General features: G+C 36.4%; 5 protein-coding genes across 5 annotated transcripts; 3 read left to right on the top strand and 2 right to left on the bottom strand.

The window, feature by feature from the left end:
- The first annotated feature begins 6,344 nt into the window (after positions 1–6,344).
- LOC104095088 (cytochrome b5-like) lies at positions 6,345–10,743 on the top strand. Its single transcript, XM_009601135.4, has 3 exons — positions 6,345–6,680; positions 9,903–9,969; positions 10,268–10,743. The coding sequence occupies exons 1-3, from the start codon at positions 6,594–6,596 to the stop codon at positions 10,522–10,524; spliced, it is 411 nt and encodes a 136-aa protein (XP_009599430.1). The 5' UTR covers positions 6,345–6,593; the 3' UTR covers positions 10,525–10,743.
- Positions 10,744–11,804: 1,061 nt separating this feature from the next.
- On the bottom strand, positions 11,805–16,280 carry LOC104095087 (BTB/POZ domain-containing protein At5g48800-like). Its single transcript, XM_009601134.4, has 4 exons — positions 16,023–16,280; positions 15,236–15,302; positions 13,485–14,627; positions 11,805–12,674 (listed from the first exon to the last, which is right to left on the bottom strand). The coding sequence occupies exons 1-4, from the start codon at positions 16,085–16,087 to the stop codon at positions 12,153–12,155; spliced, it is 1,797 nt and encodes a 598-aa protein (XP_009599429.1). The 5' UTR covers positions 16,088–16,280; the 3' UTR covers positions 11,805–12,152.
- Positions 16,281–34,313: 18,033 nt separating this feature from the next.
- On the top strand, positions 34,314–37,515 carry LOC104112840 (myricetin 3-O-methyltransferase 3-like). The gene is made up of 4 exons (XM_009622879.4): positions 34,314–34,796; positions 35,494–35,804; positions 36,401–36,465; positions 37,064–37,515. Exons 1-4 carry the CDS (start codon positions 34,378–34,380, stop codon positions 37,358–37,360), a joined length of 1,092 nt encoding a protein of 363 aa, XP_009621174.1. The 5' UTR covers positions 34,314–34,377; the 3' UTR covers positions 37,361–37,515.
- A 3,825-nt stretch (positions 37,516–41,340) lies between these two features.
- Positions 41,341–42,654, top strand: LOC104112845 (uncharacterized). Its single transcript, XM_009622885.2, has 2 exons — positions 41,341–41,919; positions 42,292–42,654. The coding sequence occupies exons 1-2, from the start codon at positions 41,341–41,343 to the stop codon at positions 42,652–42,654; spliced, it is 942 nt and encodes a 313-aa protein (XP_009621180.2).
- A 4,419-nt stretch (positions 42,655–47,073) lies between these two features.
- On the bottom strand, positions 47,074–55,046 carry LOC104112841 (probable serine/threonine-protein kinase PBL25). The gene is made up of 6 exons (XM_009622881.4): positions 54,908–55,046; positions 54,547–54,782; positions 51,660–51,832; positions 50,672–50,861; positions 49,107–49,498; positions 47,074–47,823 (listed from the first exon to the last, which is right to left on the bottom strand). Exons 2-6 carry the CDS (start codon positions 54,722–54,724, stop codon positions 47,446–47,448), a joined length of 1,311 nt encoding a protein of 436 aa, XP_009621176.1. The 5' UTR covers positions 54,725–54,782; positions 54,908–55,046; the 3' UTR covers positions 47,074–47,445.
- Positions 55,047–72,089: the final 17,043 nt, after the last annotated feature.

Raw genomic sequence — 72,089 nt, 5'->3', positions numbered from 1 at the left:
AAGCTAAAAAATGACAGTATATTGCTTTATGTTGTGTAATGTGATCCCTGTTACAAATGATCATACCCCCTTTATATAGTAGGGGAGTCCTACTCTTGATACAATTCTATACAAGGTAAAAAATCTCATGATTTGCTAATCAATCGGCCTATCCTTGATACGTGCCGAGATTTCCGCCGTGATCTACAACCGATCGTGGATATTTCGTCCTTCTGTTATTCGGCTCGACAAATTTTGCTCGATCTCGTCTGATCTCGATTCTGTTCGATGACATGGCCTCGAGTGTAACGATGTAACTTCGCACCTCGGTTCGATATAATTCAAGGTCGAACTTTAACCTACCATATTTCAGTCTCGATTAGTCACACAAGAGGCGAACCCGGTTTTGACTGTATACAATAGTATAGATAGATATGTGATGTATCTAAGTATGTAATAAGTCTCACCTGAAATGTCTAAATAAAAATACTTTATTCCCTCTACATATTTATGACAAAAATTTATGTATCAAAGTTTGAATACCTTAAGTTTAAGTAAGCAAAAAATATTTTTAAAACTTTTGGTCATAAATATGTGAATCAGGGCCTGACCATCATTCGTTTGCGGTTGATGTTCCGACTTTGTTCGTCAACAGCTAAATGTTTTGATTTGGTTTGATTCATGATCGCATCCGCAAATCTTATCTCGTGGGCTTTAACGACGTTTTTCATTCTTCAACCAGTCCTTAGTAGCCTTTCCATAATCAACCTAACGGTTACCTTTTCCAAGGCGCCAAATAGGCCTTCGCCCTTATGCCTTTATATATAATAGAATAAAATTGGATATTTGTATATAGAATTAGCCAGAACATATGAAACATACATTTATGTACTTACAAGATTTTTGAAAGTTGTGCTCTTAATTATTTTATAACATTTTTGTGACTAAAAAAATTTAAAAAAAAAAAATTAAGTTAAATTATTTTTAAATTTAAAAAATAATTATTTTTTTTAAACAAAATATTATCACATAACCTAGAAAAAAAAAAGTATAAATTTGAAGGTGTCTGTACTATTTGGCCTCCAAATATTCACAAGCACAAGACTCCAACATTTTAACAGAATTAATTCTTGGAACAAGAATCAAGATTTGGATCTATCTACATGCTACTAAAGTTAGACCTCGAAAAGGCCTTTGATCGTCTAGAATGGTCTTTTATAAGGAAAACGCTTTTATACTTTAATATCCCTAACTCTTTAACAGAATTAATCATGTCCTGTATTACCACTACAACTATGTCAATACTCATTAATGGAACATGTACTTCCTATTTTACATCTTCGCGAGGCATTCGCCAAGGGGATCTCTTGTCTCCATACATATTCATTATGTGCATGGAAATGCTTTCCCGTATGATTAACCGGTCAGTAGATTATCTACACTCAGCCTTTATATATAATAGAATAAAATTGGATATTTGTATATAGAATTAGCCAGAACATATGAAACATACATTTATGTACTTACAAGATTTTTGAAAGTTATGCTCTTAATTATTTTATAACATTTTTGTGACAAAAAAATTTTCTAAAAAAAAAATTTAAGTTAAATTATTTTTAAATTTAAAAAATAATTATTTTTTTAAAACAAAATATCATCACATAACCTAGAAAAAAGAAAGTATAAATTTGAAGGTGTCTGTACTATTTGGCCTCCAAATATTCACAAGCACAAGACTCCAACATTTTAACAGAATTAATAATTGGAACAAGAATCAAGATTTGGATCTATCTACATGCTACTAAAGTTAGACCTCGAAAAGGCCTTTGATCGTCTAGAATGGTCTTTTGTAAGGAAAACGCTTTTATACTTTAATATCCCTAACTCTTTAACAGAATTAATCATGTCCTCTATTACCACTACAACTATGTCAATACTCATTAATGGAACATGTACTTCCTATTTTATACCTTCGCGAGGCATTCGCCAAGGGGATCTCTTGTCTCCCTACATATTCATTATGTGCATGAAAATGCTTTCCCGTATGATTAATCGGTCAGTAGATTATCTACACTCAGCCTTTATATATAATAGAATAAAATTGGATATTTGTATATAGAATTAGCCAGAACATATGAAACATACATTTATATACTTACAAGATTTTTGAAAGTTATGCTTTTAATTATTTTATAACATTTTTGTGACAAAAAAAATTTCTAAAAAAAAAATTAAGTTAAATTATTTCAAATTTAAAAAATAATTATTTTTTTAAAACAAAATATCATCACATAACCTAGAAAAAAGAAAGTATAAATTTGAAGGTGTCTGTACTATTTGGCATCCAAATATTCACAAGCACAAGACTCCAACATTTTAACAGAATTAATAATTGGAACAAGAATCAAGATTTGGATCTATCTATATGCTACTAAAGTTAGACCTCGAAAAGGCCTTTGATGTCTAGAATGGTCTTTTGTAAGGAAAACGTTTTTATACTTTAATATCCCTAACTCTTTAACAGAATTAATCGTGTCCTGTATTACCACTACAACTATGTCAATACTCATTAATGGAATATGTACTTCCTATTTTACACCTTCGCGAGGCATTCGCCAAGGGGATCTCTTGTCTCCCTACATATTCATTATGTGCATGGAAATGCTTTCCCGTATGATTAACCGGTCAGTAAATTATCTACACTGGCATTCCATACGCATTTCGAAACATGGTCCGGATATCTCTCATCTTTTCTTTGCCGATGATATCATACTGCTTTCGAAAATCAATACGCAAAGCTGTCATGCTATTATTGATGTTATCAATAATTTCAACAACATATCAGGCCAAAAAATAAACTTCCTAAAATCTAAGATCTTCTATTCTAAAAACTTCTCCAACTCTAATAAAAGCTTTGTGCTATAATCTTTTTCAACGAAGGAAGGACAGTGTTTTGGCAAATATCTAGGTTTTCCAATATTTAACAGTCGACCTCATAACAGTGACTTCCATTTTGTACTTGACAACTTTAAAAGTCGGCTAGTTGGATGGAAGACCAAATTCTTAATTTTGGAGGGAAGAACTACTATTATTAAATCAACGCTTAATACTCTCCCATAACATGCATATTTCGGCAAATATCATTAACATAATGGATCGCTACCAAAGAAATTTTGTGTGGGGGATCACTGAGACACGGAAAAAAATTACACCTTCTTAAATCGGAACACATTACAACTCCTACCATAAGGGGATCCAAAACCTGAGAACTAAGAATTACGCCTTGTTAAATAAATACCTCTTAAATAAATACCTCCCTCAAAAAAATGTTGCAAATTACTCTGTAACTTGGCGTAATATTTTAAAAAGTTGAAATCACTGTCAAAGGGGTATCAAGTGGAGAGTGGGAACAGGGAAACACATTAAGTTATGGACTGATCCATGGCTTAAAACAGGAACAACTTTGAGATCCATGTTCATAGGACCCCTACCGCAGTCCCACGATACATTTACGGTCTCTAGTTTACTCAAAGATAACGAATGGAACTTGGCAAATTTCTGCTTTGGAATTCCTGGGGACATAGAAAAGACTATTAATAAACAATACCTCCCTCTTTATACACAGCAACAAGATCAACTCCTTTGGGGACTTACAAATAATGGACAATTCACTGTGCAAACTATGTACAAGAAGCTTACCAAAAATAGTTCCTATCTCCCAAACACAACAAATGATTTCAAATGGATCTGGAACCTGCCAATCCAACCGAAATTTAAAACATTTCTTTGGCTACTTAGACATAATAAATTACCAACTCTCCACTACCTTAATTACATAGGAATATCTACGACACCAAATTGTCCATTCTGTCATGATACTCAAGAAACCATAGCCCATATCTTCATCCAGTGCTATCAAGCCAAACAATACTGGCATTCGATAGGACTGGATGATTACATCAATAAACTACCTGTCACAGGAGCCCCAGATCAATGGTTACATAAACTTATCAACTGTAATGGCATTCACCTTCCCCACAAAGTAAACACACGCACTTTTCTATCAATAAGTCTTTGGAATATTTGGACAACTCGTAATAAGAACCTTTATGAACATAAACAACAAAAACCAAATCCAAAACAAGTGTTAAATCAGACTATTGAATATGCCTATATGGCAGCATCACAACATATGCCTGCCAACAGAGTTCCACTACACCTTAGATGGATACCGACAAAGACTAATTACTACAAACTAAATACGGATGGGGCAACATCTTCTGAAACGGATACGGATGGAATTGGAGGAGTAATTAGTAACCACGTAGGTGATTGGATGGTGGGATTTGCTGGACCAGTTCCCCATGTGCACTGTATCACAGCTGAACTGCAAGCACTCATTAAAGGACTAAGTCTAGCCTTACAAATGCAATTGTTGCCGCTGGAAGTGGAAACAGATGTAAAGGAGATAACCACACTATTAGATAGTGATAGTTCAAAGTATTCTAACTTAATTTGTGACTGCAGGCACCTCCTCAGGATGCTACATGATGCAGTAGTTCGACATGCGTACAGGGAACAAAATGGGGTAGCAGACCAACTTGCGAAGCTAGGAAGTAGGATGCAAGTCACTGATATGTTGCAATTTTTTGTTAAACCACTACCTTTGGTATCAAATCAGCTGCTGGAAGATCAAATGGGAACAACAACTCAACGCATGGTACCTATATCAGATGCACAAGATAATGAACATCAAGGCAGCAAAAACATGTTTTGTTATTAACCATGTACCTACTGAGACTCTTGCAAATACTGTTTTGACAATAGATAGGACAACGACAGCCTCTACTAGTATAGAGGATCGCGCCAGTATGAGAACTTTAGGGGCGATACCTCACGTAGATATGATAATATAACTAGTGCTAGTATATGTAATATGGTGCACGAGCACCACATCCCTGTACACATCTTTTAATCTACCGCAAAGGGCCAAATATACCCCTCTACTTTCGAAAATGGTCTAAGAATACCCCTCGTTATAATGTTAGGTTATTTATACTCCTGCAATCATACTTTGGGTTCAAATATACCCCTCATTTAAACGGAGGGACACGTGTCATCGTCCTGTTGGTCAATTCTAAATATCTCGTAATTAATTAAAAAGACTCATTATCCATACCCGAGAAATATATTTTTTTTTGTAAAAATTGAAAAAAAATTAAAAAAAAAACATTATTACTAAAAACTGAAAAAAAAAACGAAAATATTTGTTTTTTCAGTTTTTACAAAAAACTGCATTAAAAAAACTGAAAAATATTTTCTAAAACAATATTTTTGAAAAAACTGAAAAATATTTTCTAAAACAATATTTTTGAAAAAACTGAAAAAAAAAGCTGAAAATCAATTTTTCTAAAGAAATTTTTTTTGTAAAAACTAAAAAAAATATTTTTACTAAAAACTGAAAAAAAACGAAAATATTTTTTTTTCCATTTTTTACAAAAAACTGCTTCAAATAAAGCTAAAAAATATTTTCTAAAACAATATTTTTGTAAAAACTGAAAAAAAAATTAAAAATCAAATTTCTGAAGCAGCGTTTTTGTAAAAACTGAAAAAACAAATATTTTCTTTTTTTGTTCAGTTTTTAGTTAAAAATATTTCAGTTTTATTTTAGTTTTTAATTGCTTTAGAAAATTATTTTTCAGTTTTTTTTTCCAGTTTTTACAAAAATATTGTTTTAGAAAATATTTTTCAGTTTTTTAAATGCAATTTTTTGTAAAAACTGGAAAAACAAATATTTTCGTTTTTTTATTTTTTAGTAAAAATGTTTTTTTAGTTTTTTCCAGTTTTACAAAAAAAATATATATTTCGGGTATGAATAATGAGTCTTTTTAATTAATTAGGAGATATTTAGAATTGACCAACAAGATGATGACACGTGTCCTTCCGTTTAAATTAGGGGTATATTTGAACCCAAAGTATGACTGGAGGAGTATAGATAACCCAATAGGATAACGGGAGGTATTCTTAGATATTTTCAAAAGTAGATGAGTATATTTGGCCATTTGCCGTTTAATCTATGTAAGTTATCTTTTGCACCAAAAAAAAAAAAAAAATTTGGATCTACCTACCCTCTCCCCTCCGAGGTTTTAGGCCTTCTTGGCCTTTTATAATATTGAATTTAAGAAAATATCTTTTTTAGACCTTTTATATGTAAATGAAAGATATCTTATGTGTAAAACTAAATCTATCATGTATTAAAAAAAAACAGCATCGTAAAACTAAAAATAAATTTGTAAAAGATAAAAAAAAAAAACAAAAAAAAAAAACCAATTGACACCGTCTCCCCGTGTCCTCTTCTTTGGTTTGACATTTGATGTCCCCATCTTTTCTCTCTCACCAACCCCCTACAATCCACTTGAACTACCCCTGCCCTCTTTCTTTGATTACTCCAATAGGTTCACCAAACTCACAAATAATTAAAAAAGACCCGGAATCCATCCCTTTCTTCTTCTCTCTCTTTAATTCTTTTGTTACTACTCTTGAAGACCCAATTCAAGATTCATTGCATTTTTCATTTCTCCACTCCAATTCAGGGTTTTTTTCTGTGTTCCTAAATGGGTGGTGAAACTAAGGTTTATACTTTGGCTGAAGTTGCCCCCCACAACAATAACAAAGATTGTTGGCTTGTTATTAGTGGCAAGGTACTTTAATCTTTGTGATCTCTTAAAATATATTTCTGCCTCAACCTCGTTTGTTGTAATTAACTGGATTTGATGTTTGTTGTGTTTTTTTTTTTTGCTACAAAGATATGTTAAAGGTTCAATCTTTGGCTCTTTATGTTGCGACGTACAAGTCTTTGTGATCTCTGTATTTACCTTTATGCCTCCACCCCCTTTGATGTAATTAACTGGAGTTGATGTTTCTTGTGTTTTTTCTCGACAATATCTGTTAAAGATTCAATCTTTGGCTCTTTAGGTTGCAATGTATAGTCTTTGTTATCTCTGTATTTACCTTTATGCCTCCACCCCCTTTGATGTAATTAACTAGAGTGATGTGTTTTGTGTCAATATCTGTTGAAGATTCAATCTTTGGCTCTTTATTAGTGGCAAGGTGTTAGTCTTGTGATCTCTGTAATTAACTTTCTGTCCCCACCCCTTTTGTTGTAATTAACTAGAGTTGATGCTCGTTGTGTTTTTTGGTTACTAATATCTGTTAAAGGTTCAATCTTTGGCTTGTTATTAGTATTAATGCTTAGTTTTCATAGTCTCTGTGTTTACCTTTCTGCCTCCACCACAGTAATAAACTGGAGTTGATTTTTCTTGTGTTTTGTTAATAGTATCTGTTAAAGATTCAATCTTTGGCCTCTTATTAGTGCGATGTTTAGTCTTTATGATCTCTTTAATTTCCTTTTTGCCTCCACCCCTTTTGATGTAATTAACTGGATTTGATGTTTGTTGTGTTTGTTTTTACAAAGATATGTTAAAGATTCAATCTTTGGCTCTGTAATTACTTTTCTGCCTCCACCCTGTTTTATGCAATTAACTAGAGTTGATGTTTCTAGTGTTTTTCATTACCGGTATCTGTTAAAGATTCAATCTTTGGCTAGCAACTGTATAACCTTGGTGATCTCTTTAATTACCTTTCTGCCTCCACCCCTTTTGATGTAATTAACTAGAATTGATATTTCTTGTGTTTTTAGTAAACAATATTTGTCAAAGATTCAATATTTGGCTCTTCATTTCTGGCAATGTTTTGTCTTTGTGTCTCTCTAATTACCTTAATGCCTCCACCCCTTTTTTAAGTAATTAACTTGGTTGATATTTCTTGTGCTTTTCTTTGCTAAAATCTGTTAAAGATTCAATCTTTGGCTCGTTATTAGTGCCAATCTTTGTGATCCCTGTATTTACCTTTATGCCTCCACCACTTTTTGATATAATTAATTGAGGTTGATGTTTCTTGTGCTTTTGTTACAAAGATATGTTAAAGATTCAATGTTTGGCTCTTTATTAGTGGCAAGGTATAATCTTGCTGACCTCTGTAATTACCTCTCCGCACCGCCTTTTGGGTAGCTGGGGTTGATGTATTTTTTTTATGCTTGGTACCTGGATCTGTTAAAGTTTCAAAGTTTGACTGCTTTACTTACATTGTTGTTTTTGTAGCTTTTCTATTTGGTGACTTTTGTCATTAGCTTTCTGCAACCTTTTTCATATGTTATTAACTGGGGTTGATGTTTCTTGTTTTTGTCTAAACTAATATCTGTTAAAGATTCAATCTTTATCTCATAATTTGTGGCAGTGTAATCTTTGTGACCTCTGTAATTAGCTTTCTGTACCCCCTTTTGGATAACTTGTTATGCTTTTGGTACCTAGATCTGTAAAGATTCAACTTTTGGCTGCTTCTGTTCCATTGCTGTTTATACTTTTTCTTTCTCCCCATTCATTTTAGCCGCCGCACCCATGTCGACACGACACTGTTACTGGTAAGGGTGTGGGATTCGTACCGGGTGTGGTCAATTGAGATTAGGTACTTTGACCACAATCCATGGACAAATTTGAGGAAAAGTAAAAAAAATAAAGATTGAATTTTAGCTGCCTAGTGCCTACAACTTGAGAAATTCTCAAAATGAAAAATTGAATTATTGGCTGAACTCCACAACCTACAATTAAGTTTTCCACAGAATATCTTCTCATAATTTAGGATATTTTTATTGATCTATTTCTCGAATCCCCGCACCCGTATCTATACCTGGATCCCTTCCACGAATCTTAATATTTAGATTATAAAGGATCCAACCTCTAGATCCGCACCCAGATCGAATACCCGCACCCAAGGATCCAACATAGAATGCCAGGTAAAGGGGTCCAAAAAGCGGTGAACTTATATAGTCTGCAGAGAGTGGGAAAATTTTGTATGCATATTAGTTAAAACTGGGGTGGATCTGTAGTGTCTGCATTTGACTCAAACTAGATATCTAGTTAAAAAATTGAAACATTTTGCATGTATATTAAGTTTGCATCCTCTGTCATAAAAGAGCTGGGTGCAGTGATACTCCACATCCAATAACTCTTTTGGTGCTTGTGTGATTAGTTTCATGAATAATAGCGAGATTTTATTGATTCCTTTTTGGGAGTAACTGTGTATAGTGCAGGATTTTGATTTCTTTCTTTCCCTTCTAGAGGAGGGATTCACTTGAAGCAATTTGGTTTTATCAGCAATCCCCTTGTTAGCATGATGAGTGATGACACTATCGGTATTTTAAAATGCTGACATTGGTGCTTTTCTTTCTATTGACATTTGGTTGGCGGGTCGTTGTTGTGTATGGATTGTGCTACCTCATAAATTCAACTAAACTCAACTTTTTTCAGTACAAACTTGCATCTTCAGATATCTAATAGCACTGTCAGTTAGCAAAAGAAATTTGATGTGGTAAATGTTGAACCTATGACTTGGTTTTATTATAAATGAAAATTTATCGGTTCATTGTTATGGTTTAGCTCTTAAATGTTTATGTGGCTGAGAGTACAGAGGAATTTATTAATATGCAAAAATGGTCAAGAGCTACAATTTAGACAATGTGAATATCAAATGGTTAAAAGCAATTATTCATGGAAATAATGAGCCATTCTTTAGCACAATGGTTAATTCACAATATGATAAAACCAATGCTTGTAATGTGCATTTCCTTTTATTTTTTAAGGTTAGATGCTCCAGTTTTGGAGATGCCTTAGTAGCCCGGTAGACACTTATAAAAAAATAAAAGAAAAGAATAGCTGGCTAGACTTTTACCTATTGTTACCCTGCCATCAAACTCTTTTTTTTTTTGGGATCTTGTTGTCAAATTTGGAATGTGATATCTTTTATTTGAATACTCAGGTAGTTCGGGATTAAGGTTTAGTTGATTGATATTGATCTTTTTGTTATAGGTGTACGATGTGACAAAATTCTTGGACGACCACCCAGGTGGCGATGAGGTTTTATTGGCTGCTACTGGTAATATACTTGGACCAACTTTTTCCTACCCCAAAACCACACTTCGTAACTTTCAAGTTGTTATTCAAGTCGAACACACGATCATATATGTTTCAATAGTATTCGAATTGTGAAGTTGAGTAGAACATTGCTGACTCTGAATAGTGCAATCCAGTGGCAGATCTAGACCAGACGCAACAAGTTCAATAGAAATCACTACGTCTAGCTCGATCACACACACACACACACATCAAACTTGATGTAAAAAGCTTGTTAATTTGGTAGAAGACACTGATTCATGGAGTTGTACTTTATGCAGGAAAGGATGCGACTGATGATTTTGAGGATGTTGGCCACAGCAGTAGTGCTCGAGCAATGTTGGACGAGTATTATGTTGGTGACATTGATTCAGCAACTATCCCGACTAAAACCAAGTACACTCCTCCTAATCAGCCTCATTACAACCAAGACAAAACATCAGAGTTTGTAATTAAGCTCCTCCAGTTCTTAGTTCCCCTGATTATATTGGGTGTGGCTGTTGGCATCCGCTTCTACACCAAACAACAATCAGCTTGAAGATTGAGTACGCGGTGAACTCATAATAAGAGTCCGAATTTGCAAAATGTGACCCTTACCCCACCCCCAAAGAAAAACCCCCACCAAAGATAATCTAAAGAAGAAGGAAAAAAAGTTGGTTTTCATTTTTCTATTTATGTGATTTCATAGTTACAATGTTCTTGCTGTAATAGATATTTGATTTATGCAGTTCAGTCTTGCGAACTTGGATTATTGACATTTGCTGTTGCTTGTTAGGATTTGTTCTACTCTCTTGATGTGCTTGCCTTTTCAAATATGAACTTGGGATGATATTTCACATTATTATGACTCAAATTTCACTTCAACTCTAGTGGTCATTACTCATGGCTCCTTTTAAGGTTCTTAGCATTAAACTTAATGTACCTCCTCGCACATATTTAAGGGAGCCATCGAAAGGTGACGTCGTAGTGATTAGAGGACACCTCTGATTGTTCACCTCTAATGTGACACGTTCCCTCCCAGTTATATGATCAACGGGATCAGCCCGCTAGAGAGCGGGGCTATTTTTCTTCCGGGGAGAGTTCGGGGGCCTTCGTCAACATATTACGAAGCTCTAGTCTTTGGTGGGTCACCATTACTTTGACTTAGAAATTATGAGTTCAGAATTAATATTTATTGAAATTTTAGTGGCTTTTCACACACCACACAAATTATAAACCCATTGGACAAAGACTATTTTCACCTTTGCATAGCTGGTGATATAAAACTGGAGACAAATAAAAAATCTGTACCCCAATTATTATTGCATATATTAACTTGAGGTTGATATAGGAACCCATATACTGCAAATCGTAGACTGTCTGCTAGCAAAAATGGGCATTTTAACAAGAGGGGAAGGTTTTCTAAAGCCAGATGTAGTTCTGTGTCTGCGCAAAGTGTTCCACATAGTTGATAATCGAACAATCTACGTTCTTTTGAATGCCACAATGCACAGGAGTCATTACAACCAGGATAAAACATCAGAGTTCATAGTGAAGCTTCTCAAGTTCTTAGTTCCCCTGATTATTTTGCGCGTAGTCGTTGGCGTCCTCTTCTATATCAAACAATCAGCTTGAACATAGTACATTGTCAAGTTCATAATAAGAATCCAGATTTGCAACATGTGACCCTTTGCCCACCCTGTCAGTCCAGAGGTGGATCTAGGACCGGTTCATAGGTTCAACTGAATCCATTGCTTTCAACTCGAACTATATATACATAAAAAAGAAAATCTCAAAATACATACATCTAATAAGATTACATCCTTTAGCAACTCATAGTTATCAAAACACTATATATTATGTCAATGAAAAGCATACAGGACGGAGCTAGAGTGCCGGGAGCGGGTTCGGTCAAACCCAGTAATTTGGTTCGAATCTTGGATTTATCTTAAACAATTCATTGAATATGTATAAATTACTAAATAGAACCCAGTAACATAAAATGATTAAAATGCCGAACCCATAAGCTTGAAATCCCTCCGCCTCCGGAAGCATATCAGACTGCAGCTCATATACAAACATTTGGGAGAAAATATGAGACTGCAGCTCATATTGACAGACTTGCAGTTACTCAGCAGAATCAGCCAAAATTATCCGAGTAATTTGATGTACCTGGAAGATCGATTGTCACGTTCTTTCAGTTATTTTAGATTCAGTTCTTTCTGACTGACTTGAGGGAGAACTAGAATCCCTGGAAAAACTATGTCCAAAAATATTAAACTTTTTGCCAATCCTTTTGGAGAAGGATTTCATGAATCGTCGCGAGCTAGATTTTTGCATATTCCTCTTCATACAAACATGGTCTTTTTCCAAGTCGTTTAATCTCATCCTCATCCGCGCTAGTTCAAGTTTTAGCTCCCTATTTTCTCGTCTCAACGAAGCATAATTGTCCTTAGGAGACATTGCAGCACTAAGCGCACCACTATTGATCCTCCAAGATTGGTGCATTGGTTTGATGTCATCATCAGGGTACGAACAAAACAAGGCGTTTCGAAGCCTCAATTGCTCGAAATAAAGAACTTGAACTATCGATTGGAGGGGAAGGCGCTCGTTTTGTGCCGCGTGTGCACCAGCTTCCTGTGAGAGCTTTTGGAAATCAATCAATTTGCATAGTCTCCTCTTGTCTGGATCTGATAAGGTTTGATGAGCCTGGAATATGCATTCATGAACAATGTTATGGTTAGTTAAATGAAAAAATAGGAATCTGAGATGAGAAACTCTATTAGCTTAATTAATGGTTGAAAGGTCCAAATTTACCCCTATACCATACGAAATATCTCAATGTTATACTTTGACGTCATTCATACCATTAGCAACAACAACAACAACAACAAACCCATTGTAATCCCACAAAGTGGGGTCGGGAGGAGTAGAGTGTACACGGACATTACTACCTTCTGAAGGTAGAGAGACTGTTTCCGATAAACTCCCGGCTCAAGGTAAAAGTAAAGGAAGCAGGCACAATAAGTAGTAACGACAACAAGATAAAGTGATAAGGTAACAGGGTGATAGCATAATTGAAGCGTGAGGTCCATGAGAAAATATATCGTATCTGTCCTTCACTTTAATATAGCTCCATCGCGGATTGGATGGATCCAGGTGCCAAAATACTTGAGGAGAAAGGTCCAAATTTACCTCTGTACTTTGTACTATTGTTAAAGATTACCCTTCGTTATACTTTTGGTTGGAGCTCCGTTAGGGTCATGGGTGAATACAAGATAATTTGCTAACCACAAGAATATGAATGACCTCAAAATATAACGGAGGGTAAAGTTAAAATATTTCGTATAGTAGACGTGGTAATTTGATCATTTTCTCTAATCAAAGGAGGACATATAACTCTATAAAGGGAATAATAAGCACCATATGATATTTCTCCTGTTGTGAAATTTTGAAGAACTCTCATTCAAACCAGCAAAACGTTTTTGAACATATTTCAAGTAAGTTAGTAATACATACTTTGAGGTAAACATCGATTGCTCGATAAAGTCCATCGTGGACAGTACGCGCATGTGCTGGTAATGTTTCTGCAACAGCAATGAACTTGTTCAGCTTTAGATTTGCATCTGGTGCAATTTCAGCTAGATAATTGTCAACCAGCTTTGATACTTTGAACAATGCAGTTTGTGATGGCGTCGTAGTAGGGCTATCGGATTCAAAAACCGAGACATCTTCCATATCTTCATCGCTATCGCCCTCTTGCTGTGAAAAGTTAACCAAGATTCTATGCACTGTGTCAACATCAAACAACGTATCACCAGCATGTCGAAAGGAAGGAATCAGGATATCGTCCAGAGTAGCCGTATCCAATTGAGATCCTATCCGCCTCTCAAGATCAAGCCTACAAGCAACCGTGCAATCTAACATCACTGCACTTCGCAACAATCCAAAAAGAAAGGTCAAGGGCACGACGAATTTTTCAACAGGCATTAGGCTCACGATCGTCTCAACCACGAGTTTTTCTTGGATATTTGAACCAGAAAGGGATTTTTGTATCAATTCCCTCTGTGCATAGTTCACTAGTGATGCAGCAATACTCTCAGGCCTAACCCCACGAAACTTCATCGCAGTTATGACACGTTGGTACAAGTCGATACGAAGAACAGAAATATCCTCAATCCACCAGTCCAATTCACAATTGGCTTGTTTATTCATATGTAGTCTTCCACCTGAGCTACTATACTCCAATCGCGAGAAACTTGAGGCGATTTGCTCGACACAAGCTTTGGAGGCTACAGCATCGATACACCGGCTCACAACTTTCAGCTCATCAGCAAGTGGAAGTAAGTTTTCACATTGTCTCAAGACTTCAACACACATTTCAAGATTCTTGCAAACAATGCTGTCAAGATATTCTTCAGCTCTGGAGCCAAGATTGTTTTTCGAGTAGTCCTCTGACATTTCGAGGTAATCGGATACACAACAAAGCTGAGCAACATTTGCTGCTGTGATCTCAAAGTTGACACCATAACAGAATTTGGCTGCTAGCTCAAATGATTCTGCTCCACCTGGTAGACTAACAAGCTCAATTCTTGATATATCAGAATCCCTGTGCTCTGCTACTAGCTTCCGGATTCGTCCGCTTCTCGAAACAAGGGGAAACTGCATCATAATTATTCTATGTTAGGGAATTTTCTATTACATTATGGTCTCTGAACTAACTCATAGGCATGAAATTTTAAAAATTTCAAACACTTCAATATAAAATGTGTGAAAACAAGACATAGTGAGCAATACTACTAAGCAGTCTATGTTGTTCATGCTCTTCAGAAATGCCAACACATGCGTGTTTGATCCACTAAAAGTAGTGCATTTTTGAATGATCTGATACGGGTACGGCAGCGGCAAAAATCAACTTATTTTGAGAAGTGCTTTTCTCAAAAGTGCTTTTTTCAAAAGTACTTTTGGCGAGAAGGAGTTTGTGTTTGGCTAATTAATTTGAAAAATATTTCTGAGCAGCAATTAGTGTTTGGCCAAGCTTTTAAAAACTGCTTGTAAGTGTATTTTTATCAAAAGTGCTTTAAAAAAAGTATTTTTATGGAGAACCTACTTTTTTCTGCTTTTCCAAAAAAAGCTTCTGATTCTCATCAAAAGCAACTTTTTTCCTTACAAAAGATTGTCAAACAATTAAACTTTGAAAAAAAGTATTTCTAGGATTGGAGAAGCTTGGCCAAACTGGTTATAAGATAATAGAGAATGGAGAGAATTACCTTGTGTAATGAAAATATGCCACCATCCACTTCTATTGTTATATCACTAGGAACATCTCGAAATACCCTATAACATATAAATCAACCAATTAGCAGAAAGACTAACTTTTTGATCTTTCTCTTCTAGGGTAAGATTTAACATAGAGGTAGTGGTAGCACGTGCATTCACTGTCTTAGGCTCGGACTATGTGTACAGCAACGACCACAACATAACCAATGTAACTCCACAAGTAGTGTCTGAAAAGTGTATTATGTACGCAGACCTTACCCTACCTTGTGAAGGTAAAATAAGGTTGTTTCAGATAGACTCTCGGCTCAAGAAAAGAAGGCTCGGACTATATGTGTACACAAAAATTCATCAAAAGTTTTACTAAGATGCATGTAACCAAAGCCCCAACTGATTTTGAACTGCACGTAAAAGTATGACACAATTATGCAGGTTCACTACCACTAGCAACAACATACCCAGTATAGTCCCACAAGTGAGTACTGGGAAGAATAATGTGTACGCATATCTTAACCCTACCCAGTGAAGGTAGTTAGATTCACAAACAAGCCAAAAAAAAAATGCTTTAAAACTTTCAAACATTTTGGTATTGCACATACGAGCTAGTAGTAGCGGATCAAGAATTTAGAAGCTGTGGATTCTGAGTTGAGAGAACGAGTTATGACAGGTATAACTAAGTATAATAAACTTTTAACCAACTATAGCATATTAAATCGCATTGATGCTACAAAATCTTTTTACATTGTCAATGTATATAACTACGTACTGCAGAATACAAACCATTCGTTATAACGCTGCCGTGAAGTAGACTTGGTTAGAGGTAGTTGGTGGAGGTGCTTGTCCATGGCCAATATGGTGAAGAAAAGCCAGGGGAAAAGATTGAAATCTTTAGAGAAAGAAGAAACAAGAACGTGAAAGGTTTGTTAAAGAAGACAAGAAAATAAGGGGACAGAGACACAATAGGAGAGATTTTGCTGTTTGTTGAGTAGTTCTTTGGCCATTTTTTTTGTCAAACCTTTTTGTTTTCAAAATCATAGGTTTCACTTGTTCAAAGCAATGGGGCCTCTCTTGCGGTAATGTTTTCTATATACTCTCTTTCTCTCCATTTATGCAAGGTGTTTGACTGGACGCAAAATTTATATAATAGAAGAATTAATTTAAATAGTTGTTCATCTAAACGTTTAAAATAAAAATAGCCAGTAGATGTATAATATATCTATAATTTATATATAATAGTATGTGTATAACCGTATATATTTATATATACCGGTTAAAATTAAACAGTGAATCCGGTGGCTATTCTTGAAATTATGGTGTAAAACAAACTAAAGACATTTATGTGGCTATAAATCATCTAATTAGAAGTATGAGAAGATTAAAAGTCAAATGATTTCTAAATATAGAAATGTATCATTATTTGATAGACAAACTAGAAATGAAATATCATCAATTAAATTGACGGAGGGAGTAGTGTATAATACTAGCAATTACAAATAAAATTTAACTTATATACATTGATTGTGTAAGTTTTTTTTACATAACAGTATACTTACTTATTTTTCAAGTTACTAATTTTACTTATTTTTTAAGTTACTAATCTTACTTATTATGGATGATTATATGTAGTTATCTAATATAAAAGTTTTTTAGTATTTTAAATATAAAAGTCAAACTTTAGACTTAATACTTTTACAATTTTTATCCAATAGGTTTAATTTATATATATTAATAAAATATATAACATTATATATTATCAGTGTTGATAGACCAAAAGCAAAAGAGATAAAATCGCAAAGTTTGGCTTTTCGAATTCAATCACCTTTTCACAGTGACGATGTTATAAAAAAGAGAGGAAAGGAAACGAAAAGAAAGGAAACACAATCAAGAAAAATAAAAAAGAGGTGACCACTTTTTTATAATTTACTATAATCATCTTTCACCTTACTCGCATTAAAGTCTCAACTAAAAAGAATACACATCTCGTATGGTCTATTAAAGGTTCTTATCAGATTTCTTTTTATGACTCGATCCTGAAATTTTTAATTTAAGATGGAGAGATTCTATCCGATGATAATCATAATGGATCCGTAATTATAATTATACTTTATCCACCATCATATACCTAATTAATACTTAAAACATTTTTTATGGGAGGGCCCCATGTGTTCCATTTCGAATTTGATCTTATCATCATAATGATGAATTGAGGATAAACTATGAAACGATGGAATATATTTGAATTTAGTTACGTTCTGTGTTTAAGACGTAAAACATGACATAAATTATTTAATTATCGATAAAATAGAAAGTTTAAAATGAAAAATATTTTTCTATAACATACTAAAAAAGAAAGTGTCATATAAAATGTGATAAATGGACTACTTAGTGATAACAATTTATGTGAACATATTTATTGAATTAATAAGCATCTAAGTGTGAACAAATTTTGTTTACCGTTCTTTTCCCTAGAGTATAGAACGACATGGAATACTTCTTTATCAATTAAATCGAAGTCAGTTCCTACTCATAGTCAACGAATCATAGACTTTACTTCTCTTTCGAAAGAAAAATACCTAACAGCTCGTGATTCTTGACATTTCAGCCCTTTAATTTCCAACTCAATTAATATTATCTTACTTTCTCTCTCTCTCTCTCTCTTATTGAGCAATTTCAGACTTTTAGGAGTCGTTTGATTCAATGTTAATTTTATCAGCAACCTAAGTAGTTTTGTATTTCAAGTTTGCCACAATCCTAATATGAAGTCTCTTTTACCTGCTCATTTATCTTTAATTGAACTATAAGTACTCTTTTTCAGACGACTTTTGTTTTACGTTTTTTGTTGTTGCGTGATCATCATTACTTATTTTAATACTCATTTCTTTGTTTAAAATAAATTTTTAGTCAAGGATTGTAGTTTTAGTTGTGAGGTAGATTTGTGTGTATTTTTTGTTTGGACCAGTGGGATGAAGGACTACAATTTTTGTTTCTCATGTAATTCTTTAAGTTGGTTTATATTTTATGCAGAATGCATATGTATTGAAATGTAATCTTGTATGTCCAGATTATCTTTTGAAAGAAAAATTAAAAGCAACTTTTTGTTTACACAAATATATTTTAAATTACTTTTAATATTCAGATATCAGAAAAAAGATTAAATCATAAATTCGATGAGGCAATTTACAATCGCGCGAAACACGAATATATTCACTAGTTTAAATATAATTCTGAATTAGTTTCTAATCAAAATCTAGAGAGAAGATTTCCATGTTGGAGCAATGAGATATATATCAAATATTCATTAGAAGATTAGTTGGTAGTGCTGAGTAATCTCATAATCATTTACGCATGCCGAGTGTGTCCTATAAAAGCTTTTTCTTCCCTTTCCATCGTTTACATGTTTTCTAAGAATATTCTTGCTCTGAGTCTTGAAAATGAAATTGTTTTTGGTAGGATATGCTTTACGTTTTAAAGTGAAATTTTTTCACGAGAATCTAAATTATTTGAATTCTAAACCAAATATCGAATACCAGGTGGAGAAAAATATATTAGGGTCTTTAAGTAATTATGCCGCATGTCTAAATCCGTGTAATGGATGAAGTGAAGGAAAAGACATCCTATGTTTAATATCCTTTCTTTGTGAGGCTTTTTAGGTTTAATCTTTTCATTTCCCCCTCAATAGGGAAATAAAAAAAGCTTTTCATTTCCCATTATCTTTTCCATTATTCGCTATGATCCTAAATATTAGTCGTTTAACAATCAAAATTTGTTTCACGATATTCTTCATTTTATAAAAGCAAAATCATTTACTCTTATTTTTTGCAAATTCACCCTTGCTATTTTTGTAGAGTGTTAATTAACTGAAATGATTGAAAGAGATAAATTATATTTTAGAATAGTAATGCTTGTATTAGATGTATTAGAGTAGCTTGTCTACATCATCATTTGGGTGCTGTCACGATCCAATTTCACCTATAGGTCGTGACGGCGCCCAACACTACAGTTAGGCAAGCCAACTAATAAGTCAAACGTACATTGGTTAAACTTTTATTCCAAGAAAAATAATAAAATACCAACTTCTATCAATGTGTGTGCCAAGACCCGGTGTCACAAGTGCATGAGCATCTAGTAGATTATACAAAACTTCAAATACTGTCTGAAATGAAATAGACAGAATATAAATATAAGAAGAGACACTGGTAGCTGCAGAACGGCTCTGAAAGGCAGCTCACCACTATGCCTCAGGATGACGTGGGTATGTGATGATAGGTCCTCCACTAGTACCTGTCTCAGATCCTGCACAAAAAGTGCAGCAAGTGTAGTATGAGTACGTAAATAACGTGTACCCAGTAAGTATCAAGCCTAATCTCGAAGTGGTAGAGACGAGATGGCCGACTTTGACACTCACTATGGGTTAATAATAATAACTGAAATAAATCTAGGATATTTAAATCAGCATGATTTACAGAATTTACAATAATTTATTTAATCAGCAGAAATAATCAAATTCCTTCAAATGTAACAATTCTCAATATATTAATTAAATTCTTTCAATTCAAATAATTTTCAATTTATCAATTAAACCTCATTTACAAGAGTAACAATTAATTCCTTAACAAGCAAGAATAATAATTCATTAAATTCCAAGGATTTTTCAATTTATTAATTAACTTTACAAGCTGAAATAAATTATTAAAGTATCGTGTAATTATTATTATTAAGCACAATTTCTGCCGAGGACGTACGACCCGATCCAGAGTGTCGTGTACACTGTCGAGGGACGTGCGACGCGATCCATAGATGCATCTATCCTGCCGAGGCGTTCGTCCCGCTCCACAAGAAAGGAGGACATTTTCTTATGTGCCTCCGAAAGGAGAGTATATTTATTATAAGATAAATTTGGGAGGAGAACAATTTCTTTTAACAATTAATTGATTTAAACAAAAATTAAGCATATGAGATTTCCATCCTTTAATATCTTTATCTAACAATTCACAATATATTCATATATATCAATTAATATTAATTAATCAAAGAATACAATTTACACAAGTAAGGCATGCTTTGAGTCCTAAACTACCCGGACTTTAGCATTAATAGTAGCTACGCACAGACTCTTATCACCTCGTGCGTACGTAGCCCCCACAATTTAGCAACAATTGTTTAATCTTAATCACCTATGAGGTAATTTCCCCCTCACAAGATTAGACAAGAAACTTACCTCGTCTTGCTCCAATTTAATCCACTATAAGGCCTTTTCCACGATTATCCAACTCCGTCTGGCTCGAATCTAGCCAAAATAATTCGATAAAATCACTAAATATTATAGAAATCAATTCTATAAAAAAAATACTATATTTTAAAGAAAAGATCCCGAAATTAATTAAAAATTCGCCCGCGGGACCCACATCTCGGAATCCGGCAAAAGTTATGAAATCCGATAACTCATTCAATTACGAGTCCAACCATACTAGTTTCACTCAAATCCGACTCTGAATCGATACCGAAATCTAAAAATTCGTTTCTATGAGATTTCTAAAATTTTCCAAATTTCAATCTCGAAACACTAATTAAATGGTGAAAAGAATGATATATTTGTGTATATAGACCAAATCCGAGTTGGAATCACTTACCCCAATTGTCTTTCCTTGAAAATCTGTTAAAATCGCCTCTGCTCCAGCTCCAATTTGTTAAAAATGGCGAATGGGACGAATGCCCTCTTTTTATAACACTGTCCAGACGGCCTTCGAAACTGGGCCTCGAACGGGGCCTCGATCGTGGCTTCGATCATGGCCCTCGAGCCTAGGCCTCATTCGTGACTTCGATCACACGCTCGAGCCTGGTCCTCGGTCATGGCCTCGAATATGGCATCGAGTCTGGTGCTTCGATCATAGCCTCAACCATGGCATCGAGCTTGAGCCTTCGATTGTGACTCTCGATCTTAGGTATCGATCCTGGCCCTCGAGCCTTGCCTTCGATCCTGGCCCTCGAGTCTTGCCTTCGATCCTGGCCCTCGAGCCTTGCCTTCGATCATAGCCCTCAAGCTGGACCTTCAATCATGGCCCTCGAGCTGGACCTTCGATCATGGCTTCGATACACAAGCTCGAGCCTGTGCCTCATCAACCCTGGGCTCGATATCTGGGCTCGATACCTGAGCTCGATATCTGGCTCGATATCTGGGCTCGATCACAACCCAGAATGTCCAACAGAAGAGGAAAAATTGCAGCAGCCTTTTAAGTCCAACTTTTGATCCGTTAACCATCCGAAACTCACCCGAGGCCCTCGGGACCTCAACCAAATATATCAACAAGTCCTAAAATATCATACGAACTTAGTCGAACCTCTAGATCATATCAAACAACACTAAAACCATGAATCATACCCCAATTCAAGCTTAATGAAACTAAGAGTTTTCAACTTCTACATTCAATGTCGGAACCTATCAAATCAACTCCGATTGACCTAAATTTTACACACAAGTCATAAATTACATAACGGAGCTATAAAAATTTTCAGAACTGGATTCCGACTCCGGTATCAAAAAGTCAACTCATTGGTCAAACTTCCAAACTTAAATTCTTGGTTTTAGCTATTTCAAGCCTAATTTAACTACGGACTTCCAAATAAAATTCCGAACACGCTCCTAAGTTTAAAATCACCATATGGAGCTGTTAGAATCATTAAAATTCTATTCCGGGGTCATTTTCACATAATTAAACATCCGGTCACTATTCGAACTTAAACATTTTAATTTTTTTTCAAAATTCCATATCTCGGGCTAGGGACCTCGGAATTTGATTCCGGGCATACGCCCAAGTCCCAAATCACGATACTGACCTACCGGAACTGTAAAAATACTGATCCGAGTCCGTTTGCTCAAAATGTTGACCAAAGTCAACTCAATTGAGTTTTAAAGCACTAATCCACATTTTAAATACATTTTTCACATAAAAACTTTCCATAAAATTTTACGGATTGCGCATGCAAGTCGAGAAATGATAAATAGTACTTTTTGAGGTCTTAGAACACATAATTAATTATTAAATTTAAAGATGACATTTTGGGTCATCACATTCTCCATCTCTTAAACAAACGTTCGTCCTCGAACGGGTTTAGAATTATACCTGAAGTCCTGAATAAGTCTGGATATCTGCTCCGCATGTTTTTCTCGGCCTCCCAAGTCGCTTCCTCGACTGGTTGGCCCCTCCAATGGACTTTTACTGCAGAAACCCTCTTGGACCTCAACTGGCGAACTTGTTTATCAACAATGGCAATTGGCTCCTCTTCATAACCCAGGCTATTATCTAGCTGAACTGTTCTGAAGTCTAACACATGTGATAGGTCGGCATGATACTTCCGGAGAATAGATATGTGGAAAACCAGATGAACTCCCGATAGGCTGGGAGGCAATGCAAGCTCATAAGCAACCTCCCCAACTCGTTTCAACACCTCAAATGGGCCTATAAACCTTGGGCTCAACTTGCCCTTCTTCCCGAATCTAATAATTCCCTTCATCGGTGAAACCTTCAAGAGAACTTTTTTACCTACCATAAATGATATATCACGCGCTTTATGATCCGCGTAACTTTTCTTCCTGGATTTTGCTGTACGAAGTCGTTCCTGAATCAACTTTACCTTTTTCAAGGCATCCCTTACCAAATCAGTACCATATAACTTAGCCTCACCTGGCTCAAACCATCCGATAGGTGAACGACATCGCCGACCATATAAAGCCTCAAATGGAGCCATCTCGATGCTGGATTGGTAACTGTTATTATAAGCAAACTCGGCCAAAGGCAGGAAACGATCCCACTGACCTCCAAAGTCGATCATGCATGCCCTGAGCATATCCTCCAAAATCTGAATTATCCACTCTGACTGCCCGTCGGTCTGCGGATGAAAGGCTGTGCTGAGCTCTACACGGGTCCCCAATTCACTCTGTACTGCTCTCCAGAAATGTGAAGTAAATTGAGGGCCTCTATCTGATATGATGGAAATTGGCACACCGTGCAACCGAACTATCTCCTGAATATAAATCTGGGCCAACCTCTCTGAAGTATACGTAGTCACAACAGGAATAAAATGTGCCGACTTGGTCAACCTGTCAACAATCACCCAAACTGCATCAAACTTCCTCAAGGTCCGCGGCAACCCAACTACAAAATTCATAGTAATTCGTTCCCATTTCCACTATGGTATGGTCATCTGCTGAAGTAGGCCACCTGGCCTCTGGTGCTCATATTTAACTTGCTGGCAATTTAGACACCGAGCTACATACTCAACTATGTCCTTTTTCATTCGTCGCCACCAATAATGCTGCCTCAAGTCACGATACATCTTCGTAGCACCTGGATGAATAGAATATCGAGAACTGTGTGCCTCCTCCAGGATCTTTTTCCTCAATTCATCCACATTAGGAACACACAAACGATCCTGGAGTCGTAGAACACCATCTGCACCAATAGTGACTTCCTTGGCACCACCTCATAGTACCGTTTCACAAAGAACCACCAGGTGTGGGTCATCATACTGGCGAGCCTTGATCTGCTCAAATAGTGAAGATTGAGCCACAACACATGCAAGAACTCAGCTGGGCTCTGAAATATCTAGCCTCACAAGTCTGTTAGCCAAGGACTGAATATCTGAGGCTAATGGCCTTTCCTCTGCTGAAATGAAAGCAAAACTACCCATACTCTCCGCCTTTCTGCTCAAGGCATCTGCAACCACTTTTTCTTTGCCCGGATGATACAGGATAGTAATATCATAATCTTTTAGTAACTCCAGCCATCTGCACTGTCTCAAATTTAGGTCCCTCTGCTTGAACAAATGCTGCAAACTGCGATGATCAGTGTAAACTTCACAAGACACCCCATAAAGATAATGCCTCCAAATCTTAAGAGCGTGAACAATCGTAGCTAACTCCAAATCATGTACCGGATAATTCTTTTCGTGGGGCTTCAGCTGACGTGAAGCATATGCAATAACTTGCCTTTCCTGCATCAATACACAACCCAAGCCAACGCGCGAAGCGTCGCAATACACTGTATACATCCCCGAACCGGAAGGCAACACTAACACTGGTGTTGTAGTCAATGATGTCTTGAGCTTCTAAAAGCTCACCTCACAATCATCGGACCATCGGAATGGAGCACCCTTCTAAGTTAATTTGGTCAAAGGTGCTGTAATAGATGAAAAACCTTCCACGAACCGACGATAATAACCTGCCAAACCCAGAAAACTCCTGATCTCTGTCGCCGAAGTGGGACGATGCCAATTCTGAACTGCCTCAATCTTTTTGGGATCAACTTTAATACCTTCGCCCGATACAATATGTCCCAAAAATGCTACAGACTTAAGCCAGAACTCACATTTAGAGAACTTAGCATATAACTTTTGTTCTCGCAATGTTTGAAGCACTACTCTCATATGTTGCTCATGCTCCTTCTTACTACGTGAGTAGATCAAAATGTCATCAATGAAGACAATGACAAATGAATCAATATATGGCCTGAATACCCTGTTCATCAGATCCATAAACGCTGCCGGGGTATTAGTTAAACCGAAAGACATTACCAAAAACTCATAATGACCATATCTAGTACGGAAAGCAGTCTTCGGAACATCCGAATCCCGAATCTTCAACTGATGGTACCCCGACCTCAAGTCGATCTTAGAGAATACCCTAGCACCCTGCAATTGGTCAAATAGATCATCAATACGCGGTAACGGGTACTTGTTCTTAATAGTGACTTTGTTCAATTGGCGATAATCAATACACATCCGCATTGTTCCATCCTTCTTTTTCACAAATAATACTGGTGCACCCCAAGGTGATACACTCGGTCTGACAAACCCTTTGGCTAGTAACTCTTCAAGTTGTTCTTTCAATTCTTTCGGAGCCATGCGATACGGTGGGATAGATATAGGCTGGGTATCTGAAGCCAAGTCAATACAGAAATCAATATTACGATCAGGTGACATACTTGGAAGATCTGACGGAAATACATCGGGGAACTCCCGAACTACAGGCACTGAATCAATAACCGGAGTCTCTGCAGTAGTATCCCGAACATAGGCTAGATAAGCCAAACAACCCTTCTCAACCATGTGTTGAGCCTTTATAAAAGAAATAACTCGATTAAATGAACTAAGAGGCGAACCCTTCCACTCCAGCTTAGGCAATGCTGGAATAGCCAAGGTAACAGTCTTGGCATGACAATCTAGAATAGCATGATATGGAGACAACCAGTCCATGCCCAGAATAATTTCAAAATCGGTCATCTCAAGTAATAGGAGATCTGCTCTAGTTTCGTAACTGCAGAATATAATAATACAGGACCGGTAGATCTGGTTCACAACAACAGAATCGCCCACAGGAGTGGACACATAAACAGGAGTACTCAAGGACTCACGAGAAACACCCAGGAATGGAGCAAATAGAGATGACACATATGAATACGTAGATCCTGGATCAAATAATACTGAGGCATCTTTGCCACAAACATAAATAATACCTGTAATCACAGCATCTGAGGCCTCTGCATCTGGTTTAGCCAGAAAAGCATAGAACCGAGCTGGAGCACCAACTGGCTGGCCTCCGCCTGGCTGACCTCCACCCTTAGGACGGCCCCTATCCACCTGTCCTCCGCCTCTCGGTGGTCGGACTGCTGGTGGAGCAACTGGTCAGGTAAGCATAGGCTGCTGACCCTGCTGTACTGGTCTACCTCGAAGCCTGGGGTAAAACCTCAGCATGTGACTGGGATCCCCGCACTCGTAATAACTCTTCAGTGCGATGGGCTGCTGACTAAGTGTCTGGCCCTGGGGACATGAATACCCACTGGGAGGACCCTGAATAGCTGGTGGACGATAAGAACTCTCTGGGATAGCACTGAGATAAGGTCGCACTGGAGCACCTCGAGGAAGTGGTGGTGCTGGATATGGGGGTCTGCTGGACTGTCCCCTCACGAACTGACCTCTGCCCTCGGACGGAGCACCTCTGAACTCTCCAGAGTACCTGAACCGCTTATCTCTCATAATCTGCTCTCAGCTCCGCTGACGTACACCCTCAATCCTCCGGGCTATCTCCACAACTCGCTCATAAGAAGTACCCATCTCAACTTCTCGAGCCATAGTGGCCTGAATCCCAGTATGTAAACCGGCTACAAACCTTCGCACTCTCTCCGCCTCAGTAGAGAGTATCATTAGTGCATGGCGAGATAATTCAGAAAACCTCACCTCATAATCAGTCACTGACATCTGACCCTGCTGGAGCTACTCAAACTGAAACCGCAACTCTTCCCTCTGGGAGGGTGGAATATACCTGTCCAAGAAGATACGGGTGAACCTGTCCCAAGTCATGGGAGGAGAATCTGCTGGTCTGCCAAGAGCATAAGACTTCCACCATCTACGGGCTCTACCCTCTAGCTGAAAAGTAGCGAAATCAACCCCGTGGGATTCCAATATCCTCATGTTGTACAGTCTATCCTTGCAACGATCAATGAAATCCTGTGGATCCTCGTGTCGCTCACCCCCGAAGACAGGAGGATGTAGTCTAGTCCATCTGTCCAATAGTTTCTGAGGATCGACGACTACAGCTGGCCTGGGCTCAGGTGTAGCTGCTGCCACTAGCTGGGCTCCACCCATGGGTAGTGCACCCTGGGTCTGATATACAGTAGTTACCTGTCCATGAGCCTGCGCGGTAGGGGTCTGTGCTCCTGAGATGTGGCTGGGTCTGCCGGAAATAAACCAGCCTGAGTCATATTGTCCATGAATCACAGCATACGACCCATGACATCCTGAAATCCCGGTGCAGATGTGAAGTCCACCGGAACTGGCTCTGCCACAGGCACCTCACCCTGCTCCTCAATAATGGGATTCTCTGCTGGATCCATTGGCAGCATAACTGGAACGGTTCTGGGACGTCCTCGCCCTCTACCACGGCCTGGAGCCCTCCCTCGGCCTCTAGCAACTAGGGGAGTAGCTCTTCCCTGGTCTGGAATCTCATTAGAGCGCGTTCTCACCATCTGTGAGAGAATACGAGAAGGATATTTAGTACTACATCAATTGCATGATGGAATATGAAGAAAGGTAGTTTCCTAACACCATATAGCCTCTTGAAGATAAGTACAGACGTCTCCGTACCGATCCGCAAGACTATTAGGTCTGCTCATAACTTGTGAGACCTACGTGAACCTAGTGCTCTGATACCATGTTGTCACGACCCAATTTCACCTATAGGTCATGACGGCGCCCAACACTACAGCTAGGCAAGCCAACTAATAAGTCAAACGTACATTGGTTAAACTTTTATTCCAAGAAAAATAATAAAATACCAACTTCTATCAATGTGTGTGCCAAGACCCGGTGTCACAAGTGCATGAGTATCTAGTAGATTATACAAAACTCCAAATACTGTCTGAAATGAAATAGACAGAATATAAATATAAGAAGAGACACTGGTAGCTGCAGAACGTCTCGGAAAGGCAGCTCACCACTATGCCTCGGGATGACGTGGGTATGTGATGATAGGTCCTCCACTAGTACATGTCTCAGATCCTGCACCAAAAGTACAGCAAGTGTAGTATGAGTACGTAAACAACATGTACCCAGTAAGTATCAAGCCTAATCTCGAAGTGGTAGAGACGAGATGACCGACTTTGACACTCACTATGGGTCAATAATAATAACTGAAATAAATCTAGGATATTTAAATCAGTATGATTTATAGAATTTACAATAATTTATTTAATCAGCAGAAATAATCAAATTCCTTCAAATGTAACAATTTTTAATATATTAATTAAATTCCTTCAATTCAAATAATTTCCAATTTATCAATTAAACCTCATTTACAGGGATAACAATTAATTTCTTAACAAGCAAGAATAATAATTCATTAAATTTCAAGGATTTTTTAATTTATTAACTAGCTTCACAAGCTGAAATAAATTATTAAAGTATCGTGTAATTATTATTATTAAGCACGATTTCTGCCGAGGACGTACGGTCCGATCCAGAGTGTCCTGTACACTGCCGAGGGACGTGCGGCGCGATCCACAGATGCATCTATCCTGCCGAGGCGTTCGGCCCGCTCCACAAGAAAGGAGGACATTTTCTTATCTGCCTCCGGAAGGAGAGTATATTTATTATAAGATAAATTTGGGAGGAGAACAATTTCTTTTAACAATTAATTGATTTAAACAAAAATTAAGCATATGAGATTTTCATCCTTTAATATCTTTATCTAACAATTCACAATATATTCATATATATCAATTAATATTAATTAATCAAAGAATACAATTTACACAAGTAAGGCATGCTTTGAGTCCTAAACTACCCGGACTTTAGCATTAATAGTAGCTACGTACGGACTCTCGTCACCTCGTGCGTACGTAGCCCCCATAATTTAGCAACAATTGTTTAATCTTAATCACCTATGAGGTAATTTTCCCTCACAAGATTAGACAAGAGACTTACCTTGTCTTGCTCCAATTTAATCCACTATAAGGCCTTTTCCACGATTATCCAACTCCGTCTGGCTCGAATCTAGCCAAAATAATTCGATAAAATCACTAAATATTATAGAAATCAATTCTATGAGAAAATACTATATTTTTAAGAAAAGATCCCGAAATTAATTAAAAATTCGCCCGCGGGGCCCACATCTCAGAATCCGACGAAAGTTATGAAATCCGATAACCCATTCAATTACGAGTCCAACCATACCAGTTTCACTCAAATCCGACTCTGAATCGATACCGAAATCTAGAAATTCGTTTCTATGAGATTTCTAAAATTTTCCAAATTTCAATCTCGAAACACTAATTAAATGGTGAAAAGAATGATATATTTGTGTATATAGATCAAATCCGAGTTGGAATCACTTATCCCAATTGTCTTTCCTTGAAAATCTGTCAAAATCGCCTCTGCTCCAGCTCCAATTTGTTAAAAATGGCGAATGAGACGAATGCCCTCTTTTTATAACACTGTCCAGACAGCCTTCGGAACTCGGCCTCGAACGGGGCCTCGATCGTGGCTTCGATCATGGCCCTCGAGCCTAGGCTTCTTTCGTGACTTCGATCACAGGCTCGAGCCTAGACCTCGGTCATGGCCTCGATTATGGCATCGAGTCTGGTCCTTCGATCATAGCCTCAATCACGGCATCGAGCTTGAGCCTTCGATTGTGACTCTCGATCTTGGGTCTCGATCCTGGCCCTCGAGCCTTGCCTTCGATCATGGCCCTCGAGCTGGACCTTCGATCATGGCTTCGATACACAAGCTCGAGCCTGTGCCTCGTCAACCCTGGGCTCGATACCTGAGCTCGATATCTGGGCTCGATCACAACCCAGAATGTCCAACAAAAGAGGAAAAATTGCAGCAGCTTTTTAAGTCCAACTTTTGATCCGTTAACCATCCGAAACTCACCCGAGGCCCTCGGGACCTCAACCAAATATACCAACAAGTCCTAAAATATCATACGAACTTAGTCGAACCTCTAGATCACATCAAACAACGCTAAAATCATGAATCATACCCCAATTCAAGCTTAATGAAACTAAGAGTTTTCAACTTCTACATTCGATGTCGGAACCTATCAAATCAACTCCGATTGACCTCAAATTTTACACACAAGTCATAAATTACATAACGGAGCTATGAAAATTTTCAGAACTGGATTCCGACTCCGGTATCAAAAAGTCAACTCATCGGTCAAACTTCCAAACTTAAATTCTTGCTATTAGCCATTTCAAGCCTTATTTAACTACGGACTTCCAAATAAAATTTCGAACACGTTTCTAAGTCCAAAATCACCATATGGAGCTGTTGGAATCATCAAAATTCTATTCCGGGGTCATTTTCATATAATTAAACATCCAGTCACTATTCGAACTTAAACATTTTAATTTTTCTTCAAAATTCCATATCTCGGGCTAGGGACCTCGGAATTTAATTCCGGGCATACGTCAAAGTCCCAAATCACGATACGGACCTACCGAAACTGTCAAAATATTGATCCGAGTCCGTTTGCTCAAAATGTTGACCAAAGTCAACTCAATTGAGTTTTAAAGCTCTAATCCACATTTTAAATCTATTTTTCACATAAAAACTTTCCATAAATTTTACGGATTGCACACGCAAGTTGAGGAATGATAAATAGTACTTTTCGAGGTCTTAGAACACATAATTAATTATTAAATTTAAAGATGACATTTTGGGTCATCACAGGTGCGGCCCTTCTCCGAACCCTGGGTGAATAGGGGATGCTTTGTGCAATGGGCGGCCCTTTTTTTTTACTAATACTCTCTAATGATATGATTGTTAATGCTGGATTAAGATCCAGCTTAGAGAGGGTAGTCTTGAGAAACAACAAGTTTTTCGCTTATTCTTATCTTCTTTCACCTTAGGAGTAGCACAAAAAGAGGGATTAACATTGTTAGATCTACTAATAATAAAGCACTAACACCTTCCTAGTTGATTTATACGATGGAATTACAAAGCCATTATAAGATATCGAAAGGACTACTCAGTTAGGCGCAATGTCTTTATTAAAGATTGTAGTAAAATCTTAAAAGACATCTAATACAAGTTGAAAGTACAGTAGTATTATTCTAAATTTTTATTAGTTTTTATCGCATTGATGAACACACAGCAATGAGACTCAAACTTATGATACAAAAATTCAAATTATAACCACTACATTGTCCCCTTAAAAAAATACTCCACCTTATTAATTTCTTTTTCCAAGTCAAACTTTGATGCCCATAAGAAATGATTGTACGTGCCATAGTTTTTTTCCCTTTACTTTCCAGCTTTTGTTTTTGTCTTTCACATTGGTGAGCCATGCAAATTACTATAACTTTGTCTGAATAGAGTGCACTTTAGTGTTGTTTTAACTTATTGATGTGGCACGCCGACTATCATTTTTCATCCACTCAAAAGAAAATGAGTGATTTTTTTGGTTTCTCGTTTGGTTTCGATATCCATTTTGGGGCCTCAAATAATTTGAATTCATGTCGTGCAAGACCTCATGTCTTTGAGTCGAGGGTCTTCCGAAAATAGCCTCTCTATCTCTCCAGGATAGGGATAAGATTTGCGTACACTCACACTCCCCGGACCCCACTAATGAAATCCTACTGGGTGGTTGCTGTTATTGTCGTGTAACACCTATTAAAAAAGATGGCTACAAAAACTTCCTATAACCATTTTTTCTATTCCTATAGCTCGGAGATGATATGTTTGGTTAAAAGTGGAGTTGGAATGAATAGCATTCATTCACCGTTAACTAGACTAGATGTATAAGGTTCGAATTTTGAAAATAGAAAATATTTTGGTAGAGAATGTTTCCTCTTTTTATAGGCCTTTCGAAGGGGCAAAAATCACATTTAACCTACGATCAAAATAATTTACTATCATGTAGCTGAAAAAGTACATAAAATTTTTATATTTTTTGTATATAACATACAGAAATGTATATATATATATAGAAAAAATATATATTTTTCGACTATTATTTTGAAAGCGGCTATACATCATTATTTTTCTCTTTTGGAGCGCAAATCGCAGGCCCCTAGTACAAGTACCGAATATTGGACCAGAAAAAAAAGTATTACAGAGATTTGAACGCTACATTTTGCAGTTAGGCTTCATTAGGAAACTATAATTGTGATTCACCTACATTAACTAATCAGAAAAATAGGAAAAAACACAGAAAAGTAAATCTGGCAAAAGGATTGGGAAGCCCAATATAAGAAAACGAGAGACAAAAGGGATACAAGGTGAGCGTAACTGGTCTGGGCTGGGCTTCACTACAAATTTGAAGGCCCAAATTGGTATAGTGGGCTCACTCCCGTAAAAGAAGATTTAACCTAACTAGAAGCCCACTCAATTAATTAATTAAACTAAAAATAGCCTTTGAATATATATTATATGTATAATATGTGAATAACCATGTATAATCAATATATATTTATGTATATCGACTAAAAAAATAAATAATATAAATTGCCGGCTATTTATATAAAGATCCCGTTAAAACCTCTGTTATATGGACTTGTTGAATAACAGATGAAGGATTAATCTAACTAGCCGCTCAATAATATATATATATATATATATATATATATATATATATATATATATATATATATATATATATATATATATATATATAAAGAATTTGAATTTGAATTCTTCTTCATTACCCTTTTTTTTTTTGTGAATTAAATTTCCAAAGTCTTAAACAACAACATAGAAGAAACCAAATGCTTATGTCATCCTTGATAATGAAATTAAAGTTTGTATAGTACATTAGCAGTTAGAAATGTTGTTATTAGTTAATCAAATTGGGGACCGTTAATTATTGTCTTCTTTAATAGTTTAAATTAACGTCACCTCATAAAAGTCTAATAGACTAGTACTACCGTCTATCCATTAGAAATGTTTTTTTTATTAAAGTTTTTGGCATATTCATTTAGAAAATTATTAATATTAGTCATAAAAGTTATTGGACTAAATTATCCTTTATTTCTCCTATCAATTGTTGATAAACATTTTATAAAAGTTGTATAAATAACATGTATCTGAACAAGAATAGACTTGAAAAAAATTAATACTCCCTCGTTTCTTTTTTACAAGTTTGGTATTGACTTCGCACCCCTTAAGAAATTATTTATGAAGAACTTATTTTACTAAATTATTCTTATTAATGATAATTAAAATCATATAAACGAAATTATAATGGGAAAGTGTGGGTACTTAATGATAAAGATAAACATAAAGTGTGGGTACTTAATGATAAAGATAAACATTGAAAGAAAATAATAAATATCTCTTAATTGTTAAAATGAAAATAAAAAAATATACTTTTACTATAGTAAAAAAGGCACGGATAAAATACCTTCTTGGACACTTTATTTAAAGTAAACTTATTTTGGACCAAATTTATTTGCCTTAAAACCATTCTCACCTCATTAAAAAGTAAAAATTTTCCTAAAGCAATCGGTACAAGTTAAACAACTTAATTCATTATCGGAGAAATCAAACAAAAGGTACGGAAGGGCAAATCTGGCTTATTTTAGTCTTATATTGTCCAACAAATCAATATTACTATAAATTTATTGTTGTGTCAAGTTCCTTTGGTTTGGAATATATAGATGCCACGCTTAATAAAATTTAATCTAAAATTCATAAAAAGACAATGTATCTTGAAATATTTGAATTAAAATTTTATATTATCTTATCAAAGTTAATGACAAAATAATAAATAGGTAAATAATTAGAAAATCATTTCATTATTATTAAATCTCAAATAATTAAATAAATCTGAATAAAAAAGGTGAATTGGCCCATTAAATTCGCTAAACCTTTTGTAACCCCAAAATATCCTTCTCAAAATAAAACCTCTTGCTCTTCTTCCTTTTTATTTTCGTCGTTCATCCTTCTCTCTATTGTTTGTTTATAATTATATAGAACTACATAATTTTTTAGTTTTATCAGAATCAATTTGAAATTAAAAAATTTGTGATAATCAACCTCTTTCAATATTGGAATAACTTTAAGGGCACTTTAGTAATTTTAAAAATACATTTAAAAAAATGCCACTTTTCAACCAACATCTTATTATCAATTTCAATATTTATCCAAGTAACAACTGTTTATTTTTCAAAATCAGTTGCAACATTTTTAAAGTATCTTTTTAGCATTTGATGTTTATTAGTACTTTTAATCAATTAAGTATAATGAGCTCCTAAACCTTTTTTGGGGGTCGCGCGAAGCATGCCCTACTGCGACAAATTATGAAGTAGGCTTGACCACTTGAGACGACCTTAGGCAGTCATCCCTTCAAAGTGTAATGAAAGTCACAGCCTAGGCCACATGTCTTACTGATTGTCCATTGACCCGTCTTTCATATGTAGAACAAGTAAAGATGCCATAGTTAGATTCTTCCCATGAATTCTAAAATCCTTTTTGTTGGTTTGTTTGTTTTCTAATATTATTTGATTCATAGTACTCCTACTAGCTAGTTAAATAATTACCATAGTGCTATAAAAGGAACAAAGTCTTCAACAACTCCATAATATATGTTTTGATCCTTTAAATTTTTTGAGTGAATTATCAGTGCCCAAAAATCTGAAAAATGGACATATCAAAAGATCAAAACAAGAATATTATGTCCAATGAAGAGGAAGATTTGTTAAGTGTTATGCAGTTGCCAATTGGTTTAGCTCTTAACATGGTCTTGAAAGTCACAATGGAACTTGGTATATTTGATCTTTTGTCAAAAGCTGGTCCAAATGCACAATTATCCTCTTCCCAAATTGCTTCACAAATTCCAACAAAAAACCCTCAAGCCCCACTTATGATTGAAAAGATTTTGAGTTTTCTTGCTAGCCAATCCTTGTTGAGTTTCACACTTTATAAGGATGAAAATGGAGTTAAACAAAGTTTATTATATAGTTTGACATCTCTCAGTAGAAATCTTGTCACTAATGAAGATGGAGTATCACTTGCTCCCACATTTCTCTTGTTGAATGACCAAGCCATGGTTACTTCTTGGTATGAACTACAATTCACTACTAAAAATTTAACGAATTTAATTTATATATACTGTAAAAAGGTTTTTAATTGATAATGTTTTTTGGTCGCCTTAAATGTTTTGAAAAATATTTTTTTCATGTATTGGAGGAAAATGATTTCCCTACCAAAAGGAGGAAAAATATTTTCTAAAACTCTTCTTTAACCTTTCTCACCTTATTTTCCACCCCACTCCCGGCCAACTCCTACCCTCATCACTGCCACCCCTTGACCTCGACTTACCAGCCTCCCCGCACTTACCCACTTGGTTTCCCATAGTGTTTGCGTAAATTATATATTTTTCAAACAATATTTTCTGCTATCTAACTAAATACAAGAAAAATAAGTAAGAAGACCACTTATTTTCCTCTCCTTTATACCAAACACACCTTTAGTGTATTTTAACTTATTGTAGCTTGCTTTATGTTTCAACCGATTTAGGTTTCATGCACTTATAATTTTAAGATTTTTTACACTATCGGTCTAATTTTACCTGTGATAGTAGGTTAGTTAGCATATATTGATTAATGTTTGTCATATAGATTTACCTCTAATTAATTACCTAATGATGGCATGATATGTAAATAATTTTTGTAGCATCAACGCACAGAACTTAAACTCTTTTGCGGTATATGTACTAATCTCATTTTTATGAATGGAAAATCATTCACTTTGTAAGGTTTCACTTGAAGGATGCAATTCTTGAAGGAGAAATACCGTTCAATAAGGCCCATGGAATGGATGTATTTGAATATCATGGAAAGGACAGTAGATATGCAGGGGTAACTAACAGATCTACACAAAGCATCAACAGAAAAACCATAAATAAAATTCTTGAGTCCTACAATGGTTTTCAAGAAGTACAACAATTGGTAGATGTTGGAGGTGCACTTGGTTTAACAATAGCTTCTATAGTTTCCAAATATCCTCATATTAAGGGTGTTAATTTTGATCTCCCCCATGTCATCAAGATTGCTCCTACATATCCCGGTAGGATTTATGTTATATAAGCCGACATTATCAAGATATATATACATTTAATTTTGATCTCCCTCATGTCTTCAAGATTGCTCCTACATATCCCGGTAGGATTTAAGTTATATATGTTGGCAGTATCAAGATATATATATATATATATATATATATATATATATATTATAGTATGAGTATAATTTTATTGTGGTAGATGTCAAGCACTGATTTTATTTGGTTACTTATTAATGTTTATTACCTTATTAGTGATCTGATTATTATATACATATTTTTTCACGTTGTACATAAAACTCATCAAGAATGCTCCTTCTTATTCCGGTAGGATTTAAGTTACATAATGTTGACAGTATCAGAAAAATTTGTATTATTAGTATAGTTTTATCTGTAATAATATAATATCTCCTTATTAATGTTTATCATACAAAATTTACGTGTAATCACCTTACATTAATATTGATTATTATGCAAATATTTTTTACGTTTTACATAAAACTTAAACTTCTTTTAATCATAGAATATATGTGCACTTCTTTTCACTAATCACCTTCATTTCAGTAATTTTATTATAAAGAGCTCAACTTCTTTCTTGCTAGGTGTTGAGCATGTTTCAGGAGATATGTTTCAATCTGTTCCACAAGGAGATGCAATCTTCATGAAGGTTAATATTCTCTCTGTTTTTGAAATATTCAAAATGAATGACTTTATTTTGACCTTTTAATTAGTGGTAAAATTTGAGATTATCAGAGATGAGAATTTTTAAAAAATGACCTTAACCTCAAATTTTCTTTAAAACTTATGATGAGTAGAGTTACCTGATACTTCTGATGGTAGAAAGTAGCTGATAGCCGGTAAATGGTCAAGGTACATGCCAGATGACTCAGACATATATCATTGTTATTAAAAATTCAAATAAAAACATATATAGATTTTATTAAATAAATTTAACTCCTGTAATTAAGAGTTAACTTTAGATCACTAATTTCATGGAACCACCTTAGGGGGAACCAATGTTTATAGGGGCGGATGTAGCCTACAATGACTCATCTGAACCCATTACTTTCGAAATTGAGTATGATATATACGTTAAAACCTATTAAAATCTCAACAAATCTTATAACTGAATCCATACTTTTAACAGTACAATGATTTTACTGCTGAAAATCTTAAAAGTTGAACCTATTAAATTTAACTTTTAGATTAGCCTCTAAATGTTTAATCTTGTCAATCACTCTATTGATACTTTAAAATATATGCAGCATGTACTCCATGATTGGGATGATGATGATTGCATAAATATATTGAAGAATTGTTGGAAATCTTTACCTAACTCTGGTAAATTGGTGCTAGTTGAACATATAAAGCCAGAATATCCAAAGACTGATCTGATTTCCAAGAATGCATTATTCCTTGATGTGCTTATGATGATAGTTACTCCTGGAGGGAAAGAAAGAACAAAAGAAGAATTTGAAACCCTAGCAAAAAAGGCTGGATTTGCTGGTTTCAAAGTCATAAGTTCTGCATTTTTTATTTGGATTATGGAATTGTACAAGTAGTAACTTTTTTACCACTCTTCGTAGGGGCGCTTTACCCCTTTAATGGGTTTATCCGATATGAATCCGAATTAATCGGGTCCAGTGAATTTCGGATATCGAATACCTATGTCTAAATGAAAAAAAAATAAAACTTGTTATCATGGTTTATGTGAGCATATTTTATTTTTTTTCTTCCTTTTTTTTGGTGAGTTTTACTAAGTGAAATGAGTTTTTAGTGAATAATAAGACCTTTTTTGGGTATATATAACTATATGATATTCGAAATCTACTGCCCTGACTAATGCAAAGTTGCTACTGACAGAACTAATTTAAATTCGTCTCGCATATGGCCCATTAAAGGAGGAATCGCTCTTATCAGGATGTCTCCATTTCATTATTGGAGTAATAATTCGCCTAATATCATATGCATTTGCAGAGAGACAACCAAATATGCAGGCAAATGAAGTCACAGACATAAAAAAGATTTGTTAGTATGGGAAGATGCAAATCAAGAAAATGAATTCTTTTTCTGGCAAATTTAAGCAATGTAGCTTATGAAAGATTTTAATACCCAAAAAAAAATAGAAAAAAAGAATACGATGTCTAGCTCCGTCAGAGGTTTCAAAAGGCAGCTTAGTATACAAAATTTCTGCGCGTGCGGGGCTTGGAGAAGGATCGAATTATATAATACATTTTTGCCAAGAGGTTGTTATATGCAAATAGGAATGACAATCGGGCGGGGCGTGGCGGGCGGGTTTGGACTTATGCAGGGCGGGACGGGTTTGGCATTATACAGGTGCGGGGCGGGACGGGTTGTGGGTTTTCTCCTTTCACATTTTGAAACTAACTATGTTTGGAAGAAAAATTGATCCAATCTGTTAATGAAATTGAGTATGAACGTTTCTGGTTCATATGGAAAGAAAATATCAGATTTTCTTGTTATTTTTGATGTCTCAAACTTTTTCATTAGAAAAATAAATAAAATCAAAGCCATAAAATTCATTACTTTCCGTAATGTCTGGACTAGTTATCCCCACTAAGTGTTTATATCTTTGTGAATAAAATTAATATTTACCAAATTTGTGAGTTTAGAAGGATTGAATTGAACTTTGCTTTCATTTAATTCTAGCTTTCTCACGAGCTGATTTATTTTCTTCCGTGAAATTAAATTTTGAGAAACTGCATCAAATATAAAATTAACTAGAACTCATTAAAGCGTAAGAAAATAATAAGGATGAAATTTCGTATAATACTGAAACATATTTAAAGATGATACATTTGATATGTGTGTTTTTTTTTTGTGTGTGTGTATGTATATGTGTATATATATATATATATATATATATATATATATTGTAAAATAATTGTAGACGCTAAAGTAGTAAACTGATCAAAGAAACTGAAAGTAAAAAAAGATAAAAATATTTTTTTTTTTCAAAATTAAGTTGTGCGGAATGGGACGGGACGGGGCGGAGCGGGTTAGAAATTTTGTGGGTTAAGCTCAAACCCGCCCCGCCCCCGCCCCACCTCGCCCCATTGCCATCCCTATATGCAAATTAAATGTTTGTTCTTCTTTCTGCAAAGGCAGTATAAGATTAATTGTTTGGGCTACTTAATGAATGACTGTATATGGTTATCAATATATCCATTTTCCTTTAACAAACACAATATTTGGGCCTAGTTTAAAACTCTCTACTCTCACTCATGCTCTCGGCGCATGTTAGCTAAACATACGTCAGTGCGTCCATGGCAGGAGCGCGAGGACGGAGACGAGGAAGAGGTCGAGTAAGACCAAAAAAAGTGCCCATAGTTTCCTTTGAGAGCTCAGTTGGAGCTCGAATTCAAGGTGACGGAACCCTTAAGGCAGCAACAATGGCTTCCTTTGTACAAATGGCAGAAGAGATTAGATTTGTGGAAATAGGATCTACATCAAACTCTAGTGGGATTTCAAAGAAGCTAACCATGAATGAACCTCCGAAGACTACTACAGAGGCAATAATTCAGAGAAATACTGAATCGAAGGCAGTGGAAATCAATGAAACAGTGACTTCAGAGCAGAAATCAACTGAACAAATAGTAGAAGCAGCAAAACAGGTGGGTGCATGGACAAATCTATTCAAAGAAAATAGATCTGCAACAAATGGTATGACATTATCCTACATCCCACCACAAATTGTAAATGGCCAAACTGTAGTGCAATTAGAAGTAGAAGAAGTCGAACCAGAGGAAGAAAAATGGAGGTGTGCTTTAATTGCCTACATCATAGGAGATACACCAGGATATAATGCCATAAGTAGGTATATTAGTCAAAATTGGTTGAATATAGAAGCACCATATGTCTATTTGCATGAAGAGGGATATTATGTGATCCGATTCAACTCAATTACTGATATACACACTATTTGTTTTATGCTGGACCATACACCATCAGTAATCGCCTTATTATTTTGGAACCTTGGACAACGGATTTTGATTTCAATAAGGAATTTCCCACTTAGATCCCTCTATGGGTCAAATTCCCCAACCTTCCAATGAATTGTTGGAGTAGCAAATCCTTGAGCAGGATAGCAAGTGCTTTAGGCTCCTTTGTTTGCAGATGAGTGTACCACAAAGCAAACAAGGATGTCTTTTGTAAGAATGTTGGTTGAAGTAAATATTAGTCGTCCACTTCCCTCTGAAGTTACAGTGGTTGATCCAAAAGGCATGCACTTTCAACAAGTTGTGACCTATTATTGGAAGCATGAATACTGTGGAATATGTCAACTAGTAGGCCATACTTGTCGTGAAAAAGATAAATTGGATTTGCAACATATCCCTCAACCCAAAACAAAGAGGAATACTAAAACTGTCACACAAGAATGGAAGTACAAGGGACCTGTGCAAGTGATTTCAACAGGTGGTGATCAAGCAGAATTCTCTGGCGAGCAAGATAGCAAAAAATAGATCCAGAAGCAGATTGTACAGAACAATACTTCCCCTGTTAATAGAGTGGAAGAGAGACCAGAAAAGAGCAGAGGGAAAGCTTTGGAAGTAAGTCCAGAATTCAATCTACAAAACTTCCCCATCCTATGCTCTGTTCCAACCAAGAATGGATTTGAAGTGTTATATGGAGGAAGTAGTGAAGTCCAAGGACTACTCCTAGGTAGAGGAGGGGGGTCCAAACTATCTAATGAATTGGATATTTTGGAATCTTAGAGGAATGAATAAGAGGTATAAACAGAAGGAATTAAGAAATTACTTGAAAAACAAAAAAATTAGACTGGCAGGGCTGATAGAAACAAGAACAAAGGAGCACAATTCCATGAAGATTAGCAAAAAAATAGTACCTAATTGGGAGATGCTCACTAACTACCAAACTGCAATAAATGGAATATTGTGGTTGGTCTGGGATCTACAGTGGTGTAAAGTTAAACTATTGAAAGCGAAGCCCAAATTATTCATTGTGAGGTCATAAGCAAAGTAGGGGATCTAAATTGCTATCTCACCATAGTATTTGATTTTAATACTATTGAGCATAGAAAGCACTATGGGATAACTTGACACGAGCAGCAGTAGGTATTAATAAACCTTGGCTTGTGGTGGGGGACTTTAATGCAGTTATGTTTCAGGATGATCGACTGTTTGGTAATCCAATTACATATACTGAAATTAAAGACTACTCTGAATGCATGCATGAATTGCTCCTAATAGAACTACAATGGAGAAGAGACTACTATACCTGGTTCAATAAACATCTAGGATCAGACAGAATTTATAGTAGATTGGACAGGACTTTTGGAAATCATGAATGGATAATGTCATGGGGGCATCTGATAATGGAATATGATGTACCTTTTATATTAGATCATGCCCCTATTCTACTAACATTGGCTTCTTCTAGCAGTAACATCAAGATACCTTTCAAATTTTTCAATGTATGGGCCAATCATGAGAAATTTATGAAGGTAGTTGAGGATGTCTGGCAACCATACTATACCACAGTCAAGATGAAGAACATTTAGATGAAGCTGAAGAGTCTCAGACCTGTATTAAAGAGGCTGAATAATAAAGAGTTTAAGTTCATTACTCAGAAAATTGAAAAGGCTAGGCAAGAGCTAGTGATCACTCAAGAGCAAATACACATGAAGAGTACTACTGTGCTATTGGAAAAAGAAAGAGATTTAATACAAAACCTGGAGAAATGGTATATGGTTGAAGAAAGTTCTTTACAACAGAAATCCAAGGCCAACTGGATCAAGCTAGGGGATTTAAATACCAAATACTTTTCAGGCCTGATCAAGGAGAGGACTCAGAGAAAGCAGATAACAGAACTTACATCACTCAGTAACAAAAAGCTGTCTGAGCCAAAGGAAATCAAAGAGGAAATAGTGAACTTCTACAAAGGTTTAATGGGATCTGCAGCTCATACATTACCAGCAGTCAACAAGATCGCTAGGAGGAAAGGATCAACCATCTCACATCAACAAAGACTAAGACTATGTGCAGAGGTGACTGAACATGAGATCTATGAAGGCTTATCCTCAATAGGAAATGACAAATCACCAGGTGTGGATGAATATAATGTATACTTCTTTAAGAAAGTATAGTCAATAGTGAAATTAGAAGTAGTGGAAGCTATAAAAGAATTCTTCAAAACTGGAAAATTGTATAAGGCAATAAACTGTACAGCCATCACTCTGATCTCAAAGACTAATAATCCAAATTTAGTTAAAGAGTATAAACCTATTGCATGTTGTCCTATACAAAATGATTGCTAAAATATTAGCCTCCAGATTGCAAGGTGTGGTACCAGACATCATTTGTGAGGCCCAGGCAGGAAAATAGCTGACAATATCATTCTTGCTCACGAGCTTATCAAATCTTACACAAGGAAGAATGTACCACCCAAATGCATGATAAAAATTGATCTGCAAAAAGCGTATGATTCTGTAAAATGGCCATTTCTGAGGCAGGTGCTTGCAGAGCTTAGCTTTCCAGAGCATTTTATTACATGGGTAATGGAGTGTGTCCAAATAGTAAACTATACTGTGATGATCAATGGTGATCCAAGTGAACCTTTCAATGCAGCAAGAGGTCTTCGACAAGGAGATCCAATGTCTCCTTTTCTGTTTGCAATTGCTATGGAGTATCTAAGCAGAAAGCTCAACGAGTTGAAAGAAAATAGATCCTTTCAGTTTCATCCAAAGTGTGCAAAACTAGGAATTACATACATTAGTTTTGCGAATGATATACTGCTCTTTGCCAAAGGAAACTTAACTTCTATTACTGCTCTACACAAGTGTTTTAGCCAATTTTCTGAAGCTTCAAGATTGTAGACTAATCTTGGAAAGAGTTGTGTGTATTTTGGTGGAGTTAAGAAAGAGATTCAAGACAGCATATTTAGCCACTTAGGTTTTGTGCATGGAACCTTACCTTTCAAATACCTGGGGTACCTCTATCAATAAAGAAGCTCACATTATTACAATGGCAACCACTAATTGAAAAGATCACAACTAGAATAACTTCTTGGACTGCCAAAAAGTTGTCGTATGCAGGCAGAATTCAGCTGGTCAAATTTGTGCTCTTTGGAATTCAGGCCTACTGGACTCAATTGTTTCTAATACCTGTAAAGATACTGAAAACTATAGATGCTTATTGTATAAGCTATGTATGGCCGGGGAGTAACATAATCACTAAGAAAGCTCTGTTGGCATAGGATATGGTGTGCACTCCTAAGTCGGTGGGAGGGCTAAACCTTATCAACATAAAACTGTGGAATCAAGCTGCTCAAATCAAGACATGCTGGGACATAGCTCATAAACAGGATAAAATGTGGATTTGATGGATTCATGCTTATTATGTCAAAGGCAAACATTTGAGGGGCATGGCAATTCCTTCACAAGCAAGCTGGATCACTAGGAAAATACTGGAAGCCAAGGAGAACCTGGGATTGATACCTCCTGTCACAACTACTCGGAGCATGATCAATTCAATCTACTAACAGCTCATCTATACAATGATGTCAGTGCCTTGGAAGTGTCTTATGTTTGAGAATAATGCCAGACCTAAAGCAATTTTTACAATGTGGCTGTAATTACAAGGAAAAATATCTACAACAGATCGACTGGTGAACTAGGGATTGACCGTGGAACCTACATGTATACTATGTCAGAATCAAATGGAAACAAAAGATCATTTGTTTGCTGAGTGTGATTTTACTAAGGCTATATGGAGCAAAATGCAGCAATGGCTGCAAAGAAAAGGGATAGCAGTGCAGACTTGGAGCCAACCCATAGAATGGGCTATCCACAATGCCAAAGGAAAATTACAGCAAGCTCAAATTTTCAGAATGGTGTACGTTGAGTGTGTCTATGCTATATGGATGGAAATGAACCATAGAATTTTTGAAAAGAAGTACTAGAGCTGGGAAATAATTACGCGCGAAGTTGCTTATATCTGTCATGTAAGAGCAGCACCAAGAGTTAATGCTTTGATACCGAGTTTCATATTTTAGAATCCAGTTATGTACTGGCGTGTATAGATCAGAGTTTACTGATATGTAGATTTTAGATAGCTAACTATGTTTGATTATGTAACGACTCGTCTGGTCGTTTTGAGTATTACAACCCCGTTTTTCCATTTACTGCTCAATTTATGCTTTACAGTTGTTATGTGACTTGTCGGGGCAATTGGTTCGGGTTCGGTGAAGTTTTTGAATAAATTAGAACACTTAGTTCCAAGGTTTAAAGTTTAAGTTGAAATAGTGACCGGATGTCGACTTATGTGTAAACGATACCAGAATAGAGTTTTGATGATTCTAATGGCTCTGTATGGTGATTTTGGACTTAGGAGTGTGTCCAAAAAATTATTTGGAAGCCCGTAGTTAAATTTGGCTTGAAATGGTTAAAATAGAAATTTAAGCTTGAAAATTTAACCGGGGAGTTAACTTTTTTATATCATGGTTGGAATCTGATTCTGAAAATTTGAATAGGTCTGTTATGTCATTTATGACTTTTGTGCAAAATTCGAGGTCAATCGGGCATGATTTGATAGGTTTTGACATCAAATGTAGAAGTTGGAATTTCTTAGTTTCATTAGGCTTGAATTGAGGTATGATTCATGTTTTTAGCGTTGGTTGATGTGATTTAAGGCTTCAAATAACTTCGTATGATGTTTTAGGACTTTTTGGTGTATTTGGTTGAGGTCCCGGGGGCCTCGAGTGAGTTTCGGATGGTTAACGGATCGAAATTTAGACTTAGAACAAAGTTGGAAACTTTCTGTCATCTGATGTAATCGTACCTGCGGAATTTGGCTCGCAGAAGCGAGCGTGGGAGCGCAGAAGCGGAAAAAGGGAGAATGGAGCAGTGGCCGCAGGTGCGGAGGAAAATTCCGCATCTGCGCGACCGCAGATGCGGACGAAGGATCGCAGGTGTGCTTGGGACCGCAGCAGCGGACGCTTCATCGCAGAAGCGGACTCCTTGTCCGCAGAAGCGAAGGCTGTCACAAAAGCGGGATATTTTGCCGCAAAAGCGGAACCGCAGATGCGGTTAAAAATTCCACAGAAGCGGTACAAAAACAGAGGGTTCCGAGTTTTTATCATTTTTGGACATTTCCAACACGGTTTTGGGACGATTTTCAGAGAGAATTCACGGGAAAACTTTAGGTAAGTCACTTGTGATCATTGTTATTCAATAATATTGGATCATCATTGAGTATTTCGACTAGATTACATATTTTTGAGGTAAAATTAGAGGATTTGGGCCTAGGGATTTCAAAATAAGAATGTGAGATTTGGAGGCCGAGTTGATGTCGGAATTTAGTATGGTTGGACTCGTGGTTGAATGGGCGTTCACATTTTGTAACTTTTTTCGAGTTCTGAGACGTGGGTCCCACGGGTAATTTTTGAGTTAAATTTCAGATTTTTGTTGGAAAATTTATATTTTCATATGGAATTTGTTCCTATAATTTGTATTGACTGAATCAAATTAATTGTGACTAGATTCGAGCCGATCGGAGTCAGAAAATCGAGGGAAAGACATTCTTATTGACTGATTGAGCTTGACTTGAGGTAAGTGGCTTGTCTAACCCTGTGTGGGAGAAATTTTCTTAGAATTTGATACTGCTGTAACATTTTGTGATATGTGAGCATCGGGTACGCGAGGTGACGAGTGCGTACACGGGCTAAATTTGGAAATATCGGTTCTTGCTGAGTAGTCTTATTTTAAATTCTTTAACTAAGTTGCTTCAGTATATGTAGTGATCATGTTTAGACTAGTATCACATGCCTACATGTCCTAACTCTTACTTGCAATATGTGCAACATGATTAGCTGAATTACCTGCTTATTTAATTTGATTTAAATCTTTAACTGTGAGATTCTTGCTGTAAATTTGTTATTTTCTTCGGATATCTGTTGTATATTTACTTTGGTACTATGAGGCGGTTCCTCGGGAGATCCCCCTGTACTGCATATTTACTTTTGGGACTACGAGGCGGTTCCTCTGGAGATCCTCATGTACTGCATATTTACTTTTGGGACTATGAGATGGTTCTTCGGGAGATTCTCCTGTACTGCATATTTACTTTTGGGACTAAGAAGCGGTTGCTCGGGAGATCCCCCTGTACTGCATATTTACTTTTGGGACTATGAGGCGATTCTTCGGGAGATCTTCCTGCACTGCATATTTACTTTTGGGACTACGGGGCGGTACCTCGGGAGCGCCCCTGTTGTTTACCTCTATTTGCTATGTTGTTCACTTCTCAGTCATTTTGTTATTTTATATATCCTATGTCTTACTTTTGCTATTATTTTCAGTAGGGCCTGACCTGACCTCGTCATTACTCTACCGAGGTTAGGCTTGGCAGTTACCGGGTATCATTGTGGCGTACTCATACTACACTCTAGATATCTTTTGTGCAGATCCAGGTACTTCTTACCAGCCCAGATACCAGTGAGTTGGACCGCACGTGGAGACCTCAAGGTATATCTGTCAGCGTCCGCAGACCTCGGAGCCCCCATCCATCCTTATTATATTGCTTTCCTTATTTTTATATAGACTCTAGTGTATAGAGACACTTAGTATTTGCTCTTAGAAGCCTGTGACTTATTTCCACCGAGTTTTGGGAGTTGTAATTATTGAATGGCAGTTTTATATTTATATATCATGTATTGAGATTGGAGTTCATTTATTATTCATTAATTCCGCAATTTGTTAGGCTTACTTAGTCGTATCTGTGTGTGGAGATTTCAAGGTACATTTGCCAGCGTCCGCAGACCTCGGAGTCCCCCTCTATCCTTATCATGTTATTTTTTTTATTTTAGTAGACTCTGATGTATAGAGATATTAGTATTTCTCTTATAAGCTTGTGACTTGTTTCTATCATATTTTGGGAGATTATAGTTTTTTTACTTGCAGTTTTCATTTATTACAACTATTGGGGTTTGAGTTTCATACTCTTTTTGTGTATTTCCGCAATTTGTTAGGCTTACCTAATCTTAGAGACTCTAAGACTAGGTGTCATTACGACATCCTACAGAGGGTGAATTGGGGTCGTGACAGATTAGTTATGGCTTTGTACAGTTTCAAAGGTGATTAATACAAAAATTTAGTTACCAAAAAAATAATAATATTTGAATTATCTAATCTTACTTTGGCTCCATACTAATCAAGAAATCAACACTTACTACCCTTGATTATCATTCCTCCATCACCTCATGATCCGAGGTCCATATTCTAGTGTTAGTGGCTTCAGAATGAATATAATTTTATATTATATTTTTTTGTGTGCATATTTATACATAATACGAGCAAAAGTAACCGGTTAACTTTGATTCACAGAACCGGCTCTAGATCGTCGTCTCCTATAGGGGCGAAGCTATATGGTGGTCAATTGACTACCCTTCGTTAAAAAATTACACGGTGTATATACATAAAATATTAGATTTTAGATATGTATAACTTATACTTTAACATCCTTTGTCGGGAACTTTTTTTTCACTTCTTTCAAGTTTGAATATCCTTACGAAAATTTCTGGTTTCGCCGCTTGACTCTCCTCATGATATCTCCGGACGACTGAAATCCAAATAAAAGCCTAATTAGATATCAAAGTTAAGAACCACAAGAAGCTAGTGATCTTGCATAGTGTTTCTTGAATTTGAACCCCATTCTATGGCTTCAGCAACTGCTCTTTGTCTTTCTACTTCAGCTATTGCTTCTTCTTCTTTATGATTTTCATCAATTGGAACTTGTAATTTGTGAGAAGTAGTAGTGTTGTTATTTATTGGTGATGAACCAATTAATCCAATATTATTATAGGGTTCTTCTCCAAGGAAACTAAGAGCAGTGACAACATCACTAATCAATGGACGAACTGCTGCATCATCTTGTAAACACATAGCAGCAACAGCAACTGCTTGATTGAAATTTTTCTTTGGGAAGTCATCTTCAAGAACTGGATCAGCTAGTTCTATATATCTACTTGTGTCTTTTAATATGGGTTCGGCCTAAAACAAGTATAACAACAAATGATTTCAGTGTCCATTATATCCATTACAAAAACATGCTTGCTACTATTGCTTAGCTTTCTCTTCATCTTTTCTTGAGCCGAGAGTCTATTAAAAACCGCCTTTCTATCTTCTAGGTAAGGGTAAGGTCTGCATACACGCTTTCCTCCCAAGACTCCACTTGTACTGTGAGACTATACTGGGTATGCTGTTGTTGCAACATACTCAGTATATTTTCACAAGTGGAGTATAACGAAGGTAATATGTAGGCAGACTTTACCCCTACTTTGTGATGGTAGAAAGACCGTTTCCGATAGACCATCGAATCAATGAAAGCAAAATCATAGCAATTATGACAAAGAACTACGAAAAGAAAAATAGTAATGACAGCCAGAAAAAAAATATATAACCGAAGCAAAGGATTCCATTATATGCATTGACCATGTAAAAATAAGAATATTTGCACCGTATGACCTTTTCTTGTACCTCTTTCTAAATTTTTCCTACGTTAGTCTAAATTCGCCTTTTTGTAAGTAATTGGATGCATTTGTTTTGCGCGCAATAGCCCACTGGGCTAACAGGGACAAAATTTAAAGAGTGGCCTTAAAAAAGGTCATTTGTGCAAATGCCTACAATATTTACACAACTATATTACTTATAAGATGAAAGTTTAAGTGTTGTGCACTGATAGTATAAATCTTTTTTATCATTCAGATAAAGTTTACCTATAACAACAGGTAAATCTTCATAATAAACTTGATATGTTGATCCGAAAATATAAGTATTAACTAGTATAATCGATTAAATTGTAACGACTGTGTAATATTTCTTTATATTGTCAGTATATATAACTTAAATTCATAACGTAATTACATGTAAATCTCAGTAATATCTTCATAGTAAGTCTGCTATAATATCATGGAAAAATATATAGCTTTTTAATAAAACATAAACACATGGGGTAATTACAAGTAAATATTTATAAATATTAATTAATAACCTTGTAAAGATGATAATTAATCTGCTATCATATATACATTAATAATAATAAACATTATTTTATACGGATATTTTTATAAGTTAAGTACATATGGAATTCAATTTATATACACTGACAAGGCAAATAAAGAAAAGGGATTGTCACACAAATAACCGGTCAGATTAACTGTTTAAATGTTAAAATTACTCTGTCACTTTACCTAAAGATAAGTAAATCCAATCATGTATATAAGTTAAATCCATATGTTTAAAGCAGAAAAGGAGAAGGAAAATATTTCACTTACCCAAGTAACTAAATTCTGCTCATGGCCATCCCTTGTAATATCAACTGCTCTTTTCCCAGTAATTAGCTCCAATAAAACAACACCAAAGCTATATACATCAGATTTTACAGTTAATTGGCCTGTTCTTTGGTATTTTGGAGCACAATAACCATAAGTTCCCATCACTCTAGAAGAAACATGTGTGTTATCTCCTACAGGTCCAAGTTTTGCTAATCCAAAATCTGAGAGTTTTGCATTGTACTCTTTATCTAGCAATATGTTTGAGGATTTCAAGTCTCTGTAAATGACTGGTGGATTGGCTTTGTCATGTAAATATTCTAAACCTTTTGCTGCATCTAATGCTATTTTCATCCTTGTATACCAATCTAAAGGAGATTGACCTGGTGGAAGATCTGAAAAAATGTACTATGAATGATTTTTTTTAACACATTTGATCCGTCAACCAAAAATAATTGCAGCTGCTAGTCAAATATGCAAGAAAATATACTCTAATTGTGCATAAATATGTATATTATACATTCATATGCAAAATTATACATTTGCCAACTAGGAAGGGGAGACTTGGAGCAATGGTAAAGTTGTGTCCGGATGACCTATAGGTTACGGGTTCGAGCCTTGGAAGCAACTACTAATGCTTCATTAGGGTAGGTTGTCAACACTAGTGCGGCCCTTTCCCTAACCCTACGTGAACACGGGATACTTTGTGCACCAAGTTACCCTTTATACATTTGTCAGCTATTATCTTGGGACAGCTATACTATGTAAAATTCCCTAAATGATCAATAATTTCTTGTTAGTATGAGAATTTTCCATGCATTAATAAAGAGTTAATGTTACACATTGCATATTAGTCAAATGGAATATTTCCAGTTCACTACTTTCAACCTTCTTATATCATTGAGGAGGATAATGAATAAGTTTTGACTTTGTTATACACTACTAAGTGTGTTTGGTACGACGGAAGTTAGTTTTTAGTAAATATTTTATGGTAAATTATTTTCTTGAAACTTTTTTTTAACCAGGTGTTGGTTGGAGTTGTGGTACAAAGTTAAGAGTTGACATAGTGAGAGAAATCATTTTCCACTTTTGGTGAAAATTAGTTGCTTTTGAATATATTTGCTGGTAAACAAACATCAGAAAATGATTTATTTTCGAAAAACAATTGTCCACCAAACACATCCAAGAAAAGCTTGTTTCTTCAATCCTATTTATTCCCTGCTTGAGCATTTGAATGTGTTTTCACTAACTTTAGCAGCATTAATTCTTCCTTAAATATCTAAGAAGAAGCATAACTTTTCTACTCTCCTAATAGCCAAAACATTGTTTCTACATTTCATTAATATAGATAATCTTCTATATAATTAAAAATAATTTTCGAAAACCAACAAGGTTTGTGGTGGAGTGGTAAATAATCCTTCATCCTTAATCAGAGGGCTACAACGCCTTTATTAAGGAGTGTTTTACCCTAACACTCCTCTAATATGAAACTTTTCAGTGCAAATCCGAATTTTGTCGGGCCCAATGCAGATATCAAACATGTGTTAACAAAAAAGTAAAATAAGTACCTAGTAGATGATCCTCCAATGACCCCAAAGGCATGTATTCATACACCAAAAGTCTTTGATCTCCATCAGCACAATATCCAATTAAATTTACAAGATTTGAATGGTGCAATAGACTCAACATCAACACTTCCACAAGGAATTCTTTGTTTCCTTGCAATCCATTGCGATCAAGCTGCTTCACTGCTACAACCTGAAGAGACAAATGAACAAATAGTTACTATAATTTCAGCATCAATCGATTTACTTATTTAATTACGTTTTTTGTTTTAATATTGAAGAAATCCCCTATGGGAGTCTGGCTCCAGTTGGGGCCACAGTTTGAAATTTTGGGAAATAACCCGCCGGTGGGGAAAGAATTTATTTAAATAACAACAACAATAATAACAAATTCAGCGTAATCTTATAAGTAGGATCCAGAGAAGGTAGTTTGTACACAAATTTTGCCCCTATCTTGAAAAGGTAGAGAGACTATTTTCAATATACCATCGGCTCAAGAAAATAGAATTTAAATAGTTATCTCAAAAAAGGTCATTTGCACAAATTTCCCCTCATTCCAACTTAATTAATATATATGGAAGAAGTCGAACGCGTAACGAGCACTTTGTTGAAGTGTGTGACTATCTCATTTAAAAGCTTAAATTGTTAGAAAGAACACACTTTTATTATTTAGTCTCTTCAACACAACCCCTCACGTGCAGGCTTCATTCTTTTTTTTTTTCATTGGCCAAGCACGTGGAAATCATTTTTGGGTAACGGTGAGACTTGAACCCAGGATCTTTTCCTGCTTTAATATCATGTTGAAGTGTGTGATCATCTCATCTAAAATCTTAAGTTATTAGAGGAAATACACTTTTATCACCTAGTCTATTCGACACACTTAATCGACACATCACGTATTGCGTCCTTACCACTAAATCAAACTTTGAGACCATTTGGTCAAATGCTTTACACGAGAACCATAGAGGAAAAGTTTCAAATGTTGAAGTACCTGACCAGTTTTGTCAAGGTGGCCCTTGTAAACACGTCCAAATCCACCTTCACCTATTAGACATTCTTGGCGAAAATTCTTTGTGGCTGTTGCTAGTTCTCTGAATGTGAAAGTTTGAGCTGCAGTATTGTTGTTGCCTTCATCTTTGTAAGACGTCTTTTGGTGTGTGGCTTCTGCAAACAAAACGGGAAATTTGATTTATTAGAATTAACCAAAATAATTGTCCCGTCAACCAATTAAATTTAAAATATGAACTTTTTTAATAATATGTGTATATATAACCTTATATAATCACTAGTTCTTGTGCACGCGCGTTGCACGTGTATCCCATATAATTAGTATAAAATTAAAAAAATGACATTGTTTTGTACATGGACGGTAAAGCGTTTTGAATCATGATTGCATTTATAAGAAAATAATTGTACTTAAAAATCATAACAATCTAAATATTTAAGCTAAGAAAAATAGAAGGGGAAGATAAATTATAAGAACTATAAATGTTAGCTCTAAAAACTATTACACGCATGAGATGTTAAGATCTTTGTACAGTGAAGAATTTACATATATGTACCTTAATCAATTCTTTGACAATTCAAGGCAAATTTAACGTTAGAAAACTAACTTTTATAGCTTACATATTTTATTTATTAATTTTAAAGGTATTATTAATATAACTATTAAGGGCCAAAAAGTCCAATAATAATATAGGGCCATTTTAGCCTTTCACATTCAACTTTTGATCTTCGTACTTATAAGGGAAATGCATAAGTACCCTAACCTATAACCGGATTCCCAACTACACACTCTATCTTTACGGGGTTTTTATTACCCCCAAACTATATTAGAGTCAAATAAATTTACCCTTAAAGTACCACAACCAAATTTTCGTTGGAAAGTGAACCACACTCGCTTGATACATCAGATTTCATTAAAAAAAACCTTTTTTTTCTTTTCGTTTCTCTTTTCTCTTTTGTACTTTTTAGTATTCTTTTCTTTTTTTCTTATTCTATTCCAAATATTTTCCCTTTTCTTTTTCATTCTCTTTCTTTATCATGTATATAACTGTGAATTCCGATAATTTTTCTTCCGTCCGTCACCAACTATTTTTCGTTTCTTTCTCCGATAAGTTTGTCGGCAAGCGTTTTATCCTTTTTTTAGTTCGTTTTTTCTTTTGTTTATACTATTCCTTCCATTTCTTTTCTTTTTCTTTTGTTTTCTCTTTTCTTACTCTTTTTTGTTAGTAGGGGGAAATAATGGTGTTCCGATAACTTCCTCCAACCTAGACAATAGCAGATTTTCACAAAACAATTCATGTCAAAGCAATGCTTTGATAATAGTTGCATCATAATTTTTACTTTAAAGTAATATATTTTCAATATATTCTTTTTATTTGCTTTAGGTTTGTGTGTGATGATATATAATATGAGTATAAGTGCGTCTGCTAGGTTAGAAGAAGACTTTTTCAAGTTAAAATTTCAATACCTCCATTGTTTCCGGCGTGGGAAGGTTTTCTGATGATGAATTCAACCCCCTCCCCCCACCCACCCATCCATATCTGAGTATATTTTGCTTTGCTTATGAATAGATCTTTCTGAGAGTTTAATTTGTGTGTGAAAATGATCGAAAGAGGAAGAAGAAAAACAGAAATAAATAGAAGAAGAATGGTTAGACAAAGTCGTCGGCGAATGAATATCCGTCGGAATTAGAGAAGTAACGGAAAAAGAAGTAAAAGAAAAAGACAAAGAAAAAGGAAAAGGAAAAAAAAAGTAAGAAATTATATATCTCACTAAAAATGGTAAAAAAGCAAAAAGAAAAATCTGAAAATCATTTTTTCCTGCTTCTCACTCTCCCAAGGAGAGTGAAATACACACACTCTGCCACGTAAACTTTAAGGGTACAAATAATTCTACTTTAAAATAGTTTATGGAGGGAGGGGGGATTATAAAATCCCCGCAAAGTTAGAGCGTGTAGTTGAAAATGCGGCTATAGGTCAGGGGGTACTAATGCATTTTCCCTACTTATAATATAGTATGATTGTATACTCTTATGTATATTGGCTAGGAAAAGCCAAATTGTATAAAAATCATGATTTAGAAGAACTCTGAAAATAAAGCATCAACCGAAAGATTAGTCTTTGCCTGGTCGTATGTGGAAATACTTGTGCAATAAAAGGTGATGGTGAATCATTTCGATTGATATTTACCACAAAGTAATGTCAAGTAAATATCAATCGAAATGATGTTGGTGTGACATATTTATCAGAATCAACATATTTATCTTTGAGATTTTGGTGGACAGAGTTATCGATATTTGTATTGATAGAAGGTAATATGTACTTGGTTGAATAGTTGATGTATGTATAAATTAATTCAAACATAAATTGACTCAAACATCATCGTTATAAGAAAAATGTCCTGTTGAGATTGCATAAAATTGCATCATGATGTCTAAGCTAGAACGCAATCTAACCAATGTTCTTTTCTGGTCATTGTGAAAATGCCTCATAATGTGCATGTGAAATTGACTCTAAGAAATAAACTTAAACCGTATATAATAAGGAAGATATGGAGTGTGATCTTTTTTAACAAAATCAAATTCCATTATCATCCTTAACACAAGATGAAAGCAAGAAAAAAGGATAGCAATCGCTTTGAGAACGCCGGGGGAGAGGAAGATATATAAAAAGGTAGCCTGCGACACCAGAAATCACGTTTTCTTCCGCCTTAGCTTTGCGGATAGAAAAGCCGAATGCATAGCACAGATGTTCAAATTGGAGTTTCCTCAAGTTATATGTTTATGAAGATTTATGCCCCCAACAAAAAAAAATATATTCTAGAAAAGTAAATAATGTAATTTTATGAATAATGTTAGAAGCCAACATTCTTACCAAACCGAGACTGCTGATTTTGCTGTGTTTGTGTTTGTGGCTTTGGTTTCGATGTTTGTTGTTGCAATAGGGTCTCTCCATGAGGATGAATTGCAGGCGAAGGTTCTTTTCTCTTGTTATTACGTGAGTTTCGAGACGACTTCTTTTCATGTGACGAAAAACATGAAAAACAACTCATCTCTTTTACGATCTAAAAGATCAAATCACCACAAGATTGATCTTGAGAATGCCACACCCTTCAAAAATGTCAAGAAATTTGAAAGAAACTGATTTAGTATTTGACAATAAACGTATCGGAATTACTCAAGCAGTAACTAGAATTAAAGTTTTCCAAATGATGGCAACCGGCAATAAAATGTACCTAGATAACTGATGCCACGTACAACATCCAAAATATGGGGGCTTTTGATGTATATGGAAAGAGCCAAAGAACCTAAAAATGTTGAATGGTGTATATAAAGATAAGGTCATCTAGAGAAAACAAAGAATTACTTAATTAGGAAAAACCATAATTAAACATGGTTTTCTAAAGGAGAGGTACGTCCTCGTTTGAATATCCGGCAGAATAAGGGGAGAAAATGGGAATACAAGGAGTAATTGAGGGATAGTGAGAGAGAGGTAACGGGGGAACCATTTGCAAACATCTTATAGTATCTTGTTTTTAATAGAGATTTTTTCTTTCCTATATAATATTTGAAATTTATTTATTAAAATTGTCAAAATTTTGTATTACTCGCCCTAAACAAGCCTTTTTTATAATTTATATACAATCAATTATTAGTGCCTTAATGTCACGATCCAAAATTCAACTAGTTGTGATGACACCTAACCCAACCTGCTAGGTAAGCCAATTACCAACTATCCAATCCCAATAACAATTATTAAATTAATTTAAGTAAAGAAAAATCTTAATTTCAAGAACTGGTAATACAAATCATGAGCTTCTAAGAATAGAATTTACAAAGCTGAAATGAAATAAATACACCGTCTATTTAAAAAGTACATAAACAGAGTTTTACAGATCTAAAGCTACCACGAACAAGAGGCAGCTACAACCGGAACGCAGGTACATTTTCAAATCCAGCTCCCATCGAACACAACAACATCAACAGTCAATATCTGCACGCAAGGTGCAGAAGTATAATATGAGTACAACCGACCCCATGTACTCAATAAGTAACAAACCTAACCTTAGGTTGAAAGTAGTGATGAGGTAACACAAAGGTCGGGTCCAACACCAATATTCCACAACAGCTCATAACAGCATAGTACAAGTAATAAAAGAGGTATCTCAGAAATAAAATGCTCAGTTCGGTCACAGTCCCAGAAAAATAGGCATTTCTTTGCAAGTATCTCAGTGAAAGCCCAAATCTTTTACCGAAAAAGTCAAAATACGAGTAAGTTTGAAAACTGTATTTTTTCCCAAAACTCCCTTTAACAAATAGTAAGATGTTTCATTTTCAGATAGCATAAGGAAAGTACTTCTCTATGCCTACATGTCAAGATACAGAAAAAATCATAAATGTCCCCAAAACTAGGTAGCAGAAGGAGATGCACCTCTATGCATGTATCTCAAGTACGCATGTCAAATACAATGCATCTCGATGATGAGCTCATGTACTCACACTCTCAGAGTACTCAATCTCACTATCTCGCATTCTCTCTCATTATGCTTAGCACACTCAATCACTCATCGCTGTACAATGCCCGCTACGACGTGCAACCCGATCCCTATTTATAGTCGACTACGCTCACTGGGCGTGTGCAGACTCCGGAGGGGCTCCTTTCAGCCCAAGCGCTATATCCACACGGACAACTCACGTGCCATAATATCAATATCTGGAATTGCACGGACAACTCACGTGCTATAGTGTCAACATCTTCACAATCAGGCCCCCGGCCTCACTCAGTCATCAATCTCTCCGGTCTCACTCATGGGCTCACAATGCCATGAAAATAGTCCGACAACAATGATATGAAGTATCAATAAATAACTGAGACTGAGATATGATATGAATGCATGAATATGACTGCGTACGAAATATCAATGAATTCAGTGAAATAACAACAAGAAACGACAACTATGGGTCCTAGCAGTATCGTCATAAAACCTAAACATGGTATCTAGCATGATTGACAGCTCAATTACTTAATCAGATGGTGAAAACACGGGCATCAACAAAGTAGGACCACTATACAGTGCCATAGAAATAACAGAGTCCCAATTCACATGGTGCACGCCTACACGCCCTCACCTAGCATGTGCATCACCTCAACACAAATCACATAACACGTATTTCAGGGTTTCATAGCCTCAGCTCCAAGATTAGAAGAGTTACTTACCTTGAATAAGATAAATCCAATGCCGAGCAAGCTAAACATTGCTCCAGAAATCCTATTTTGCGCATAACAACTCCTGAACGGCTCGAATCTAGCCACAATAAATTTGATTCAGTCCACACAATTTATAGGAATTAATTCCATATCAAAATACTAATATTTTCCCACAAAATCCGAAATTACACTCCAAATATCGCCTATGGGGCGCACATATCGGAATCCGACGAAACTCACAAAATCCGACAACTCATCCAATTACAAGTTCAACCATACTAATTTCACTCAATTCCGACTCCAAATCGATGTTCAAAACTCAAAACTTCATATTATGGACTTTAGGCCAACACTCCCAATTTCCTCTATAAATTCATCAACCAATTGCTAAAAATAAAGATAGATTCATGGAATATAATCACAAGGGGGTTAAGAATACTTACCCCAAGTTGTATGAAAAACTTCCTCTCCAAAGTCGCCCAAACCGGGCTCCAACATCCGAAAATGAGTGAAAATATCGAACCCTCGAACTTAAAGGGTTCTGCCCAGGCTTTTCGCACCTGCGGAGCCTGGGCTCGCACCTGTGCACTCGCTTCTGCGAAAAAATGTCGCACTTGCGTTGTCCGGCTTCCTCACCATTTTTCGCTTCTGCAAATCCTAGCCTGCATCTGCGCAATCGTAGGTGCAGAAATCCCATCACACCTGCGACTTCTACTGACACCCTCCAACTCCGCACCTGCGCTCGAGCTGCCGCACCTGCGGCCAAGACCCTCGCAGGTGCGATCACACCAGAAGAGCTACAGCTTCAGCAACCTCACAACTCCAATTTTTGATCCGTTAATCATCCGGAACTCGCCCGAGGCCCCCATGACCTCAACCAAATACACCAACAAGTCCTAAAACATAACACGGACCTACTCGAGGCCTCAAAACACACATAACAACATCGGAATGATGAATCACACTTCAATTCGAATTGAATGAACTTTGAAACTTCAAACTTCCACAACCGATGCCGAAACCTATCAAATCACGTCCGATTGACCTCAAATTTTGCACACAAGTCACATTTGACATTACGGACCTACTTGAAATCCGACCCCAATATCAAAAAGTCCACTTCCGGTCAAACTTTTCAAAATTCCAACTTTTGCCATTTCAAGTCAAATTCTACTACGGACCTCCAAATCACAATCCGGACGCGTTTCTAAGTCCAAAATAACCCAACGAAGCTAACGGAACCATCAAAAATCCAATCCGAGGTTAAATACTAAAAAGTTAAACTTGGTCAACCCTTTCAAATTTAAAGCTTCTAGCTGAGAATCATTCTTTCAAATCAATACTGAATAACCTGAAAACCAAAACGGACGATTCACATAAGTCATAATACATCATACGGAGCTACTCATGCCCTCAAATAACCGAGCGAAGTGTAAATGCTCAAAACGACCGATTGGGTCGTTATATCCTCCCCCACTTAAACATACGTTCGTCCTCAAACGTGCCAAGAGTTGTTCCAAAAACTATCAAATCGCCGTGTAACCTTACCATGCACATACCCGGGGGTGATCCCACGTCACCCTATTCCATATAGGCCCGACAACACAACATAACTGACGATCGTTACTCCAACCTTAGCCCATAAGCCTTAGAATCCAATTTCCAACATCCTAAAATTTCTATAAGGTCAGAATCTCGCATTTACGCACTGTATAAGTCTGAACAAACTGTAACCATAATCCAAGATGTAATCACATGATATATCGCATAACTCAAATACTCATAGCGATAATTTCATATCACAGTAGCTGCACAAAATAACCCAATACTGGTAATAAACCTCATATCAAACAAAGCCTCGTTCTAAAACCTTCGTACACTGCCGATGATGAAAGAAACATGCAGAATTCATAACCATTCATCAGATCAACAGGTCATGGAGCTCCCTCTCCTTCTACAAGAACTGTAGCCAATTTCCAAGCCGACTTCCGATATTATCCTTCCAAATATACCACAATCAAATCCGATAGTATCCATTCTAGGTTCAATGACCTCATCTCATCCAACACAACCACTCTAGTGACATGACACATCAATTCAATCTAAAGCCACAACCCGTGCAATCCGTGCACCAAATAGCAACATTCCAAATGTACTCAATCATGGGAAATGACTCAAACGAGTGAACCATCCTGCAAGCTCAACAAGTACCACCACTACGAAATGCTTAAAACCTATCACATGCCATAGAACCATAACACACGAATCTAACACAAAGGATCATATCTCCACATAACTCCGCCGCAATGTGCGACCCTATCCAGATACTGGTCCATATGAAATACCTCCAGTCACCCTACTAAAAATCGATAACCATGCGCAATTCGACATCAAGTACTCAAAGTGCATTACCATAACCACGGAGAAGCAAATGACACAATGCCACACAAAACCCAAAAGAACATAACCAATCCTCCATCGACCAAGCAATACCCAATACTCCTCTCGCTCAAATTCCTTATAAGGCCCCAATAGAACCGCACCATATGTGCATATAACCAACGAATCACAACTCCTCGTAGCATAGAAGAGTAACTCACAAATCATCTCAGAACATGAATAAGCTCAACAAAAACCGAATGGCACATCCCTCAACAATAACAATATGGATCCAACCAATCCGGCTCAGTGTAGAATTCACATCCTAATTGGGCTACCAATGAACCCCCAAATCAACTCTGGTCACCCACAAATAGATAAATAACCCTCCGAAAATCTACAATGACCGAATTATAACACATACTATCATCTGGCTAGCTTTGGCCACAACCTTACAGTCCACAACCATGAAACAATCTGCTCCTGAGAACTCCCAGCCTCCAAATCCATAAAACACACGAATCACCAAATCTGATTCCATATCCACCACCCGAATGTCTAACACATCTCTCATACACGATCATCCCACGAGGAATACTTCTAAAATTCTTCCGTGCCACCTAGAAAAATTTGAATATCAGTAGTCGATCAACCAGGAGAGTGATGCAATACCAATGAAGTATCCATAAATCAAAGCACGGTGCCCCTTCTGAAATGTACACTCTCATCAAGCAATACCAAATAGTAATATCATTCACCTAGTCATCTGAAACCGTCTATGCTGCCTAAGAATTCAGGACTTTCCTTACAAAACCGAATCGTGACCTTGCACATGCAATATCAATCCTACACAGCACACCATACCTATTATGCCATCATATGAAAAGTACGAAAATCTCAAATTCAACCTTGAGTCCTAAGCAGAATACACCCCCGATCAGTCAGAAACCTTCCATTTAATCTCATCCAGGAGAAAACCACAATACACAATATGTTCCACACACCATTAGGAAATATACACCTCGAACCATGGTAGTAACCATCGAGAACTCTTGGAATCTATTTGTACATAATCAAGCCATCAGATTTAAATCTCTCTAACTCAATCAAGCCACGCAGGTTGCCAAACCCAAGAGTATTGCTACAAAGCACCTGTAGAAAAACCCCCATATCATCAGAACCTAAAGAACCGATCATATCCATTACCATACTGATCCAACCTACTACCAAGCTGTCTTATTTCTCCGAGTCCCTTCCGACTTTGTCTTCAGATTGATACTTCTCCTTGCTAAAACTCCATGATTTTTAACCACAACTCACCCCACAAACCTTAGCATAGAACCACAACGCCCTACGGCCCATAAGCAACTGTATTCTTCTTAAGCACTTTCATAAATGCCACAACTATAAAACTCACTCTGAAAATACCTTATGTGAATTTGAAATTGTTCTTCTTACCTTCCTTATACAAAAATGTAGAATCCATAGTCATACGGAATTTTCGCAAGTCCAGGCATCATCAAATGCAAGTCTTAGATTTTATCCATACACAAGTCTGGAGAAATTCTCAATTGCCATATATAAACCTCGAACCTATTGGAACTTTATCGAGAGTCCCCCTCTTTGTTCAAATCCAAATTACACCATCCAAATGGGCCAAAAGGTACGTGCCCCATTAGCACAACAACACTCAAAGAAGTAACTCTACTTTAATACCACCTATCAAATTCATACTCCGTACGCACTACATCATTCACAAATAACAACTCACTCATCCCACAATTTTCATATACTCATAAAGCGCAATATAACCCGTATCCGAAAATTTCCTTACTCGAGTCATTTTCGAACTCCACCTTTACAAGTCATCACTGATTCCCAAGTATACTTCAGACCAAAACAAAAACAATTTGACACATAACCATGAATCGAATTAAATTGTCAATAGCAGGCTCCCCCACTTGGCTCAAAGCCATCAATTAAAATACTCGATAATTCGCAGTACCCATATTCTATTATTGCTATAACACTGTGGTCAGTTCAACGAAAATTCTTCTCAAGCTCATACCATACCAACCATAAAAATACCTCAATCGTCCGCTAAGCTCGCTTCCATTCCCTTAACACTCAAGTCAACTTTCTAAACCAGATTCAAATTCAAGTCTCAACACATATAACCCGCTAGTAGAAAAGAAACTCTCCAATCAACATTGTAAGAAACACACCTACTTAGCCTCAAATTGGCATCTTGTTAAACCCTTTCGCAACTACAATTACTACGTAGTCACTTAATCTTCCTAAGTCCAAACTCATTAACAAGACATGAAAATTTAATTCTCTCCACAATTAAACTGCATGGCAGATCCTTCAACACACTCACAATTCGAGGTTGTACGTCACATCAAACGAAAATCAAGCACCCAATGGCCCTCTTTAAATTCCAAGGAAACACTTCTCGCCACATTCAAATCGTCTTAACACATCCCGCAGTTACATCATACTCATCACAAAGCCATTTCACCGCTCATCGAGCCACAAATTCCACTCGTAGGGACATTACCGGACATATGAGTCCAAATGTACAAGTTACAACTGAAGCTACCGAGCTTAAGCTGCGGTTCAACCATGGCCTCAAGTACTCCAGACTGACCCACCACCAAAACACAGAATACACATCTCGAACCTCATTCATAGAATCACAAGTCGGCAATGCACAGCCGATACCGAGCGCTCACATGCGCATACGAATGCGTGGAAGGAATTCAAAGAGTTACGCTTCAAGCTGAATCAATGCCGCATGATAAGGAAAGAAAGATGGGAAGTATATCCTAAATGTCCTGTAGCCTCACAAAGATAGGTATGGACGTCGTCATACTGATCCGCAAGACTCTACTTGACACTTGTTCATGACTTATAGAACCTATGAACCTAGATCTCTAATACCACCTATCACGACCCAAAATCCAACTAGTCGTGATGGTACCTGTAAAGCCCCAGAAAATGTTTCTAACAAGATTAAGCCGAACTCGAGGTTAAGAGAATATTTTACGAGACCTCGAAGTGCTTGCGAACCCACACGAGGGTAATAGGATCATTACAATACTTAGGCATGAAGGTAAGATGGATTTAAGGTCCTTAAGTTGTATGATTAATGGCATAGATTGGAATGATTGAGCTAAGAGGGAGGAAAGGATTCCAGCAGACCTGCGTAGCCTTTTTGCGTAGCCTACGCAGGCTGCGTAGGCAAAAATAGAATGGAAGTGAGGGGGAGGACTTAAGTTGCATAGGTTACACAGGCCTGTATAGCCAATCTGCGTAGGCTACGCAATTTGCCTACGCAGGCTATTTTCTATAAAAATAGGGGGATTCGGGGAGAGAGAAAGAAATTTCATTTTTGGCTAAGTTTTGGGTTCTAGAGAGAAGGTGGAGCATCCCCAACCCAAATACACATCAAAGGTGAGTTTTACGATATTTTTATAATGGATTAACACTAGTTAATGATAGTACTAACATCTACATGGATTAAAATTCATAGGGATTTCTCTAATCTTCAAGAATCATTCAAAAAGGTTCAAGTTAGGGTTTGAGCTACAAGAGGTAAAATCCCTACCCTACACTTAAATTCATCTATGGATTAAGTATTTGGAATGCATTGTGAAGTAGAAAGTACCAATTGGTTGAAGAATTATGCTAGTCCTTGAAATGGGTATTGTGAGTTAGTGTTCTTAAATGGAGAAGAAGATGAATAGTGAATTTTTGAATCTTGTTAAGATCATTGGTGATTCTAGTGCTTCAATAGCTTAATCATGATTTAGTATTGAATCGTATAACATGTATTAGGCTTAAAGGCCAATGATGGAAGCAACTAAGGATAAAAGGAATATGTATGGGTGAATTGGGCTTGTTGAAGACATATAGTTAACTTGTGAACCTTAAATAGGTATCGACATATATTTAGATACATTTTGATGTATTGGGATGTCTAATGTAGATATTGGCTTGTTGGCGACGTTTGAGAGTTATAAATGAATTGAAGCGTCATACTATTATTTTGAAGCTTGGACTTGAGGTAAGTTGATTAATACTTACTCTTCTTGAGGAATTTTCTCATAAATCATATTTGAGTTATTACGTGAGTTTGTAAATGTACTTCCATACTTGTGGGGACAAGCGGGAAAGGATGTCACCATGCATTTGGAGTTGTATTGCATAAAGAAAGTTTTATTGTTTTACAATTGAAAAATATTATTTCTAAAGATTCGATGTAAAACGATGCTTGAGGAAAATGTTATAAGTTTTTTTCAAACTTGAGTATTGGAAAGAATATAAAATATTTAAGTGCCGAAGATGTATTTTTATGAAAAGTATTTCCTTTTGAAACTTGATTAATAGATAGCACTCGTTGTATCTTTGAAAGATGGATGTTAAATTGCTAAAGGCTTTAACATAAAAAAGATCATATGTTTGGATTGTTTTATTCAAATGGTTTAGTTTGGCCATAAGTAATGATTTGATAAAAATAGATCCTTTGAGGCTAATATGCTATGAATCTATTTTTGAAATATCAAATGTTTTGGGAGTTACTAGTGGAGACCACAGATATTGGTTCGAATGTTGAGTTTATTACCATAGAACTTCACGTGCCGATGTAGGGACGCATTCCAAGGCAAAGCCGAGGTTTGTGGGATAAAGTCCCCCATTGAGAGGGCAAATGATCATTAATTAAAGTAATGAGGTTAAGTCGACTCGTACGACACTACGGGAAGCCGCCCAGACAAGTAGGGTCAAATACATGTTGCTAGGTCGATCACCTAGTAGTTTTTTATTATGTCGGTGTCAGTATAGTACTCCCGGTGAAAAGGTAAAAGCTAATTTTGTTATGTTTAGGCCTAAGGAGCCAAAAGTGATTTCAATGACTTAATGAGGTTGAAATGATTTCACATGATTTTATTTAGAATCGTGGGTTGGTATAAATATTTTAAAACGTTTATATCATGATTTACATTTTTCTAGTCTTTTCATTTAAAATGATAAAGAGCATGAATTGATATAATAGTTATCGTTTTATATCAATGTTGGCTGCATTATTTTTGTAAAGCCTTGTCCCAGAAACTTGAGTTAGAGAGAGTCTATGACACTTATTGAGTACCGCCGTAGTGTACTCAGCCCTCTGGGGGCCTTTTCTAGGGTCCCACTTACTTTAGATGTTTTCAGGATGAGACGTGGTACATGATGAGCTGATGGGGCAATAGGACGACTCTCTTTCCGAAGCATATAGCAAGGCACCACTTCTATTCCGTGGTAGCCTTTATGTTGATCTTACTTACTTTTGGTTGGGTCTGTCCCAAGTATTTATTTCATCATTGTGTCTTAGAGATTCCATAAAAAGTTGTTATTCTTTTTTTGAGTTGTAATCGAGAGTTATTCGTATGTCATGCATGAAAGAAATATTGTTATTCTTTTATATTTTTTTTTTGAATTATTGAAAAATAATGGATTTAAAGACTTTGTTTCATGTATGGTTTTAATCATTTAAAATGATTGAGTTTTCAAAAAGACTTCTGCATGTATTTATTTTGCATATAGATGGACATTCTTATACGGTTTGGTTTGCCCGGGTTAGATAATGTGCTGGGTGCCAGTCACGTGATTTTGGGTCGTGACAACACCTAACCCAACCCGCTAGGTAAGCCAATTATCAACTATCCAATCCCAATAACAATTATTAAAGCAATTTAAGTAAAGAAAAATCTTAATCTTATACATTCCCCAAGAACTGGTAGTACAAATCATGAGCTTCTAAGAATAGAATTTACAAAGCTGAAATAAAATAAACAGAGTTTTACAGATCTAAAGCTACCACGAACAAGAAGCAGCTACAACTGGGATACAGGTACATCTTCAAATCCAGCTCCCGTCGAACACAGCAACATCAACAGTCAATATCTCCACGCAAGATGCAGAAGTGTAGTATGAGTACAACCGACCCCATGTACTCAATAAGTAACAAACCTAACCTTAGGTTGAAAGTAGTGGCGAGATAACACAAAGGTCGGGTCCAATACCAATATTCCACAACAGTTCATAACAGCATAGTACAAGTAATAAAAGAGGTATCTCAGAAATAAAATGCCCAGTTCGGTCACAGTCCCAGAAATACTGGCATTTCTTTGCAAGTATCTCAGTGAAAACCCAAATCTTTTACCGAAAAAGCCAAAATACGAGTAAGCTTGAAAACTGTGGTATTTCCCAAAACTCCCTTTAACAAATAGTAAGATGCTTTATTTTCAGATAGCATGAGGAAAGTACTTCTTTATGCCTACATGTCAAGATACAAAAAAAAATCATAAATGTCCCCAAAAGTGGGTAGCAAAAGGAGATGCACCTCTATGCATGTATCTCAAGTACGCATGTCAAATGCAATGCATCTCGATGATAAGCTCATGTACTCACACTCTCAGAGTACTCAATCTCACTGTCTCGCATTCTTTCTCACTATGCTCAGCACACTTAATCACTCGGCGCTATACAATGCCCGCTACGGCGTGCAGTCCGATCCCTATCTATAGTCGACTGCGCTCACTGGGGTTGTGCAGACTCCGGAGGGGCTCCTTTAAGCCTAAGTGCTATATCCGCACGGACAACTCACATACCGCACAGACAACTCACGTGCCATAATATCAATATCTGAAATCGCACGGACAACTCACATGCTACACGAATAACTCACGTGCTATAATATCAACATCTGGAATCGCACGGATAACTCACATGCTGCACGAACAACATACGTGCTATAGTGTCAACATCCTCACAATCAGGCCCCCGACCTCACTCAGTCATCAATCTCTACAGTCTCACTCACGAGCTCACAGTGCCATTAAACTAGCCCGACAATAATGATATGATGTATCAGTAAATAACTGAGACTGAGATATGATATGAATGCATGAATATGACTGAGTACGAAATATCAATGAATTCAGTGAAATAACAGCAAGAAATGACCACTATGGGTCCTAGCAGTATCGTCATAAAGCTTAAACAGGGTATCTAGCATGATTGACAGCTCAATTACTTAATCACGTGGTGAAAACACGGACATCAACAAAGTAGGACCACTATAGAGTTCCATGGAAACAACAGTCCCAATTCACATGGTGCACGTCCGTCACCTAGCATGTACGTTGTTGATACCCAATTTTGCCCTCATATTTTTCAAATACCATGTATACTTTCAAAATATCATTCTGCATCACTATTTAATTTACAAGATCTATATGGGCATTTTTATAATTGTTTCATAATTTTCAGAGTTTTAAAATTAATTTTCTTGCATTTAATTTACCTGAATATTCACCAATTATTTCTTTAAATTATTTCTTGTGATAAATTAATTATCCAAATTATTATTTGCATATGTTTTAAATATTTTACTTCATTTCATATAATTATATTAGTATTTTTAACCTATTTACATAATCTTGCAATAATAGCCTATATTTTGCAATTTATTGCATTTGTCATTATATTCAAGGTCAAAATTTTTTTTTTTATATTTTTTATAATCTTCTACTATTGTTTTAAATTATTAAGTTGCATAAATAGAATTTTTTGATATTTTTGTTTAACTATTTTATTAAATTATTTCCCTTTAATCTCTTATTTAAAATCTGGCCCAATTTTGAGCTAATTTTTGGACCAAACAGACCCAAATCCATGGCCCAATTCTTTTAGCCCAAACCAAATGACCCTTTTAACCCAACCCGTTCGCAACCCATTTTTTCAACCCGCCCCTACTGTTCTTTTAATCCTGGCCGTTGATCTCAGAGATCAACGACCATATATCTGCCTCTTTTAATTATCCAACCCCTCTAACCCTAATACCCATTTTCCCCTTTACCCGCCGCCTCTAAACTCTCTCTGTCGTGCCTCTCTCTTCAGAAACCCTAGCCGCCTCCCCAATCTTCTCCAACTCCGAGTAAATCATGGATTCCCTCTGTGATTTATTTGCCTTTTACACGTTATCTCGTTGTTACTTGCAAGATTATGGTGTTACTTGGTACTTGCCTAAACATGGCAAGTACCATCTCTCCGATTCTGTCCGAATGAGTCCTATTTCTTGAATCTGGACCATATTTCGTCTATACGCGTCTGATTCTATACTGTGTGAGTTCCATTTCGTTTGGATTTCTGCTGATTTACACTTTTCCTAAAAAACTAGGTTTTATCGGATTCCTCTCTTAAATCGATTTCAAATTGATTTGCATGTTGTTTTTCCTTATTTGTTGCTTAATTTACTCCAATTTCTTATGTGTTTGTTCGACTTTTTGACTGCTATATACCCCCCCCCCCCGGGTAAGACTTTTGAAAAAATCGATTAGTTTTTGCTGCTCTCTTGCTTGGTATTCTGTATTGGCCGGCTGAGAGCCAAGGCCATTAACATCTTATTACTTAACCCGTTCTTGGTGCGAGCACTGCCTTGAGTTCATCGAAACACTTGGGAACTTTGACGCATTAGGGACCCTGGCTTTTTTGTGGAAACCTATTCTTTACTGTTCTTCGCTCAACTGGTGAGTCACTATATTTTGCAATTTCGTTCCTAGGTATCTATGGTTTGTATACATTTTCATTCCTGAGATTGGTCAGTTCAGTATGTTTTTTGGATTGCTTTTGTGTGTAGTTCCGTTTTCTTTCCTCAACTCTTTAGGTCTCTTTAGCCTTTAGCTTCAAGCATGCCTAAATCGGGTTCTATTAAGTTCTGACTAGTTAATGTGTTAGAAATTATTACTATTTGGGACTCTTACACTTGTTAGCATCTTCTGGTGTTTAATTTAGTCTTTTGATATCAATCTTCTTACTTGAATATGCCTTAATCGCATAATTTGTACTTCTTTAGTCGACTAGTGTAGTGAGTTCAAAGGCATGGATATGCACACCCATTGTATGGAACAAGCCTATTTCTCATCATATTCTGAATTTCTGTGGTAGCTTGCTTATCTAACATGTTTGACCCTGCTCTCTATTAATATGCCTTTAGCATGTTTAACCCTCTCCCTGTTTCACCAGTAGTTATAATCTGCTTTTCTCATGTCTAAATTCTGCCCTATTGCCAAATTAGCATGACTGTTTCATAATATCAAGACCTATGCTTAGCACAATCTGGATCTTCTTTAGGTAAATAGTCTACTATGCCGATGCTAGAATACCTATATGTGCTATTTAACATGAGCTTACTCTTCACTCTGTACTGAATCTCTATGATGTTTGTCTTGCATACATAATATGTTTTAATGTTATAAGACCTTTTCCCTTACTGTGATCTTGCTTCCCTTCTAATATCCCCCCCCCCAGTGTGTCTTAATCCCTTGTTCCTTCAGTGATTGCTTGCAACTGTCATAATGTGTGCTCCCTATCATGTTCCAATGCAATCTTGCCTCCTGATAAGAATCAACATGTTTGTCTTAAGATACTAAGATGCATTACATAGCTTAATCCGAACCTCTTAGATCTCAATTGGTTTAATGTCATGAATGATAATCTATGTATATCTTGCAAACCTGTTTCTTCCCCAATTTCTTTCAATATGAGGCTATCTATGTGGTGCTTTGTTATCCTGCTGAACCTACTGGCTTATTTGATTAATTACTCTATATGCTCAATTTGGCTATGTCTACTTTAGGATATGAATGTATCTCCTAACTTCTGTCTATTTTCCTCACTGGCAACTTATGCTATTCTAAACTCTTCATTCTTAGCTGGCTGAAAGCCAAGGCTACCTATGATCTATTATTAGTCTCCCTAGTGTGAGCATTGCTCGAGGTCCATCCAATTGAGACCCTTGTGAGCTCTGACACACCAGGGCTTGGTCCTTAGTCACTCCCTCAATCTCAAAATTGTTCTTATTCACTCTACTTCCCCTTGTTATGTGTTGTGTACCTGAATTGGTTGGTTCAAGTGATGCAACACTTGGTGTCATGGTTGAGTAAACTGGTTCTGGACTCCTCTATGGATCCCTGAGTCGTGTATTGAATGTGGATATTTTTTGAAGGCCTGGGTATGCTGTGTAAGAGCTATTGAAGGCCCATGCAATAATGGGTATTTATTTTATTTGGGCCTGTTGTGGGCCTCTTATCGCTGTTATGTTACATTTGTATTTTTACTCGTATTTGAGCCTGTAATAACCTTTGTATAAAAACTTGGGGAATTAGTAAGAAGGGGAAACGGGTATGTCTAAAGTTTGCATGAAAGGGTAGCCAACATGCCTATAGGATTCACATGACTTATCCAACCTGCTATGTATATGCCTTTAATCTTGGTTGCACTGTTAGAAATCATGCCATTAGGACAAGTTCACACACGCGCTATCTACTAGAAAATATGAATTCAAATGTTGCCATAATTCTCATTGCTACGTGTTACTAGAAAACCTGCCTATAGGAATAAATGAATAAATTTTCCTTCAATTCACTTCAGTTATTCACTAGAAATCATGCCTATAGGATTTTGATCACTTTATTTGCTATTATATCACATTGTTCACTAGAAATCTTGTTTATAGGACTAAGTATAAATAAAACGAGTTCTAATCATCAGTTGTTAGAGATCCTGCCTATAGGAAATAATTGCTTGTTAATTGGTTAATATAGACTACTTAAACAATGTTCCTGATCGTCACTGTTAGGAAAATCTGGATAATTCTGGGGCTCTTCCCAGCAGATTCTGTTATACCCAATTGCGTAGATCACCTAGGCATCACACATATAGGATTGGTAACTTAAAACTTTCAACAACCAGCTTGTAATACCTGCATAATTTTGCCTATAAGCGATATCCTGCATATGAAATTTACCTGCATACTTTGATCGCCTAGAAAGCATGTCTATAGGATTCTGTAGATTCATGATTGGCATATGTGTTTGCATGCATTTATTGCTTAAGTGTGGAGGCAAACTTGAGACCCCTTTATTGCCATATTTGAAGTCCAATGTGTTTTGTATGTCACCTAGTTTTATCATTTTGAGCAGCCTAAGTTTAACTCTAGAACCACCCTAAATAGAGGTCCAATACCTCCTGGACCATAGGTATGGGACGGGTAATGCACGCATAGGGTACGACCTATAATTGAATTAGAATGCTTTTAGGTAACAACTTTAACATAGTAATCGGGTAGCAGGAGATGATAGTCTGTACCCGCTGGATAATATGAGTAACACCCCATCTTGAGGGAGTTACGAAGTATTATTTATGTTGCACGGGGTGATCCTTTAGGCTAAAATACTTAGGACCCCCCTTCTTCTTTATATGTTGTTATTAGATCTAAATAGTTGTATCCCTATATTCGCACCAAGATCTGTATTAATCATGTTGTAATAAAGTTCTGTGACTTCTGAACTCCCTTTGTTTATTTGAACACCTAGCTTAATCGTAATCCACATAATCTTAAGTTCAGTCGGGACCCATAATTATGGACCTCAAGAAGTTCCTAACACCTTCTCTTTGAGGTAACTTGAGCCCTTACCGAGCTTTGGTGGCGTTGACTAGTCAAACAGAGTCATTTGCATAATAGGTGCCCTAACGCACCTTAAACCGTTAGGTGGCGACTCTCCTCTTTTAATACCTTCTTAAAATAGTTGTCACAAGTCGAAGCCCGATTTCGCGAGAAAAAAGGGACGCGACATGCGTCACCTCAACACAAATCACATAACACGTATTTCGGGGTTTCATACCCTCAGCTCCAAGAATAGAAGAGTTACTTATCTCGAACAAGACGAATCTAATTCCGAGCAAGCTAAATAATGCTCCAAAAAATCCATTCTGTGCGTAACAACTCCTGAACAGCTCGAATCTAGCCACAATAGATTTGATTCAGTCCACACAATTTATAGGAATTAATTCCATATCAAAATACTAATATTTTCCCACAAAATCCGAAATTACACTCCAAAAATTGCCCGTAGGGCCCACGTCTCGAAATTCGACGAAACTCACAAAATCCGGCAACCCATCCAATTACAAGTTAAACCATACTAATTTCACTCAATTTCGACTCCAAATCGATGTTCAAAACTCAAAAATTCATATTATGAACTTTAGGCCAACACCCCCAATTTCCTCTTTAAATTCATCAACCAATTGCTAAAAAAGAAGATAGATTCATGGAATATAATCACAAGGGAGTCAAGAATACTTACCCCAAGTTGTATGGAAAAATTGCTCTCCAAAGTCGCCCAAACCGAGCTCTAAAATCCGAAAATAAGTGAAAATATCGAACCCTCGAACTTAAAGGGTTCTGCCCAGGCTTTTCGCTCCTGTGGAGCTTGGGCTCACCTGCGCACCCGCTTCTGTGGAAAAATGTCGCACATGCGTTGTCCAGCTTCTTCACCATTTTCAGCTTCTGCGAATCCCTGCCGCATCTGCGCAATCGCAGGTGCGGAAATCCCATTGCACCTGCGATCTCTGCTGACACCCTCCAACTCCGCACCTGCGCTCGAGCTGCCGCACCTGCCGCATCACACCTGCGGCCAAGACCCTTGCAGGTGCGATCAAACCAAAAGGGCTACAGCTTCAGCAACCTCACAACTCCAATTTTTGATCCGTTAATCATCTGGAACTCGCCCGAGGCCCCCGGGACCTCAACCAAATACACCAACAAGTCCTAAAACATAACACGGGCCTACTCGAGGCCTCAAAAAATACGAAACAACATCAGAACGACAAATCACACTTCAATTCGAATTCAATAAACTTTGAAACTTTAAACTTCCACAACCGATGCTGAAACCTATCAAATCACGTCCGATTGACCTTAAATTTTGCACATACATCAC

The sequence above is a fragment of the Nicotiana tomentosiformis genome, chromosome 2 (assembly GCF_000390325.3).
Source record: "Nicotiana tomentosiformis chromosome 2, ASM39032v3, whole genome shotgun sequence".
NCBI lineage: Eukaryota > Viridiplantae > Streptophyta > Magnoliopsida > Solanales > Solanaceae > Nicotiana > Nicotiana tomentosiformis.
The sequence above is the reverse complement of the archived record's forward strand: the minus strand, read 5'-3'. Positions and strand labels throughout refer to the sequence as shown.

Coding starts and splice junctions, on each gene's coding strand:
- LOC104095088 (XM_009601135.4), top strand. CDS start 6,594: ATGGGTGGTGAAACTAAGGTTTATACTTTGGCTGAAGTTGCCCCCCAC. Junction 6,681..9,902: donor GGCTTGTTATTAGTGGCAAG/GTACTTTAATCT, acceptor TTTTTGTTATAG/GTGTACGATGTGACAAAATT. Junction 9,970..10,267: donor GGTTTTATTGGCTGCTACTG/GTAATATACTTG, acceptor TACTTTATGCAG/GAAAGGATGCGACTGATGAT.
- LOC104095087 (XM_009601134.4), bottom strand. CDS start 16,087: ATGGACAAGCACCTCCACCAACTACCTCTAACCAAGTCTACTTCACGG. Junction 14,628..15,235: donor GCATATTTTCATTACACAAG/GTAATTCTCTCC, acceptor ATTATGATGCAG/TTTCCCCTTGTTTCGAGAAG. Junction 12,675..13,484: donor CAATCGATGTTTACCTCAAA/GTATGTATTACT, acceptor TGCATATTCCAG/GCTCATCAAACCTTATCAGA.
- LOC104112840 (XM_009622879.4), top strand. CDS start 34,378: ATGGACATATCAAAAGATCAAAACAAGAATATTATGTCCAATGAAGAG. Junction 35,805..36,400: donor GATTGCTCCTACATATCCCG/GTAGGATTTATG, acceptor CTTTCTTGCTAG/GTGTTGAGCATGTTTCAGGA. Junction 36,466..37,063: donor GAGATGCAATCTTCATGAAG/GTTAATATTCTC, acceptor AAATATATGCAG/CATGTACTCCATGATTGGGA.
- LOC104112845 (XM_009622885.2), top strand. CDS start 41,341: ATGAAGCTGAAGAGTCTCAGACCTGTATTAAAGAGGCTGAATAATAAA. Junction 41,920..42,291: donor ATGTATACTTCTTTAAGAAA/GTATAGTCAATA, acceptor TTTCTGAGGCAG/GTGCTTGCAGAGCTTAGCTT.
- LOC104112841 (XM_009622881.4), bottom strand. CDS start 54,724: ATGAGTTGTTTTTCATGTTTTTCGTCACATGAAAAGAAGTCGTCTCGA. Junction 51,833..54,546: donor AAATCAGCAGTCTCGGTTTG/GTAAGAATGTTG, acceptor TTTTGTTTGCAG/AAGCCACACACCAAAAGACG. Junction 47,824..49,106: donor AGCAGAATTTAGTTACTTGG/GTAAGTGAAATA, acceptor TACTTGTTTTAG/GCCGAACCCATATTAAAAGA.